The sequence below is a fragment of the Nomascus leucogenys genome, chromosome 22a, assembly GCF_006542625.1.
Source record: "Nomascus leucogenys isolate Asia chromosome 22a, Asia_NLE_v1, whole genome shotgun sequence".
In the NCBI taxonomy this organism is placed as follows: Eukaryota; Metazoa; Chordata; class Mammalia; order Primates; family Hylobatidae; genus Nomascus; species Nomascus leucogenys.
Window position 1 is genome coordinate 36,498,369 of NC_044402.1, and position 60,948 is coordinate 36,559,316.

The following is a 60,948-nucleotide window of genomic DNA, read 5'->3' on the forward strand; positions in this document are numbered from 1 at the left end:
GCCGGGAGGAGTGAGCTGGGTCTTGTTATTCTTTGGGTGTTGGTAGAATAAGCAGGGGAATTTGAACAAAAAAGAGGAGAAAAGGGAATTTCATCTTTATGGGGTGGGGATGATTTTTCTCCTAGGGTTATCTCAAGTTGGGGTTTTTAAGGCAGCACAGACTACCAAATGCTGCTTTTTATCAACTGAAATCACTTTGGGAGATATTTTTCTGCAACACTGGAAAGATTTAGTTTTTTAAAAAGTACTCATGCATATGTATATATATATATATATTTCCAATCCTTTTTTTAAGAGACAACCTTTATTGGGGTCTGCACCTCCATCCTTGATCTTGTTGGTGATGCTGTTTTTGCCGTTAGCCAGGTGAGAGTTGGCCCTATGCGGGGTTTGGTAATAAAAGATTGTTAAAAGTTTTGAAAATAATAATAATAGTTTTCAAACTTTCTATTTGCTAGAGAAAAGATTTACAGAAAACCAAATATGCCCTGATTCCAAATTGATGTCATCTATATGTTTATATTTTTCTCAGCAAAGGGGTAAACAGCCCATAAGAGTTAGCGCTTCATGACCAGAGGAGGAAAATAGAAAAGGAAACATACTTCAAAAGAAACGGACCTCAAGGAAGACAAGGGACATAAAGTTGAATGTTTTGAAAAAAAGAAAAGTCCAACTAAATGAAAATCCACAAAACCTGAAATTCCATAAATATTTTTTTATGTGTTATAAAAGGATGAAAGTTCTTCTGGGTCTGAAAATATGGCACACTAAGATAATATTTTAACCCATTCTTGTAAAATACTTGGAAATGCTTCATAAGTAAAATAAAAACAGTAAGTGAATAATAATCAAGTTTAAAAGGAAGAAGAGAAATCAGTAGGTGCTGAAATGAAGAGGAATCACAAATACAGAGCTATAAATATATAAGCTGATAGTGTAGCTTACATGAATGCCTATCTTAAAAAATGACACACCACCTCCCCAGAATGGACAATTCTCATTTAAATTGCTGAGTTTTGCAAAATTTGGACAAATGATAAAAGTAACTCATCTCTTCTTCCCTGTATTGATCAACAAACAATTGTATACAGAGAACTGTAAAACAGTGTAGGTGTTTGGGTCATTGATACAAGACAATGGGACTTCATCACTTGGTGGAGGAAATGCTACTAGGTATAGAGTTGCCATATATTTGGCTAATGTATTCAACAATATATGTTCTGAAAGTTGAGCTAATAACTCTATTATGTTGGCTAATATCAAACAAGATTTTGAGATATTTACAAAAATAGTAATGTAGTATAGAAAAATATCTGATTTCTAACGGTAACACCATAGCTCCTGCTAATACTACTGTGGTTTGCTGCCTACATTCATGATAGAGGAAACAGTACACTTCAGTTACAGCTTATCAAAATGAAGATGTAATTTTTTCCATAAAATTCCAGGCCCTTAGTGCCTACCCATGGACCTCATGGGTGTTATTGGATCACAGGTTAAGAAGTTTTGCTTTATGTGTATTATCTTATTTAATCTCTACACGGTCCCTGTGAAATAGGAATTATTGTTGTTTAACTAATGAGAAAACTGAGTGATAGACAATTTGAATCTTTTCCCCCATATCACATGACAGAAATTGTGAAGCTAGGATTCTAACAGAGGCAAACTGACTCCCAACATATTTGCTTTCATTGTTTTAAATTTTAAGCTAAAGTCCTATTCATTGCATGCATTATTACATTTATATAGATCTATATCTATGTAGCCAGTTTTATTGTTAATCAATTCATGAGTCACGTCTATAATGCTTTCATTGCACTTTTATAATATGTTTAATATTTGGTAGGGCAATTGCTCTGTCAATAGCCTACACATATTTTTAATATCCATATTAATTATCTAAATTTAAGAGGCAATTTTAAAATTCAGATTTATTTAAGCATACTCTCACACACACTAAAATTTATTTTTTTGAGGTACAGCCAATGAGTTTTATCAATGTATAGGATATCACAACAATGAAGTCGTAGAACATTACCATCCCCTTAAAAATTTTTCTTATTCTTTGTAGTCACTTCCATTCCCTTTAACCTTTTTTTTTTTTTTTAAAAGTTAGAAGTAAACATTAAGCCAGAGAATATGGGAGGAGTTTTTTACCAGACCAAATAAATAAATAAATATAGACCATAATGGAAGATTGACAAGTTGTTTTATATTTCTTTTCTATATAAAAAGCCTCTTTTAAACAAGTTTAAAAAAATAAGTTTAGATAAATTAAAGCAGTATTATGTAAAAACAATGAGAGACCACTCCAACTAAAACAGATTGGATAATATTAACATTAAATTTGAGGTTTGAGAGGGGTTGTGATGAGTGAGGGTTAGAAACAGAATTGCACAGAAAGAAGAGCAAAATGGGGATAATGAGATTCACTTTAGCTAGGGGTATCAAGTGTATGACAAATTGCGGACTTGACTTTCATCTATTAACAAGCAGAGGGAGCAATAAGGTAACATGTTACTCTGAATCCAGCTCTGGCTGCCAAGTATATATTTCTTGAAGTGAAAATTAAAAAAAAAAACTTGTAAGAAATCAAACACACTGTCTTTGTGTTAACCAATAGGGATATCCGTTATAGCCAGCTATAGTTCCTAGATTTTAGAAATGTAATTTAATAAATATTGAAAAAGTATAGCTTGGTCTCATAGGCTCAGATTTTCAAAAAGAAGACTCGAATTCAAAAGCACAGCGTCAAGATTTTGTAGAATTATTTTCAACCCCCTCTATCAGCAATATCAAAATGAACTTTCACAAAAGGGTAAAATAAAACCAATATCGTAGCAATGATAGCTTACACAGCTCTCTGTATTTCCCACTCTTGGTGGAAGGTTACATTTTATAGAAAAACTCATGTACCAAATAAATGTACTTTAATTTTAAAACTTCGGATATTAGGTAGCAGAAAAATGACATAATTTACAAATGGTTTACATTTCCTTTGCCTCACTGATATCATGTCATACAGCCTTCTTATGCTAAATATTTGACAATGCAGTCTGCCTGTATCATGGCAGCCTGCCTTTCTCATGCTGTTCCTTTCTGCATCCACAGCAACCTGGCTTCTGCCTCCGCTGAAAGTGTCAGGCATTTCTCAGAGAGATCAGGGGTTCGGTTCTAGACTGCAGATGAAATGAATCACAAGAACTTTTTGGTTTCTCAGTGCATATAAAATTTGTGTTTACACTAATATTAAGTAGGCAATAGCATTATGTCTTAAAAATATGCATACCTTAATTTAAAAATACTTTGTTGCTAAAAATGCTAATGATCATCTGAGCGTTCACCAAGTCATAATCCTTTTGCTGGTGGAGGGTCTTGTTTCAGTGTAATGGCTGACAACTGATCAGGGTAGCGCTTACTGAAGGATGGGGTGGCTGTGGTAATTTCTGAAAATAAACAACAATGATATGTTGGTGGAGGGTCTTCCTTCAGTGTTGATGGCTGCTGACTGATCAGGGTAATATTGAAGGATGGGGGAGCTGTGGCAATTTCTGAAAATAAACAATAATATTTGTCACATCCATTGATTCTTCCTGTCACAAAAGACTTCCTGTAGCAAGCTATGTTGTTTGATAGCATTTTACTCACAGTAGAACTTTCAAAATCAGAGTCAATACTCCCGAACATGGCCACTGCTTTATCAATTAAGTTAATGTAAAATTCTAAATCCTTTGTTGTCATTTCAACAATGTTCACAGGATTTTCACCAGTAGATTCTGTCTCAGGAAACCACTGTCTTTGCTCATCCATAGGAAGCATCTCCTCATGCGTTCAATCACGAGATGGCAGCAATTCAGTCACATCTTCAGGCTCCAATTTTATTTCTAGTTCTCTTTTTATTTCTACCACATCTGCAGTTACTTCCTCCACTGAAGACTTAAACCCCTAAAAGTAAACCATAAAGGTTGGAATCTACTTTATCCAAATTCTTATTAATGTTGATATTTTGATCTCCTCCCAGGAATCACAAATATTCTTAATAGCATCTAAAATGGTGAATTATTTCCAGAAGATTTTAAATTTACCCAGATTCATCCGAGGAATCACTATCTATGGCAACCATCACTTTACAAAATGTATTTCTTCAGTAATAAGAGTGGAAAGTCAAAATTACTCCTTGCTCCATGAGCAGCTCATGGAGTAGCACTGTTAATTCCTTCAAGAACTTTTCATTTGCATTCACAACTTGGCCAAATGTTTGGTGCGAGAGGCCTAGCCTTTTGTCTACCTTGGCTTTTGTATGCCTTCCTCACTAAACTCAGTCATTTCTAGCTTTTGACTGAAAGTGAAAGGTGCATGATTCTTCCTTTCATTTGAACACTTAGAGGCCATTGTAGAGTTATTAACTGGCCTAATTTCAATATCGCTGCATCTTAGGTAATACAGAGGCCCAAAGAGAGGGAAAGAAATGAGGGAAAGGTGAATCGGTGGAGCAGTCAAAACATGCACAGCATTGATTAAGTTTGCTCTCTTACATGGATGCAGTTTGTGGTACCCCAAAACAATTACAATAGTAAGATCAAAGATCACTGATCACAGATTATTAAAATATATATAATACCAATGAAAAAGTTTCCAATATTTCAAGAATTACCAAAATATGACACAGAGACACAATATGAGCACATGCTATTAGCAAAATGGAGCCGATAGATTTACTCAACTCAGGGTTGCCACAAAGCTTCAATTTAGAAGAAACACAGTATCTGTGAAGCATAATAAAATGGGGCGTTCCTGCGCTCCTAACCCAGTCAGTGGTGACTCCTTAATGCAACAGACATTTTCAGTCTTAATTTTTATTTATCCCTCTGCTGTTTTTAATGTTATGGATCATTCTCTATTGCTTAAAACCTTTTATTTCTCTCATTTCTGTAACACCAAACTCCTGTAATTTGTTTCTAAATAATCTTAATTTACTTTGTCTCTATTATCTCTTAAAAGCTAGTGCACTCAATTTTTTCCTCTCCACTGAGTGAGTTTTCTTATATTAAATTTCTCCTTGAAAGATCACCACATTTTTTACCTTAACTCTAGCTGTATGTCCTTACGTTTTCAAAACTCAGCATTAACCAGGATCTCTCTTGAGAAAATTAAAAATGTATATCTACTCTACTTCTGAACCTCTCCACTTTATGTCTCGGGGTTTCTTAAATCCAAGATATCTAAAATGGAACTCATCATTTCCCTTCTAAATCCCACATGTTAATTTATAGTTCTACCAACAATTCAGACACCTAGTGAGAAGTCTCAGGTATTTTGTTTATAAGGACCTTACCTTTACCTGTATATATAATCTACAAGTCTTATCAACCTTATTTATTATGCATCAAATCTGGGCAACCACTTATTTCTGGGTCCAACCTTCCAATTTAGACCTTCATCCTCTTTGGCCTAGGATGTTTGAATCTACTTCTGATATTTGTCTTCTATACCCTTCAGATACATTCTCCACTTTACCAAATGATTGATTTACCTTAAACATAGACCTGACATTACTCGCTTGGTTAAAATCCTTCAAAACTTCTAACTTATCTGAAAACCTAAAATTTTTAATGTGCATCTGATGATTTGCATGGCCTCATCCCATCTGCTTTTTAGTTTTGCCTCCTCCCATGTGCCTTGCACTTTAGCAATAACAACTATTTAGAAAGCACTAAACACATCATACTAAGCCATGATTACATGCCTTTATCCAAACTCTTCCATCTGCCTTAAATAGACATACTCATGCCATTTTCTCTTCCCCTGCTTATCAACACCCTGTCTTTTAAGACTCAGCACCGTATGTCACCTCCTCCAGAGAGTCTTCTAACACCTCTCCTTTGTAAGGTTAAACACAATTCATCTATTTTTCATGATATCCTATACAACCCTTTAATGACATTTTGAATATTGCACTAAAATACTACTTTATCCCCCTCTCTCTTTTTACTCCTTTCTCCTAACGACAGAGATTCCTTAAAAGCATTTGTGCTCTTCTTTGCTAATGGCTAATAGACCTCAATAAATGATGGCTGAAATGAAATAGGAAAAGAAATAGAAGCTTACATGGGGTGCCTTGTAAAGGGATTAGAAATATGCCTACACATGAAATATTTTATTATATTTGGATATTCAAATGCCTCTTGTATCTTTTCAATTATTGATCATGAATGTTATTCTGGCTATTCATACATCATGAAGAGATTCCAGCTGAAGTAGAGGTAATCCTAACTCCACTAGTCCATGACTCTAATTATACTATGCCTTTCTTAGAGCCTAATTTTCAGCCCCTAAGACTTAGGCACTAATAGAATTATAACTACTAAATAATAATCTGTGTGTGAAGATACAGAAAAATTGTAAATGTTATATTTGTGTTTGGCATTTTAATTCTTGAAATCTCTGACATTTGATTTCTTCTCTAAAATTATTGCCTCTTATTTAATGCCTCATACATCTTTACTATCATTAAAGATGGTGCGCAGGCTAGACAAAGGGGACGGAATTCAATTTATATACTCAATCAGTTTACCCAAATTAATCTATACAAAAAAGGAACATAAGCGACTTTTTAATGTATACGTCTATTTGAAAACAAAACTATGAGAGCTATAGTTTGATTGTTGTTTCTTTGTCTGTTTGTTTTTCAATTATCTGAGACTTCCAAACTTAGGTATCTAGTTTTTGACCCTGATTCTCTTCTGGAGAGTGCCACGTATTTTCTCTTTAGCACTCTGCCCCTCCTGATTAGACTTTTTAAACACTCACTAAAGAAACTTGTGATTAATGACAGTTAGAACTTATTGGACTTGAAGGACAAACGCTTGCTTCACCAGTTAAGGGAACGAGCTAATCAAAATGAAGAAGTGCAGGCCAAGGAGGAACAGGGAGAGAAACGAATGCTGTGAATCTGTATGGATTCGCTTGAAGTGATGAGCTGAACTGTTAACTTTTCATTTACTGCATCACAAACTTGACTCAACCTTTGTCTGTATTAAGAATAATGGAGCAGTTCTTATAAAAGAGTGTAAGACTTCTCAAATTAAGCCTCCCCCCTCTTATTTTTATAGCTTTTGGTTGGTATTATTCCAGCTTTTTCACAGTAAATGTTTCATAATATCTTTCATAGATTGAAAAAGTTTTCCACCTCCACAGTTACAAATCCTGCTATAACAAACCAAACTGGCTGTCTCTTCAGGGACTGTGCTTCATACTTCAGCACGAAATTGAGACTGAACTTTTTATTTGCTGAAAAGGTGACATAATTTTCTTTTATATGGTGTTGTCTCATTCTTTGCTTTTACAATGACCTCAGAGGAGTGGGTACCTCAAATATTTCAGTGCTAGATTGTTTGTGAACTAGAGATGAAACAGTCTTGAAAAGGAGGTAGAAATCCTGTTTGGTGGAAGGGCGCCAGGTAACATCTCAGAGTTTGCCATGTTGATATTTTCTATGTGTTTCATCAAAAAATTGCACTACTGATAGAAACTCAGGCATCTAGGAATGTAATGTAGCTGGCTATATGTTCTTTATTTCTAACTAATCTCTGCAGAGCAAAAGAGAAGAGGGTTAGAAAAACAAGGATGAAAGTTACCATTGCCTGAAAACGTTTGTGTATGTATAATAGTACTTACAAAATGGAAAAACGAACTATGTACTTTCTACTTCCTGTGAGAAAAAAATCTAATAACAAAATTATGCCTACACTGATTTTCAGAAAAATTTATGTAAGGATATGATATATTAGGACATTATGTAAAGGGGGCTTTACAGTACTTGAAAATTTAAAGTATGCTCAGAGTTTACTGATTTTTTTTTTAACTTTTGAATCTCCAGGAAGGATTCATTTGCATATTTCTTTAAAATATCTCTGCTTATATGTCCTAGTCTATCTAGTAAAACACCACATGGACCAAGCTGAATAACAGCTAAAACGGTGCGATAGTTAAAAAATAGATAAAGTAGGGCCAGGCACAGTGGCTCACGCCTGAAATCCCAGCACTTTGGGAGGCCAAGGCAGGTGGATCACGAGATCAGGAGATCAAGACCATCCTGGCTAACATGGTGAAACCTCGTCTCTACTACAAAAATACAAAAAATTAGCCGGGCATGGTTGCATGTGCCTGTAGTCCCAGCTACTCAGGAGGCTGAGGCAAGAGAATTGCTTGAACCCAGGAGGCAGAGGTTGCAGTGAGCCGAGATCAAACCACTGCACTCCAGCCTGGGTGACAGAGCGAGACTCCATCTCAAAAAAATATATATAACTATATATATTAAAAAAACTATATATATAATATAGTAATCTGGCCTTTATTATTTGTATGCTTTTCTTTGTCAAAAATACCCTTCACTTCCCTTAATAATCTTCTCAGGGAAAGCACTTGTTGTTCTATTTATATGTCTCCAGGGGGCGATAAAGCAAGACATCAAATCTCCTTTGCAAATGACTCAAGGGCTCCAGTGCAATAAGGGGATCAATGTTCCCAAAGCTGTTGGACATCAGATGCCTGTTTAGTTTGGCCGATTAAATGGCTAGTACTTTTCCTTCAGTCAATTTACTGGAAGCCCCTCCCTTTCTTACTCTTTCCTCTCTTCTCACACACATAAGCTCCCTAGGGGTTCACAGTACTTTCAAACATTTTTAAAATGTTCATTTTGTTCTGTTATTAACAGAGCTTTTTATTCTAACATACAAGTGTTTCATAATTTCCCTTCTTAAAAAAACAACTCTCATGTTTCAGGAAACTATTCTGTAGTATATCTCCTGGGATAAATTTTAATACTTAAGTGCAATCTTTGAAAATCACTTTGATATATTATTAGTTTTATTAATATGACTTAACTTCCTTCTCATTAGTAAGGATTCAAGTTTCCTATCTCCTTGTTGAAATCATGTGATGTGTTTTCAGTGCAGTCCGTTTTGTAGTCAATTCATCTAATGAATACTGTAGAAATTTAGAATGAAAAAAAGTAGATTAGAAGCTCAAAGGGATGCAACTCTGAATCTGATTCTAAAATCTCTTTTGAAAAGACACAAGAAATAGAATAGGAAAAACAATGTTGGAAAGGAAAAATGAAGTGGGAAGGATGATGCTATCTGATTTTAGGACTCAGCATAATGCTATAGTAATCAAGATATTGTGGTCTTGGTGAAAAGATAGACACATAGATCACTGAAATGAAAAGAAAGTCAAGAAACAGACCTACACGAATATGTCCAATTGATTTCTGACAAAGGTACAAAAGCTATTCAATAGAGAATGGTGAATTTTGTCAATAAATAATGTTAGAACAATTGGACAACCATATGCAAAAAAAAAAGAATCTCAACCTAAAGCTCTTTCCATATACCAAAAAAAAAAACCTCAAAAATGGATCAGATCTAAATATAAAATGTAATACTTCGAACTTTTAGGAGAAACCATAGAAGAAAATCATTATAATCTGTGGTTAGGTAAAGAGCTCTTAAAGATGACACAAAAATACATCACATAAAAGAAAAGGAATTGATAAATGGGTTTTATGAAAATTAAAAATGTTTCCCTCATTAAAGGCCCTAGTAAGAAAATTAAAAGACAAGCTATAGAATAGAAAAATGTACTTTGAAAGCATATATCTAACCAAGAACTTGTTAGAAAATATATATACTCACTACACTTTTTACTGGAAGGAAACAATTGACTAAAAAATGGGCAAAAGACTTGAACAGACACATCACTAAAGAGGATATATGGATAGAAAATAAACACATGAAAAGATTTTCAATGTAAGAACATCAATTTAATGTCATCGGAGAAATGCAAATTATAACTGAAGTGAGATTCCACTACTAGATTTATAAGAATGACTAAAGTAAAGAATACTGATAGTATTAAATGCTGATGAGAATGAAAAGCAATTGGAACTCTTATAATTTGCTGCTAGGAATGCAAAATGTTTTGAGTACTTTTTTTTACAAAGTAATTAATGATGTGCAGTCTTGTGTTTTTCTCTTTAGCTTGAAATGATATTTGAATTGTATTTTCTTTAATATGAGAAACAGAACTATTGCATTGACCTTCTTTATATGGCCTTTAGTACCTAATAAAGTATAATTCTTTAACTCATTATATATTTGCTGATATTATTTTTATTTCATGTGATTGGTAACAACCAATAGTTTTAATGTCTAGAACCAACATCATGAACTTGCTTTCTGACTGGATAAAAATATAAAATTTGTCTGTGTACTTAAATTTATAGTTGTTGGATTCTGAAAATAAAAGGAGTTTGGTGTTTTTGTGTTATCATTTTTTTTTTGTCTTACTAAAATAAGTGCCCTATGTGGCTAAATTAATTGGCTTGTAATCTTGAAGAATTCATCTTAAAATAAAATTGTGGGGTACAGATTACTTTTAAATCTACAGGTAACTCTGCATCAGGGTTCCCCAACCCCCAGGCCATTGACCAGTACCAGCGCATAGCCAGTACGGCTTAGGAACCAAGCCACACAGCAGAAGGTGAGCAGTGGGCAAGTGAGCAAAGCTTCATCTGTATTACAGCAGCTCCCCATCACTGGCAATACCACCTGAGCTCCGCCTCCTGTCAGATCAATGGCAGCATTAGATGCTCATTGGAGCATGAACCCTATTGTGAATTGTGCATGTGAGGGATCTAGGTTGCCTGCTCTTTATGAGAATCTAATGCCTGATGATCTGTCACTGTCTCCCATCATCCCAGATGGGAACATCTAGTTGCAGGAAAACCCAGGGGTCCCACTTATAGTGAGTTGTATAATTATTTCATTATATATTACAATGTAATAATAATAGAAAGAAAGTACACAATAAATGTAATGCATTTGAATCCTGGAACCATTCCCCATCCTCACCCCGGAATGTGGAAAAGTTGCCTTCCACGAAACCAGTCCCTGGTGCTGAAAAGTTTGGAGAACTGCTGCTCTGCATGACCATGCTTTCCAAGGAGACCAAAAAGAAAAACATAGACTAAAAGATCGCATTGCTGTAAATTAACTATGCAAAGATTAGTATATTTTTTCATTTTGCTTTAATACTACTTTTGTCCACACTTTAGATGACAGAATGGCATCAATCTTACGAGAGTTAATACCAAAGTTACTGACTGGAGATACTATCTCTTAAATGTTGCCCAGAGCAGAATTTCCTCTTTAATTCATCAGACTCCAGACTCAGTGTCATAAAATAAGTACCATAAAGCGCCTTTGAGACCCTCCAATTGTCAACAGACTTCCCTAGAACCATTCATACCCATAGGTGATAGATTTCTTGTCCTTTTTCTGTTTTGCTTGGCTCTTGACTTTACAAATAATTTCCTGTTAACAGCTTTGTCTCCCACTTTGGAAATGATGTTTCCTATGTCTTCTCTGGCCTTGACTTCTGGCTTCCCTTCTTGAGCTAAGAATGATATACACCCTTTTAGTTACTCTGTCTATAGCTTCTCTGAGTAGACATTTCAGCTGGTGTATTCTGGACCAGGAAGGCTACACTCTCAGCAAAACGTCTCAATCAGCTTTATTATTTAATTTGCTCTGAATATACCGTAGTATTTTATAATGCATGAAGAGTTTCCATTTCTATTATTCATTTATATTATTATCATTATTCATAATAACTAGCTAAGATTCTCAGAACAAAAATAATCATTTCTGTATAAAATATAAGAAAACTGAGGCTTAGAGAAGTAAAGCGCCCTGACTAAATTTTCAGTAATTTCCTGAAGGGTTTAGAGCTCCTACTGAGGCCTGCTGATTCCACTTCCAATGCTGTTTTCACAGATCCACACTAAATCTGATTTATCTCCTGGAAGAATGAAACCATAAACAAAAACAGCTGTTTCTTAAAGTTTCTTTTTTTTAACTTCCAAATTCTAAAATTTCTAACAGTGGTCTTATGTGCTTACTTTCTCTTTTTAAATATAAATATTTAATAGCTATAAACATGTCCTATACCCTGCTCTATCCCCAAGAAATATATGACTAGGCCTACAAAAATCAAGTAGTAGTCTGATAGGAAAACTTAATACCCTCAGGCTCTTATTTCTCTTCCATTCTTATTAATTTTGCATGAAATGTGCCAATAAATTAACTCCTAGTATCCACTGGTTGTTAAGATATCCTGATGCATATGTTTTCTTAGTTTTATGGAGAAGTAAGGAATTGTCTAGCATAGAGAGAGTCAAGGAAAGAGGAAAATAATAAGTAAAGTTAAGAGCAGTGCCTAGTTTTCAGGAGAAATTTTATATGAATTAATTTATACATAAATATACTTAACTCAAATTTTAAAATTATTCCTTTCTATCCTGTTTCATTTAGTAGAGCATGCTTATTAATCATCTATAAGGATACAAGGTATAGTATATCATCTGTGAATATTCCAAAGCTTCTGAACCTTAGTAAAAAAACACAGATTTTATCACAGAATTGCCAAGGTGGTATTGCTATTTGAATATCTGGCATGCCATTTATACTGTATAAAGAACATACACATAGTAAGTAAACATAAATGCAAGCTACTATGATAATTGCTAGCATCATGAAATGAGGTTGATAATATCAGAGAGAGAAATAATTGAACTCACATATGTATGCATAGTGGTTATAATGATGTGTATATCCTGCTGTTTAAATAGCCCAAAGTTTTCTAATTTCTTTATGTTATTCTGATAATAAAAATCCTATTGAAAGCATTCTTAGGTGTAATTCTTTTTTAATTTTTGTCCCCTGGTTAATTTTTATTTTTATTATTTATTGTTTAATATGAAATATTTATCTCATAGAATATATTATTGTTTGGCTGGTTAATGTATTGAGTATTAATCCTGTTTTGTTTTTTGTGTTTTAACATTTTACTCAAGTTTCTTCTTAATGGTCTCAAATATTTTTTGAATAATACTTTTTTTTGCTTCAGATCTGTGTTCAATGCCATAAAAGATTTGCTAGTGTTCTGATGTGAATTCTCCCTTTTTGTAGTATATATATATTATATATATATATATAACAGGTATATATATATAATATATATAACAGGTACATATATATAATATATATATATACCTGTTATATATATAATATATATATATATATATATAACAGGTATATATAATATATATAACAGGTACATATATAACAGGTATATATATAACATATATAACAGGTATATATATAATATATATAACAGGTATATATAATATAACATATATAACAGGTATATATATAACAGGTATATATAATATATATATATAACATGTATATATATAACAGGTATATATATATAACATGTATATATATAACAGGTATATATATATTTGCATATACATAAACATGTAGAATTGTAATCTATAGAGAGAAAATTGTTATTTATATATATACATATATATAAAGACATATAGAATTGTAGTTGAGGTATTGTTCATTGTCTTTTTCTTTTCTTTTGTATAGATATTATGTGATTGTTGGATATAATAGATATAATAATTAGAATACTGGCAAAATAACAGACAACTTCTTACTCCTCAATGGGACTAGTTTTGGTTCTTTATTAAGCTTGACGTTTTGAAATACAAACATATAAGGACCAATCTCTTTCTTTAAGAAACTGTATTCTTTAACCTGTATTCTAAAATAGTTCCAATCTATATTCAGATAGTATCGTTACTGTTTCCAGCCTTCTGCTAGTGAGATTTCTTATTTCAAACATCTTAACAGTTCAACATGTGTACTTTCTTTGGGGAACCTTGTCTATCCCACCCCTAAGTTATGATTTTATTTTTCATATAGAAAAACCACTGACCTTAGTATTTTGCAAAGGCTTTCATATTATTTTCATTTGCTACAAAATTATTATATATTTTAGAAATTAATATTTAAAATTTTGTCAAAAATGTCACATCAAGAATAGAACAATAAAGTGGCAAGAGCAGTGCCACATTTCCAAAGAACTTGGTCTCCAGGAGATGTCTCAAAACAGGGAACAAGTACCTAGAACAAGGTCAGTTACACCACAGATATTCCATAAGTGCCTCTGGATAAATGAAAGGATGAGAAAATGAATATCTATTTAAAGTGGACTTAAAGCAGGCCATATTCTACATCAGTGCAGGGTGTTTTTGATTACCTTTTGGCTCACTCAGATCTTAGAAGATATAAAAATCCTCAGTGGGTCATTTTTCATATTCAGCTAAGTAACTTAGTAATAATAATTATGTTAACATTTCCTTGCTGTAACTCCTATCTCAGAGCAACTTCATCTGAGGCAAAAAGGAATAGTAGGAACAGTGGAAGTGGTACAGTTGCAACAATATCTTTCAAGATCATTACAATCCCAATCACCAGCCCTTCCAGAGAATAAACTGTCAGCTTCCCCATCTAACAATTAGTCTTTGCAGTTATATTGTTAGGTAAAGAGGTCGAAGCAACATCAACCCGTTCTCTACAATTTATTCACAGTTAGACTGATACAGATAGGTAATTGAGAAAAAAAGTCCATATATAAAAAAACAGATATTCTCAAACAAGCAAGCTTAAATTTGTATACTAAGACAAAAACCTAAACACAACATTTTTGAGGTCTGCTTCTTATTTTTAATCTTACAAGTTAATAAATTAATGAGTAACTCATAACTGGGGGATTCTATATTGCCATCCATTCTTTTGCCCAAATCAGGAATTTGCAACCAACTTATGATGGCATGTCATTTTAATGCAAGGAGTTGATTGTGTCCTAGGCTGTATATTTGGCATCTGTGCAGTTCTTTCTTGGTGCCATCTTGAAGCTATTCAGTTTTCTTCCAAGTATGTGAAAACTATATGATGAGTTTCTTATCCAAATTATGCAAAAAATCACAGCCTTTTCTTTCTTTCTTCTTATATATGGTTTTATATTAAATAGTCTTCTTTATTTTTAGTTCAAAACATTTTTATACTTTATATGTTTTCACCTATTTTTCCAAAGATACTACCTAAATATTTTAGTCAATTTTAGCCCTTATTATTTTACTTCCCGACTCATATTAGTAAGAAATTGATATTTATTGAATACTTGTGGCTTTTCAGAGACTTTTCTTTGGTATTTCAATTTTGATCAATGTTTTTTATTATATGACATGTTAATCTTATTTAAAAACTTGGAACTCCTACATTGCAGTTCAAAGACTAATGACATTATCCCCATTTAACCAATGTGCATCAAGTAATCCTTCATGCTAGGAATTATTTGAAGTCCTCAGCTTGCAGTTGTGAGCATTACAGAAAACAACATTACATTTTAACACAGGAATACAAACAACAAAAAATAATAAAAACTTACATAAATGAGAAAACACTAGATTAGAATTAAGTGCAAGGGAGACAATTAAATTAAGATGCTGTGATTGAGAATGACGAGTAGATACTTCATACTCAATGGTCAGGGAAAACTTTTCTGAGGAGATAACAATGAATCTGAGACCTAAATTTTTAAAAAATGTTTTGTGCTAATGCTGTAAGTTCTTCTTGTCTTTACATCACTTTTTTTGGCATTGTTATTCATCTAGGATTTTATGATTAATATTGTCATTGTTATTATTATTCACTTTTCAAATTCACATAGAATTTTACTTTTTGATGTACCACCCTGTCAAATTTGATAAATGCTTACAGTCATATAAAACCATGACCACAATCAAACTGCAAAATAGTTCATCGCCCCCCAAATAACCCCTGTTGCTGCACTTTATAGTCAAAACCTCCCTCCCGCCCAGCCCATAGCAAACACTAATGTGTTTTCTGTCCCTATAATTTTACTTTTCCAGAATGTCATTGGATAGAATCATAGCATATAAAATTTTCTCTCTCTGTTTCTTGTTACTTAGCACATGCATTTGAGATTCATCCATGTTGTGTGTATATTATTAATTAGGTTTTTATATTGCCAACTAGTATTTCATTGGATGTATATGTCACTATTTATCCATTAACCAATGAAGGATGTTTAGGTTTTCCCAGTTTTTGACAATAATAAATAAGACCATTATAAACTTTTCCATACAAGTTTTTATATGAACCTAAGTCTTCATTTATCTTGGTTAAATACTGTGAGTAGGATTACTGAGTCATAGGCTTATGTTTAACTTTATAAGAAATTTCTAATTTATTTTCAAAAATGATATATTACGTTTATTCTTGCAAGCAACCTATGAGAGTCTTAGTAGTTCTGCATCTTTGAAAGCCCTTGGAATTGTCAGATATTTGTTTTAGCCATCCTAAATTATTACACATCCTAATAGGTGTGTAATGGTATCTCATGGTTTCAATTAGCATTTTCCTAATGACTACTGATTTTGAGACTTTTATTATGCATATTTATCATCCATATACGTTTGGTGAAATACCTGTCAAATCCTTTGCTCATTTTCTATTTGGTTGTTTGTTTTCTTAAAATTAGTCTTATTAAGGGTGGGTGCACGCTTGTGATCCCAGCACTTTAGGAGACCGAGGTGGGCGAATAAATTGGGCCTAGGAATTCTAGACCAGCCTGGGGAACACAGCGAAACCCTATCTCTACAGAAAATACAAAAAATAGCTGGGCATGGTGGCACACGCCTATAGTCCCAGATACTTGAGAGGCTGAGTTAGGAGGATCACCTGAGCCAGGGAAGTTGAGGCTGCAGTAAGCCAAAATGGTGCCACTGTACTCTAGCCTGGGTAACAATGTGAGACTCTGTCTCAAAAAAATATATATACTCGTATTAAGTATTTCAGATTCTTTTTATATTGTAAATACAAGTCTCTATTAGTTGTGTGTTTTGCACATATTAACCCAGTCTGGGGTTTCTTTCTTTTCTTAACGTTGTGTTTGCGGAAAAAATACTCGTTTTTATAAAATAAAATTTATCAAAGTTCCTTGTGTTCTTTTGTTGTCATATTTAAAAATATATTTAGCAAGACCATCTATTGACGAAAGAGGGTTCACATACTCTCCAAAAAACTACTTATTTCTACAAAGTGTTAAGAAAAAGTCCAAGTGCCTATCTGAGAGGGAAATTTTCATCTTTGTAGATGATTGCTAGAAAAATGTTCTACCTATATTTTCATATCTCAAGTCAAGCTAAGACAGCCAATCACTTGTCAGAAATGAGGTTTACTGTAAAGAAGAAAGAATTATAAAATTGGTATATACTTTGAAAAGTAAAGTACACCAGCCTTTTCATTCAAATCTAATAAATGTATCTAAGTAAACTATTTACAACTTTTTAACAGATGCAGAAAAAAAAAAGCCTTCCTAGAGCTTTCTTTACCTGAGTAAAAGTAGAAACTTATGGGAAATAAGGCTGCTATAAATTGCACTTCAGGGTAGATCTAATCCCAGAAGGGAAAATGTAAATAAAACCTACCTCAAACCCCTTCTCCAGGGGAGTATTATGGCCCTGAAGGAAACAGGAGAAAACATTCCTAACTATACAGACAAACATTATCACAAACTTTATCTCCTGTTTTTTTCTCCTGAAAACCCATTTATCTTTCCAAAAAGTCATCTATTTTCCCTAGGTGCCTTTCTCTCTCTCCCTTTCACCTATTAAAATTGTATTATATATAAGCTCCAAATTCTAATTACTTCTTTTGAGTTACTCATCATTGAGTTCTTCCATGTATATGGGTGCTGCAAGCACAAATAAATTCTATTGTTTTCTGCTGTGTATCATATGGGCTAAATTTATTGATTGGGTTTTGGAGGCTACCTAGAAGAACGTCAGCAAACTATTTCCATATGGTAGAGCAGGTGGAAAAACATGTATGTTCATATGCATATCCAGAAAGAACAACAATAAAAAAGCCCTCTGCTGATCAAAAATATTCTAATAAACTCAATATACATACAACAAAAATAATACAAGTAAAAAGATAATAAAGCGTAACAATTATTTACATACCATGTACATTGTATTAAGTATTATAAGTATTCTAGAGAGGATTTAAAGTATATGGGAAGATATCGATAGGTTACATGTAAATAACATGCCATTTTAAATCAGGGACTTGAGCATTCATGGATTCTGTTTTAGTGGGAGTGATCCTGGAACCAATTATCTCCAGGGATACTGAGGGACAACTGGATAGTTTTTCCACCACCCACGCAGATGCAAATAACCACAAGATCATAAATAGCATTAAAATGTAGTGGAATAATTAGAAAGTAATGAATATTGAGTATGTATTGCATGTTTTTTATTATAATATATGGAAGAATGGATTTATTTTGTAGATTTCTAAAAAAATGATATGTGCATTTAAAACCTGTCTTGCAAAATTCCTAAGAATTTAATAGTGCCGGGCGCGGTGGCTCACGCTTGTAATCCCAGCACTTTGGGAGGCTGAGGCGGGCGGATCACGAGGTCAGGAGATCGAGACCACGGTGAAACCCCGTCTCTACTAAAAAATACAAAAAAATTACCCGGGCGTGGTGGCGGGCACCTGTAGTCCCAGCTACTCGGAGAGGCTGAAGCAGGAGAATGGCGTGAACCTGGGAGGCGGAGCTTACAGTGAGCCGAGATTGCGGCACTGCACTCCAGCCTGGGCGACAGTGCGAGACTCCATCTCAAAAAAAAAAAAAAAAAAAAAAATTTAATAGCTGGGTTTTAATAGACCATAGAAGGCAGCTCCAGCACACCACTGGTCTTGTGCCTTTGGAAGGTTCCCAGAGCGGAAAATAAAGCCTGAGAGTGCAACAAAGCTGAGCTTATTCTAACTCCATATCTGGGTTAGCCATAAAGAGGAAAAAATAACTATAAAACAATGACAGATCTCCTTACTCTACCGGTAGTAAATTTCTGTATGCTGTACCGAATTCTTTACTGCCAGGCAAAATTCTATGTCAGTTCCAGCAGCAAACAAGACCAATGAAACCCCTGCTCTCATGGATTTACATGAGAGCATGTGTAACCCATTTTTGTTGCCCTATGATACAATCCTTTTCTTTTAATTTGTTGATTTAGAACCTGGAGCTCCTTTTTGGCTCCTTGGACAAAACCATGTTTATTCTTGGGATATACCCTATCAACTCTGATTTCTCTTTAAAGATCTACTCATTCTCCTTTACTGAGAATTCTCCATTTTTGTGGCCTTGTCACTACCTCCTTTCTTTTTTTTTTTTTTTATCATTAATTTGTTCTTATGTTTTTATTACTTAAAAAAAAGACTGTGAGAAAACGTTGACAAGGGTATTTTCTGTTCATCTTAAACCAGAAAATATTATCTGATAATTTGAAATCAGATTGTTAATCTAAGTAGAACGAATTTAAAAAGTTCTACCTTTTTTTTTTTTGATGGAGTTTTGCTCTTGTTGCCCAGGCTGGAGTGCAATGGCACGATCTCAACTCATTGCAACCTCTGCTTCCCAGGTTCAAGCAATTCTCCTGCCTCAGCCTCCTGAGTAGCTGGGATTACAGGCATGTGCCACCATGCCTGGATAATTTTGTATTTTTTTATTTTTATTTTTATTTTTTTTGTAGAGGCAGGGTTTCTCCATGTTGGTCAGGCTGGTCTCAAACTCCCGACCTCAGGTGTCCCGCCCGCCTCGGCCTCCTAAAGTGCTTGGATTACAGGCGTGAGCCACTGCACCCAGCCAGTTCAGTCCATTTCCGAAAGTATCGTGGAAGCCTGGAAGATTTATTTAGTGGCCCTTCAGATTAACATATTAACTTTTTTTTTTTGAGACAGAGTCTCGCTCTGTCGCCCAGGCTGGAGTGCAGTGACACAATCTCGGCTCACTGCAAGCTCCGCCTCTTGGGTTCACGCCATTCTCCTGCCTCAGCCTCTCCGAGTAGCTGGGACTACGGGCGCCCGCCACCACGCCCGGCTAATTTTTTTGTATTTTTTTTTTAGTAGAGACAGGGTTTCTCCGTGGTCTCGATCTCCTGACCTCGTGATCCACCCGCCTCGGCCTCCCACAGTGCTGGGATTACAAGCGTGAGCCACCGCGCCCGGCCAACTTTTTTTAAATAAACATAAAAGAAATACAACATCAGAGTGAAAGGAAAATTGGGACCTCATTGAGTACAATTATTTCATAGCCTCTCTATAATTGGCCAATATACACATACATTTTTGTGACATACTTAGTTTTAAGGTGTTACAAATTTCTATTAATGTCCTAAAAAATCCAATAAATGTAAAAGTTGAGCAAACTGTCTTTGAGATCCATCCAGCTAGAATTTTTTTTCTGTCTTTAACCATTTTGTGGAATATATTCTTATATTTATATTTTATCATGTGTTACAAATTTATAGTTTTCATGTCTTTTTAAACTGGGTGAATGTTTATTGTATGGGAAATAAGAACGCTACATGTTAAAACTTAAGTTTAACTTAGAAGCAATTTAGTTAACGCTATTAAGTTTTAAGCATGTATTGATTTCATGTTTTCATCTCAGAATGTTGTGATGCATGAAATCTGCAATTACAATAAAAAAGGCACGAGTTCGATTCCTTTAATCTGTAAAGTTGAAATGCTTTATTTAATCTATTTTAGGGTAGAAATTCAACTGGGATCCATCAAAGCATAAATTTTGTTTGATTAAAAAGCTTATGTATTGACAATTAAGCATTAAAAATATTCACTCTTTTGCATCTCGTTCTAAATGAAAACAGTGACTTGTAATGCACTGATCAAGGAAAGCTGGATAATTTACATCTTTGAGTGATATTATTTTACACTATCTTTCTGCGTTTTAATATCTTACTGTCTACTATCACCTTTAAATCACTGTTGATGATCATAGCACAGATCAGTTCTACTTCCTTTAAGTTTCATCTGAAATGCTGAAGTTATCAGATCAAGATGGCAATGAGTAAATTGATACCCTGTTAGAGGTTTGTATTTGGTCCTAGATATCTATCTATCTATCTACTATCTATCTATCTATCTATCTATCTATCTATCTATCTATACACAACCAACCTATATAGGTTGTATATAGTACAAACTGTTTTAAAAGCTTTTCCTAGGACTCTTTTCAAAAAGTCGTTTGAACAAATAAAATCAAGAAGAAAACAAAATATGCTATACAACTATTTATGGAGAGTATATATTTTTAGTTTGACTTCATATTGTCAACATAGATATACTCTATGACCAGTTCATTTCTCTCCTTGCTACATTTTCTTTTTTATATAATTAGTTCTTGTCTTCTTGTGCTTTCTGAATATCGCTGCTGTATAGAGACACCTGCTGGGAAATAAATGAACAGAAGAAAATTCAAACCTGTGCTTAGAAACAAGAAAAGCTTCTCTCTTATACAGTTTAAGCAAGCTTTCCTCTAATAACATATTTTGTATCAGAGCATACTTGCCTTTGAAATATATGAAAATCTATCTATATCTGGAGCTTTGCTATTAATCTTAAAATCTCTACCTAGGCATGAAGTTTCCAGAATCTACATATAGGTATGCTTGCGGTATAAAATAGGTATGTAATACAAGACAGTTGTAAATCTATTTCAACTAAGTCATTTAAGTGTTCACATGTATCTTTAAAAATTTTTACACATAATTATTTTTCAGAGTGATTAGGGCTTCTCTTATTCATATTTTTACATCTTAATTTTTATTTAAAACATTTGCTAAAGCAAGGCAAACTTTTATTATTGATTGGTTTAATGTAAATATTTGCATTAATGAAAACTGTCTTTCGAAAGTTTGTTTACATGAGTATCTGTTTACATAAACCTTTGTGTTCAATTTCAATCTAAGTTGCAAATGGCAGGATTTCATTATTTTTTGCGGTTGAATAATATCTCAGTGTGTATATGTACCATACTTTCTTTATCCATTCATCGTTGGTAGATACTTAGGGTGATTCCGTATGTTGGCTATTGTGAACAGTGCTGCAATAAACATGGGAGTGCAGATATCTCTTCAATATACTAATTTTCTTTATTATGGATGTATACCCAGCAGTGGGATTGCTGGATTATATGACAGTATTATTTTTAGCTTTATAAGGAACCTCCATACTATTCTCCATAGTGGCTATATTAACTTACATTCCCACCAACAGTGTACAAGGATTCCCCTTTCTCCATATCCTGGCCAGCATCCATTATTACCTATCTCTTTGATAAAAGCCATTTTAACTAGTGTAAGATGATAGATCATTATAGTTTTGAATTTCATTTCTCTTTTGAGTGAGTTTCCCAATTGTAAACCAGCAGATCAAAAACATTGAAAATTAAATGTAAAAATACATTTAATTGATAGTTTAAGAACAAACCATCAATTAGGTATTTCAATTGTGTTCCAAGCTCTGGGTCAAGCTTAACTTCTTCAGAATTACATTGATTTCTCATGTATTATAATAAGATGATAAGTCTTGAAGATGATATGAGCACATCTGAGTCCTTAAATAGTTTTAATAATTTCATTTATGTGCTTTGCTGAATGAATATCAAATAGCAGCGCAAGATTACAGGCAGGTCTTGAAGTGCAGTTACTACAGCAGTTCTCAAGCGATGCTCACCATAATTCAGCTGAACATAGACCAGTCATGTGTGGAGAATGGATGAGAGCAGGATTTCCAAGCACCTGCTCTCTGCTCCCAACCAGATAGGAAAAATACATTATATGGTGACAAACTGATATCAGGCCTCCAACCATGTGGCAAAGATGCTGACAATTGCTAAGAAGCCAACCAAAGATATTATGATTAGAGATAGGGTGAGCACTGCATAATTTCAGAGGAGAAGAAGAGAATTCACTTTGAGAAATTACTGTCATGTAAAAAGAAAATTCACTTTATACTTAATATTAAATGTCCTTAAAAATTCAGATTGTCCTATTCCGATCAAATATATAAACCAATTCCAGGATCTCAATAGCATCTTGAGAGAATAATTTATAGCGTAAGAACATAGACTCTGGAATCAAACAAAATCAAGTTCATTCCAGTGAACTTAGAGTCTCCAGTGCTAAGCAGCTGACACAAGGTCTTTAACCACTCTAAATAGAATTTTCCTTATTAACTCAAAAGATATATTAATGGTACTATAGGGATGATTGATAGTAAATAAGATAACGCATAAATTGCTTACTAGAATATTTGGTAAGGGTAAGCATTCAACTAATAGTGACATTTTAATGCTGAACATCAGCCACAGGGGAGATTTCATTAAATCATTGTACATATTATTTCTACTACGTTTGTAGGATTAGAATGACATTATTATTTATATTCTTTGGAGAAAGAGAATATTATTTATATTCTTTGGAGAAACAGAATCTTAAATGTTGGCTTTTTGAACATTATCAAATCAGTTGGAAAAATCAGACTGAGGGATATACCACAAAAATACAAGTTTTAACTAGACTGACATTACATACTTTACGTATTATTTTCAAATATTTCCAATAAAATTCAAAACAACATTATGCCAATATACATATTATCAAAAAGAAAATCCTGCCTTAATTATGAACTTTTTGAATTGTGCTTCTGTCTCGCCATTGATATTTAAATGACTCCTCTTGGGCCTGTTCTCCTGGTCTACCCCCTAGGTATTTAGAATAGCATTGCATGGCTAGTAATAGAAGTCCAACACAAAATATTCAACGTAATTTTAGTTCAGATTTTAAAACAACTTTGGATGCACCACAATGTAAATCATAATATTATTGTTTGTTATAGGACTTGAGATTGAAAAAGTAAGCTATTAATTTTAATAGCTGAGTAAAAAGAAGAGTGACAATTGGGCAATTACAAATTGGAGGCTCCACATAACATCGACAGTATTTATTATCTATTCTTGTAAGGAAACAAAGACAGTTTTGCAGAGATTTTGGGTTTGTTTTTGCTTTGCATGTGATTGGAATATGTGTTGACCATAGAGAGAAGGGGAATTTGGTAAAAAATAGAAGAGTTTACTCTCAGAAATACTGACATTCTTGTTTTGTTTGACATTCTTCTTAGAAATAAGTGAAAAAAAAAATAAATAATGCATATGATTCACCAAGGCACTAATTTAAACTTTTCACAATATAATATCAATGATTATGTTTGAATGTTTCATAAACTCTTTACTATAAGTAATGGTATTATAAAAGTATCTTAAGGAAGATAGATGATAGATAGATTCATACATACATATATACATACATACATAGAATATGTACACATAAAGATATAGATAAAATAAAAATAAGTAAATGCAGTGTTACCAATTGGTATTGTTTGATGATTTGGGAAAGTAAAAGATGGTAAAAGGTATGTGTGATAAAAATGAAGGAGAATAAACCAGAATTTAATAAATTTAATAGCAAGGTAACAGTTTGGGAAAATTTTAAAAAAATATTACTTTTGACCAATCATTTTTCTTTAGAAGTAGAGGACAAATTATAAAATAATAATTTAGGGTTCTGCTTATATTACTTTCAGCACTTTTCCTGAGTTTGCCTTATAAACTGAACTCAGATATAAGCAAGACCGAACTCATTATTGTACCCTGAAGACAGCATGAATGTAAAGCAGCTAAAATATAAGACTCAGGGTAACTTTTGGGCTAGTAATAAAATTCATGGTACTTAAATTGCTCACTTCTAATGCATGTTTTACAAGTCTCCGAGGAAACCTCTGAAACTCATAGACTTCCCCCTTTCCTCATTACTGTATTTGATTCACTTTCAAACTCTGTAGGATGCATTTAACACTGTGTACAGCACCAGAAATTCCTATCTGAAATAACCTGAAGGTGCTACAGAAGAGTTGCTATTTATCAGTCAATTTTGGAGTGCTGAATGGGAAAACTGAAGACAAATGTGTCCAAAAATCATCTAACACCAGAAAAAACTTGGTCTTCTAACTTACACTGTGATGCTGGCATTTACCTCATGGCCCCTTGATCTAATATAGTATAAATACTTCTTTACCACCAGCACTTTAAGCTCTTTAAGAAGATTTTGCTATGGTAGATAGGTTACATGTTCATTCTGATCTGTTTACATTTCCATTCCTTGCTCTCTGTTGGGCAATATATTTTAGCTATTATTGAGTGATGGTCTATGGCCATGAAAGAGCACGAAGCTTACAGGCTGTCATGGGGATGAGAACATGATCTTCACTCAATTGCCATCACTCTTAAAATAGCTTATCAAACTAACCAGAGGAACTAGAGAAACACTCCATGGGGATACAGAGGTGTCAGGAAAAGTAACAAATCTTTAGGATTCTGCTCTAGAATCTTGCTTTCCTTAAAAAAGAACATCAACTTACAATTCTATGATTATATCCCACTAATTTCTATGATAAAAGACTTCCACAATCTTTGAGTAATATCAGAATTTAAATAAAGTGGAATTTAAATACATTCCGAATAAAAAAAAAAAGTACACCTGTCTTACTTCATTCTGTGCTGCCAAAGGTATAGAATACCTGAGACTAGGTAATTCATAAAGAACAGAAATGGATTCACTCACAGTTGTAGAGTATGGGAGGTCCAAGAGCATGGCACTCGCATCTTGTGAGGGCCTTATTGCTGTATCATCCCATGGTGGAAGGAGGAAGAAAAGAGTAGGGGAGCCAATCTCACTGTTACAACTGTCACTCCTACAATAAAGATGTCACTGCTATCATGAGGGCAGAACCTTCACAATCTAATCATCTCTTAAAGATACCATCTTAAGTTTCTAACACATGAACCTTGGAAGACACATTCAAACCACAGGAAAAGTGTACATAAACATTACACAGACAAGAAAACAACAATTTGGCTTTTTCTTTTCTTTTTTTTTTTTTGGTGGTGGTAGGGGATGGTGGCTGAGAATTGATTTACTTCATCTTCATGCTAAAAGAAAGATACACTTGCTGGGTATAGAATGATGCATTAATAAGTATTTTCTCTCAGAACACTAAAAAAGTTACTTTCTCTGTCTTTTAGCTTTCACTGATGAGAATTCAGCTGCTATTTTTTAAAGTTAATTTGTATTTCCTTCCCCACCCCACCCCAGCTGTTATCTACCTGTAGTTTCACAACAGTATGTCTAGGTGTAGATTTCTCTTTATATAGCTCATGCTTGGGGTCCTCTAAACTTGTATATTTGTGCATTAGTGACTTTCATTAGCTCTATGACATTTTTAGATATATAGGTAATCAAGTATTGTTTTCTGCCATATTTTTACTGCTGTCTCCACATTATTCATTAAATCTTTTCTCTCTATCCTCCATGTTTTTTACCTTTTCTCATATTTTTTTCTTATTTTCATTTCTCTGTACTTTTTTTGAATAATTTCTTCTGATTTGCTGTCCAATTCACTAATTGTCTCTTTGTCTGTGTCCAGTCTGCTATTAAACATGTCCATTGGGTTTTTAATTTTTATTACTGTGTTTTCAGGTCACATATTACAGCTTATTATTCTAGAAATACTTTCAAATTTGATTTTGTCCCCTTTAAATATACAGCCATTGTTAGTCTATAATCTGTGTCTGATTATTTCAGAATTTGAAGATGTATGCATCTATTTCTGTTGTCTGCTGCTTTTGCTTATTTCTAACTCATTATGCCTTCTTGTTATGTGTATTTATTATTTTAATATATTATTTTTCTCAGGAATTTATTCATGCAAATTCCTTAAGGTCAAGGATGGACTGTATTTTTCTAGGGATGATTTATGTTGCTTCTGCTGAGGACCTGGGAAGACCATGTTTCTGGGATCATTTAAACTGAATTTCTAGTTTAAGAATTTTGAGTACATTAGGGAAATGCTAACTTGACTACATTTGTAAAGTACAAGGTTTGTGATTACAATTTCTAAGATGCACTGTTCTACTTCAATGTCAGGGAGCCAGGTTTGTTTAGTGTCATCCTCGTTATGAGAGTATAGTCTTTTAGGGCCTCAGTTTCAGGGGTAAAGTGTAGCCTGTTAGACTTTGACCTTTAAGCTTTGATTCTTGTCATCTTTGACCTGAATTGCAATCAAAAGCTGAAGCCAGTTTCATTAGATCCAGCAAATCTTCAGTGGTCTTTTCAGCTGTATTAGTTCCTGCTTTTTTTTAGAGTACTGCCTGGTAATTTTTGACACTGTCTCAGTGGTTTGAAAAAATAAAATCTTGAAATATTTTATATATTTTTAGTTGTGTTGATGGAAAGATGTGACCAAATCATCTAGCTTGTTAAATACAGGCATAGAGACCAACGCTTTTTTCTGCTCAACTACTATTGAGGGTCAATATATTTTAATTAAGCTTTCTTTGCAACAAACTCAAATTGCAAGTTTTGTGAGTGATACAGTAGTAGAACAATAAAAACTACAGTATAAGAATAGTGATAACTTTTATATAGAAAGTTTTATATATAAAAGTTGTTTGTGTGTGTATTTTAATTTTCACATGTGATGAATATTGACTTAAACTGTGTAGAAATGATTCAGGTTAGGCTTCACAAAAGATTTTAGCTTGAGGAAATAGGAGCAGTGTTAGGGAAAATCTACTTTACCAGAGTTGTTAGGTATGTTACCATCCAACAATAATAGCTATCACTTACTGAGTAGACTTTGGAAGTCAGACAATTTAAATGGATGGTTTTATATCATCTTCACAACTGGCTTATAACTATGTCCCTTTCACCTACGATAAAATAGGTCCAGAAATATTACAAAATTATTCAGGCCCATAACTAATGACAGAACTGAGATTCAATTCCAGGAAGTCTTATTCTAAACCCCACTGGACTCTTATCCAAGAAAAATATATGGTAGTCTAGATGCGCTCAAGCACATGCTATCCACAACAATAAATCAGATAATATTTTAAAGTCCTTCTAGCCTTATGAAAACATATACAGATGTAGAAATATAGTTGGAAATGTATTAATAACTTATGTTTCAAAAAACATAAACACACACATACTCCCTTGTTTTTATTATCTTCATAGTTTCAGGTTCATAAATTCTTGTTTTCCTTACACGAGATACATACCTGGAGTTTTCATGTATTATAGACCAATTTTTTTAACCCTATTGTAATTGAACAAGAATCTCACTTTTTTAGATCTTGTACACAGGTTTAAAACAAAAAAAAAAGAGAGGAAAAAATAATCAAAGACAAGACCAGTGTTAGTGATATAATTTATTTAATCCACGTGAATGCTAAATGAATTCTCTCTGATTAACATGTGGTAAAGTAAGTGAGCTAAGGTATTAATATTGACTTGTTTTGTTAAAAAGGCATTCCAAATATATCTATAATCCTCTTAAATAAAACAAAATTCTAACTACTTATTTTTTCCTGTAAGATTGTCTTTTGGTGTTCCGTTTAACCCAATGAGGTCATTGACTAAGCAATATTATTTCAGTATTCCCAATGACAGCAGTTAACCTGTAAACCTAATAAAAATCTCATGCAGCTGAATTTTCACCTCCAGCCTGAATTTCAGAACATCCAGAATATTTTTAAATGAAATTAGTTTGATTATTTTAGTGCAAAGCCTATTAAAAATAATAAATATAGTCAATGAAATAATTGATGTGTAACATTACTGTTACGTGAAACTTGATTGATATAATTAGGATTTCCCCAGACAAAGAATCTATATCTTGAGTAAGATTATTTCAAAAACATTAAAGAAATATGAAGAAAATGAAGCACAGGTTGGTGTGGGAAGGGAGGAGCTGGCCTGTTTATAATGCAGCAACCTAAAACCACTAGAAGATAGGTTAGATAAACGTAATTTCCTACTTTCAATCTAGGAAGAATTTAGCAGAAATAATTCCTCAAATAAGACAACACCATCCAAATATGCGAAACTAGCAAAAAATGTCGAAAACCAAATGTTCTCCTTTCTGACTAGGCTTTGTAGATTGAAAGTTAAATCACATATTCTAAACATTCACTATAAACTATTCAACCATTTGTGACTCAAACAAGAAATCGCCAGTCTCTGGCCTTGAGCTCAGTTGGGGTCATGATCTCTATATTATTTAGAAATTGCTTAATTTCTGCCTTATAAACAGGGAAAACATGAGCCATTTTTTCTCTTTTGCTTAAAACCACATATCAGTTTGATATGCGACCTAGAAAGGAGAAAATTGGTGTATACTTTTCTTCTACAACAACTACAGATGAAACAACAGTAGGCCTGAGAATCTTATCCCTACTGTAACCACAAGCTTAAATGAATCAAACAAGCTGTTTAAAGACACTGTGACTGGTTGATTTAAGATTCAAATGACTGAAAGAGTTCACCAAATTTACATTACTTGTGTTCAGAATGCTTGACATAGTTCTTCAAACCTATCCAAGCCATTATTAAATGACATGAAAGGTGTTTACTGCTTCAAAAGGCAGCCTACCAGAATATTGCTTTTTCCCCCTCTGAGCTACACAATCCTTTAAATGGCACTTTCTATAAATGCTACATCTTTTCTAATAAGAAACAATCCTGTGATCTTGGAGAAACCTCACATATTGTGACAAATCTTTGGGGCTTTAGGCTGTTTATCCAATGCTAAACTTAGACTGTTTTCTTCTCCATATCTATGTTTCCCCTCAGCTCATTTTTGTTCAAAACATAAGTAAAAATCTATATTCTGCATATTTACGTTTAAAAAAGGCTAAAAAAGAGACATAGTCAACCCCATTAGAAAGCTGCAATCAGGAATACTTTGAGTAAATTTATCCCATGAGGTCTTAGTGAACACCCACAAATAGAGATAAAGCTACCTATGCCACCATACCCCACAGCTCTTCTCCAGAATAATTTCATTTTGTTTTCTTCCCTAAAAACTCATTAAGTTTAAATAACAATATAAGAAGGTGATTTGGGATGGATTGTAGTGTATTAATGCAATAAGTATTTATGAGGACTCAGTAGAAGGCATTGTGTTATATACTATGAAGGAAAGCAACGAAGCATAATACTCCTACCACATCAGTTCTTAGGAAATATCTAGTTTCTTAATCTCTACTTATTTCTTCAGTCCATTAGTCATCTTGTGGCCCCCTTCCAAATCTGGACATGAATACTTTTGCCTTTTGCTTTAAATGCACACTCACACTAGCCCCCTCCATTTCTCTCTTTCCCAGTCTTCATAGCTGCTGTTCTCCATCTTTACCTTAATTTCCAAGCCTACAATCACATAAGCAACTTTCTTCCAGAAACTACCTATATGCACAACTTTACAAAGAACATAGTCAGAGTAGTCTTTCTTCTTACATCTCTTTCATTCAAAATTTCTTACCTAGTGACATATTTCCATTGCCTGGGTTTCATTTGTTGCTCCATTGACCAATTTGTTAGAGCCATTTTTTTCAGTCTACTCTCATCAATTATCCCTCATTAAATCTATTTCTCATCTTTTCTTCAGAACTTTCTTCTTTTTTTGAACAAAAAGCATATAAATGTCACATACGTAAACATTTCTCCTTTTGTCCCATGCTTACATTCATTGACAGTGCCACGTTTTCTAATGAAGAATAGCATTTATTTCTTTCAACTCTTTAACACAAAGTCAATACCTTGCTCCAGCTGGATATCCAGAGCCCTCTTAAGTTTCCTCAGACATTTCTTCCTAAGTAAATGTATATTTATCCTCTGAGGTTAGCCCAAATATCTTCCCCTTGGAGAAATTATTTAGAGCTTCCTGCTCATCCCTCTCCAGAAGAACTAATCACTTCCTCTTCTGTAATTCTATAATGTGTTGTTCATTATGCTGAGTTCTTATTTTAGTATTACTTGTATGTACACCTTTACTTCACTAAATTATGAAATATTTGTGAGAATGGATACTGTCTCTATCATCCGTCCTACCTCAGTCATCTCTTGCATAACGCATGACACACAATCGGTGTTCAATATGGTTTGTTGCAAAGGGGAACTGGTTCTGGCCCTCAAAACACTCGTTATATAATACACTTATGGTAAATTATATAGAATGATAATATAGGAATTGAGAAAAAGATCATCTTAGGGTGATCTAAGGAAATCAAAATGTGCTTGAAGAGAATTCCAAACTTATAGCCTGGGGAATATCTTGTATTGTACAGAAAGAACAGATTGAACAAAAGGTCAAACCTGAAAAGGCATAATGCTTACTAAAGGAACATTGATCATCTAATCTAGCTGGACTACAGTAATAGAGAAAAAGATAAGGTATAAAAAATAGAATGAAGGCTGAAACACTTTGCATCAATCAGAAATGAGTTTGGATGCAGGTGCCAAAAAAAAAGAGAAAAAGAATATATTTCTCTCACATGTAAATGAAATCCAAAGATAAGTGGTTCACAGCTGAGCCAGTCCTTCTTACTTTGTTCTCCATGACCCCTAATACATGTCTTCCACCATGTGGTCCAAGTAGCAATTTGAACTCCAAGCATTTTTTATTTCAATGAGCAAAAATAAGAAAGAAATGGAGGCGGTACATCTTTTTCATATCAAGACAGGTACTGGAAATGTCAAATAACTGATTAGAATTTAGTACCAAGGCCATACCTAGCTTGCAAATGAAACAGAAACCTTTATATTTCTCATGGGTAGCCATGTTTCTTCCTCTCTTCTCCCCAAAATAGGATTTTCTCTTCTTATTTAAGGTTTTAAGAGATAAGTTGAGGGATTTGCATTTTAATGGAGAAAACAATTCAGGTAAACTCATAAAAAAGATACTTTCATAAATCGACAGTTTTAGGAACTTTATCAACACCTGTTGATTTGTGTACTTAATGTTTCAGACAGAAATTAAGTATTCACTTTCTATTTGCCTAGTAATTGTTCATCACAGCTATTTGCCTTTATAAAATAAAAATGCTCATTATAATATTCGATTAAAAGGAACAAAGGAAATCTGCCAAATTTAGTTCTTATCTCTGTGATTATGTAAGAATTTTTTTGCCCAGTTCCATGTGAATGGTCATTTCAGTAAATGACACTGTAATGCAGACCTTTAAACACAAGGAAAGGATGACTCCCTACTTGTTTGCTGACTGATGTGGTTCTGTTGAATATAAATAACCAAAATAATTTCTTTCAAAATAGCTGTAAGCCATCATCCCTCATTAATCTCTGCAAGGCTTTCCTGGCTTACATCATAAACCCAGTAGCAGAAGGTACTAACACAAAGCTCCCAAGCTAGCCTGGGAGTGAAATTCATTTCTCCTGTGCTCAAATATTGAATTAGGAAATATTTCAGACATGATACTTCAAAAGTATATAAATACTTTGTCCTAAGTATGAGAATAAGAAATAATGCTTTAAATATTTGTCCTTTCATACTTCATACAATTGAAAATATCAAATAATTACAGAAAAATCAGGAATTAATTACTATAGGACATATAATGATATTTTGATACGTATATTCTTTGTATATACAATTCTAATTGTGGATAAATGTAAGTATATCATTACCAAAGATGAAATAAGAAGACATATTAACAACTCAGTTTTTTTAAATAAGGTCCAATTAATTAGCTTCAGACACATCTCCTGACATTGTAAAAAAATCTATGAAAAATCACTGATAAATAAATAAATAAAAACATTCACTATCAAAACTAAGATGACAAAAAGTATTCAAAATTTGAAAGGATACTTTGCTAAGTCTAAGGAGCTGCTGAGAAAAACAAAGTGTCCAGCTCATGCTTACAAAACTAAATAACATTAGTAACATAAGAGAAGGCAGGAATATTTTTTTTTTGCATGTTATAAATATCCCTTCAATACATTTTTGGTTGTTTCAAATAGAAAACTAATTAGCTATTCCTTCCTCTACTATGAGGGGAAAATTTTATGAAGTGATTAGATCATTGTTCTTAGGCCTCTTGGCTTCATATATTTTTATCTATTCAAAGACTAAAACTTCAAGAAAGGAGCAAGAAGAAGGTAGGGTAGACATAGGCATACTAATTCTCTTATGCTTTATCTCTAGAGTAAAACACTTTAGGTGGAGGCAAGGAATAAGAAGATTCTTAGAAGTACATATTGGGGCTTATGCTTCACACACGGCTAGCCCAAGGATTATTGGCTTATCATAAAAGTGTACAGCAGAATAAATAAAGCAAAAAAAAAAAATCTCCTGACATAAAATACTCCGAGATTAAGACTGACAATGCTTACTATATACTTCAAACAAAACATTTGAAAATTAAATAAAAGAGGCATATTTTGGAAAAAAATTTAAGTTGTAAATCAAGAGAAAATTTGGAGAAGACAGTTCATTAGAAATGAAAGATTGGACTCACTTTCCTCTAATTCTTCTCCAAATACCAATAAAATAAGAGCCAAGTATTTTATTTTTAATAATTAGTGTCAAGGCCAAAGAACAGGAAAGATGATAAACAGCAACAGAAGTTCCCAAAGTAGAATGCAGAAAAACACAAGAGGTAACTTACTGTCCTGAGAAATTTGATCTTAAGATGTCAACGAAGAAAACTGGTTTTGATGGCATCAGATATTTATGAAAGCAAGCCTGATAAACAAGATTATTTGAAAATCCATTTTAAAAGAAGTTGAACCACCAGAGTTCCTCAATCAATGTGTCTTCCCCACCCCCCACCACGAAGAAGGCAGAAGATTTATTCTCTAAACAGACTAAACTAGAGGCCTTCTGCACTATTAGGTATCCAGCAAAATTAAAGGTAATGGGACCACACGGGAAACAAGAAATTTGACTCTTTACACGGAACTCTGATATATCCAGTAGTCTCCCTCCTCTTTTCACTTCTCAAATGCACACAACAAGGTTTATATTCTCCCATGCAGGATACTAAAATGTTTTCTGAAAAATGTGACCAAAGGAAGATATACAAATTAAAATTAAAATTATGGAGATTTCCCAATGAATCAACCTGATATCTCCCTACACTGAAGGCTAGCATTGGTCAACTCCATCTATGTACATAGAGATTTAAATTAGATATCCAGAAAAAGATGATGAAACAAAAGACAGAGACCATGTAAATATACAAGTAAAAAACACAACTAGAGAAAACAGATTATGCAGTAAAATTATCCACCCCCAGGTAATAAAAATTATTATTAATATTTTCAGAAATATGAAAAAGGATATCACATCCATTTTACAAAAGGAATCTATTTCAAAAGAGCATGAAAAAAACAGAAAACACATATGAAAAATTAGAAAAACATAGCAGAAAGAAAAAACTTAGCAGGATTTTATCACAAAGTTGAAGAAATTTTGTTGACTTTGTAGACAGAAAGATTCACTGAATAAATGCCCAAAACAAGCAGTGAAAGTAGACTCGTGATAATTACATCTCCATTATATTTCAGAATGTTAGAGCAAAAAGCTGATTCAAAAAGCTTCAAAGAGAAAAAGAAATGTTAAAAGATTAAGAGAATGATGCTATTAGACTTCGCAACAACAACCCTGCCTTCTAGCTTAGTAGAACACTTAATTTCCAACATGGAATTCTTGGTCTAAACAAATTACCAAGAAAGTGGCTGAATAAAGACAACATGATCAGTCCAAGATCTTATAAATTTACTTCCAATGCACCATTACTTAGAAAGCCACTGGAGAATGTTCTCACAAAAAGAACAAACCAAAATCAGAAAGATATAGGATACAGGAAAAACAAGACTGTTTATCAAAAAAGACCCCGAAGGATTACAACCATGAAGCAGACCTAAAAAAATAAAATAAAATAAATAGACCAATCAGACCAGACACAGGCTCTAGCCTGTAATCCTAGCACTTTGGAAGGCCAAGGCAAGAGGATTGCTTGAGGTCAGGAGTTTAAAATCAGCCTGAGCAACATAGCAAAACTCCATCCCTACAAAACATTTTTTAAAATAATTAGTTGGGCTTGGTGGTATGCACCCATGTTTCTAGCTACGTGGGAGGCTGGGGCAGGAGGATCACTTGAGCCCAGGAATTTGAGGCTGCAGTGAGCTATGATCCCACCACTACACTCCAGACTGGGTGACAGAACAAAACCCTGCCTCAAAAACATAAATCAAAAAATAATAATAATTTTAAAAGAGACCAACAACATTGGTATATATCAGAACTTTCTAGGAAAGTTTTAAGTAGTTAAAATTGATAGAATCCCTGATCATTTTTAATATGGTAAGTAAATATTTACACTTATGGATAAATTGGTGATAAATACATACTTAAAAGTAAACAAGCATATAAATTTAAAAAATGATGTATGTTGCAGGAAGACAAAAATAGTCTTGCAAGAAAGAAAAAAGAAAATTAATTATAGTACTTAATATGGCACATCTGTAAATCGAGTTCATAAAGTCACAATAAACAAAACTGGAATACTAGAATTAGAATATTACAATAATGAGAAGGTAGGAAGATGGGAATTGTATGTGTTTTGCTTAGAGTGAGGAATGAAGAGAATTATATCAACATCTTTAAGAGTAAATCGATCATCTCTCAGCCTAATGTGTCCAAATATCAGCAAGTTATTTACAGCTTATATTGAAAGACACAATTAAGAAAACTGAAATAAATTGCCTGTTAAAATGAGACATATACAAGGTGGGGGTATTCTAACAAAATTAAAACATCTAAACATTGGGAAAAATAGAATTTTTTTAAATACTCTGACAAAGACAATATAATAATACTCAAATAAATATTTAGTACAAAAATATGTGATATAAGCATTCATGCCCAGTCAAGTAATTCTTTTTTTTTACGACTAAAGGCAGTTTTTAGAGACATACTCATGTAGGCAAGTGCTTATAAAATAAATCATGTAACTTTTTCTTGCAAAAACTAAAGGAGTATCCCCGTCAACTAACTGAGAGTTTAATCAAAAGAAGTAACAATTCTTCTGGCTAAGGTGAAGTAACAGGGAGTAATATTTCCTCCTGCATCACACAACCCCCCCCCAAAAAAAAAAAAAAGGACAGAAGAGCTAAAACAATGATTTTCAAGACACTGGGTATCAGGTAACAGGGGCCAGTAATCCGTGAGAGACAGAACATAAATGTGATGTGCCCTTTGATTGACCAAGCTTACTATCTTGAGAAAGCATTCACATATAACAAAGAGGGGTGGAAACCTATACCTGCAGATTTCCTTAGTTGAGGAGATATAACTGACAAGTCCAGGCCAACCAAGGCAGATAGAATTCACAGGAAAGAATGCTAGAGACGAGACATCTGCACAGAGAATCTTTGAGCTCTGAACTGGGTGGGTACTTCTTACATATTCAGCCGAACACTAATCACTGGATACATGGTAGGAAACTATGTGAAGATGGCCAAGACAAGAACCAGCCAAAACGATTGGAAGTAACACCGCCCAGCACTTACACAGGGCCAGAAATAATGTCTGCTTCCACCAGCCACACTGGAAAATCCTATAAATTGTAGGTCATTGGGTGGACTCTACAATGAGCCTTGCCTCCATAGTGAAAAATAACTGGGCATAGACTAAACACTGTTCTGCTCCTGCCTAATAAATCTTTAAAAGAAGACAACAAAGGGAAAATTATTTACAAGCAACTGAACTGCAATACAGAACAAAGCTCAAGAGTACTGAGAAGAAAAGAAGATCTGTCATTTTAAAAGTAAAAATTACAATAGCAGGCATCCAGCCAACAATTACCAGGCATGCCAAATGACAGGAAGACATCATGAAGAGATAAACCAACCAATCAAAACAGACCCAAACAGAAACAAATGTTACAATTAGAAGGTAAGAATATCAAAACAGTTTTTATAACTATATTATATATAATCTAAAAGTTAAATTGAAATATGGAAGACAGAATAGAATACTCAAATCAAGCATTCAAGATGGAAATAGTAAAAGTTAGAGCAGGTATAAGTAAACTAAAGAATAAAAAAATAGAGAAAATCAATGAAATTATAAATTAGTCTTTTGAAAAAATAAAAAATATTGACAAACTTTTAGCTAGATTGACTCAGAAATAAAGAGAAAATATAATAACTAGAATCACAAATGAAAGGGGACATTACTATGAATTTTATAGAAATGAAAAAGATTATAAGGAAGCACTATGAACAACCACATGCCAACAAACTAGGTAATGCAGATCATATGACAGATTTCTAGAAATATACTATCAAGACTGAATCATGAAGACATAGAAAATCTGAACAGAACAAAATAGTAAGAGTGTTGGATCAGTAATACAAAACATCCAAAGAGAAAAAAGAAAAAAAAAACATAACCAGGACTAGGTGGTACTAATGGTGAATTCTATCAAACATTTAAAAAATTAACACAAATCTTTCTCAAACTCTTCCAAAAACCTTGAAGAACAGAACATTTTAACTCATTCTGTAAGGCCAACATTACCCTGTGATGTGAAAGCCAGACAAAGACACTACAAAAAAAAGAAAACTATGGACTAATATGGCTTATGAATATTGATGCAAAAAATCTCAATAAAATGCTACTTGTTAGGATCTGATTGTGCCCCTCCAAAATTCATATTTTGAAATCTAATTAATAATATTTTGGTACAAAACCATGGAGCCTTTGGTAGGTGACAAGATCATGAGGTGAGAACCCTTGTGATTGGCATTAGTGCCCCTAGTCTGAGGAAGTTTGTTTGCCCCTTTGCCCTTTCACCATATGAGGACCCAGCAAGAAGCCACATTCTTTGGGAAACAGGCCCTCACCAGACACCAAATCTGCTGGTGTCTTGATCTTGGGCTTCCCTACTTCCAGAACTGTGAGTAATAAATTTCTGCTGTTTATAAATTACCCTAAGGTTATTTTTTTTTTTTTTTTACAGCGGCTGAATGAACTAAGACACTGGTACTGAGAAGTGAGGCTCTGTTGGAACAAATGCCTAAAAATGTGAAAGCAGCTTTGGATTGAGTAATGGGGAGAGGCTGGAAGAATTTGGAAGTTTATTCTAGAAAAAATGCTTACATTTCTGTGACTGGAGCATGAAGGACAAACTGATGAAGACTCAGAAGAAGACAGCCATAGAAAAAGTCTCAATCTTCTTAGAGATTGCCAAAAAGGTCTTGAACAGTATGTTGGTAGAAATATGGATGGTAAAGACCATTTTGATGAAATTCCTGATGTAAATGAGGAATATGTTATTGAAAACTAGAGGAAAGGTAATCTTTGTTGTAAAGTTGCAAGGAATTTGGCTGAATTATGCTCATGTCCTAGTGCTTTGTGGAAGATAGAAACTCTGAGTGATAAAATAGATTATTTGGCAGAAAAAATATCTAAGCAAATTATTCTGGGTACAGCATGGCTTCTGTTGACTGCATATGGCAATATGGGAGAAGAAACAAAATAAATATAAAATTTATAATTGACAAACAGAACTTAAAGATTTGGAAAATCATCAGGCTGCCCCTATTGTAAAGAATGAAAGGCATGTTTGAAAAAGAATACCAAGGATGCAGCCAAGGAAACAGTTGATGGAGATCAGTATGGATAGAAGGAAACCAGATGCTATTCATCAAGTCAGTGGAAAAATAAACTCAAAGGCATTTAAGAGATCTTCCAAGTTGCTCCACCCATCACAGATCCAGAAAGCCAGGGCCTTGGAGACAGAACTATTTCAAGGCTTCACTCCCCACCTTCTGGTGCATCACTCCTTGGCTGCTTCAGTCATTGCTTAATAGGTCCAGATTGCAGCTTGGGCCACACTCTGGAAAGCATAAGCTGTAAACCTTGGTAGTGTCCATGCAGTGCCATCCTCACAGGTGTGCTGAGTACATGAGCTATGGGGACATGGCTACCTCTACCTAGATATCAAAGAATGCCTCAGAGTACCTCACAGCCTAGCACAGAATGGCCACAGGGGTGGAGCCACCACAGAAAGCTCCCATCAGGGCAGTGCCTAGTGGAATCACAAGAGCAAGGCTGCCATGTATCTAATGGAGACATGGAGGTGGGGCTGCCGTGAGAGCCCAGAACTGTAAAGCCATCAGTGTGCAACTCCATTCTGGGAGATCCACAGGCACATGACTCCAACCCTTGAGAGTTGTTATATGGGCTGTGGCCAGCAACCCCATGGAGGTAGTGTTGATCTGAGCCTTGGGAACCCAATACTCTCCCCAATGTGTCCAGAAAATAAACATGGAGTCAAAAAAATTGTTCTCAATTCTTAAGTTTTACTGTTGTTTACCCTGTTGGATTTTTGTATTTGGTTGGAACTTATTACTCTTTCTTCCTTTCTATTTCTCCCTTATGGAATGGGAGTATCTGTCCTATGGCTATCCCACCATAACATTTTGAAAATACATAACTTGTCTGATTTCATAGGCTCACAGCTGGAGGGTGATTTGCCTCAGAATGAAATATACTTGATTCACGCTCTTACCTGATTTGTATAATATTTAGATGAAACTCTGAACTTTAGACTTTTGAGTTGATGCTGGAACAACTCAAAAGTGCAACAGTTCTTGGACCTCCCAGCCTCTGGAACTGTGAGCAATAAATTGCTGTTATTTATAAATTGCCCAGTCTAAAGTATTTTGTTAGAGCAGCCTCAACTAGAATAATACACTACCAAATTGAATTCAACAATATATTAAAAGGATTATCCACCAAGTGGAAGTTTTTCCTGAAATGCAAGGGTGGTTCCACATGTGAAAATCAATTATGATGATCTACCACAGTAATGGAATGAAGGAAAACACATATTATCTCAATTGATATCTAAAAACCATTTGACATAATTCAACACCTTTTCATTATTAAAAAAATCAGTAAGAAGGAAAAGAAACTACCAAGACATAACGAAAGCACATACATATACGTCTATATATTAATACATATATATGTATATAAAACCACAGACAACATTATGCTCAATGCTGAAAGACTTAAAGCTTTTCTTCTAAGATCAAGAACAAGACAAGGATGCTTGCTGTTGACATTTCTATTTAAAATGGTATCAAAATTATCAGAGAAAAAATTAGACAAGAAAAAGAAATAAAATGCCAACAAATTGAAAAAAGGGGAAGAAGTAAAATTTTGTTTGCAGGTGACATGATCTTGTATGTAAAAAACCCTAAAGACTACACACACACACATATACACATACACACACAACTAGTAGAATAAACAAATTTAGCAAAGTTTCAGGATATAAAATTAATATGTAAAATCAGTTACATTTCTACACAATCACAATGAACAATCTAAAAGGGAAACTTAGAGAATATTCTATTTACAATAGCATCTGAAAGAATAAAATATTTAGAAGTAAACTTGAAGAAGAAAGTGAAAGATGTGTATACTGAAAGCTACAAAACAATGTTGAAAGAAATTAAAGATGAAAATAAATGGAAACAAATGTTCATTTATTGGAAGACTTACTACATTAAGATGTCAATATACCCAAAGCAATCTACTGATTCAATGAAGTCCCTATAAAAGTCCCAGTGACATATTTAACAGAAACAGAAAAATTCATCCTAAAATTAATATGGTATATAAGGTACCTAAAATTGCAAAAAAAAAAAAAATCAAAATAACAAAATTGTAGGTCTTACATTGCCTGATTTTTTAAACCTTACTAACAGTATACAGTAATGAAAATAATAATAATAAAGAGAAAAATAAAAAAATAAAAATATACAGTAATCAAAAGATTATGGTACTGACATACAGGCAGACAAACAGACCATTGGAATAGAATTAAAAGCCCAGAAATAAACCCTCACAGGTATGGCCAAATGATTTTCAACAAGGATGCTAAGACCATGCAATGGGAAAAGGACAATCTTTTCAACAAATGGTGTTGGGGCCAGCACAGTGGCTTACGCCTATAATCTCAGCACTTTGGGAGGCCCAGGCAGGGAGATCACCTGAGGCCAGGAGTTCGAGACCAGCCTGGCCAACGTGGCAAATCTCCGTCTCTCCTAAAAATACAAAAAAATTAGCCAAGCATGGTGGCGGGTGCCTGTAATCCCAGCTACTCGGGAGGCTGAGGCAGGAGAATTGTTTGAATCCAGGAGGCAGAGGCTGCAGTGAGCTGAGATCACACCATTGCATTACAGCCTGGGCAACAAGAGTGAAACTCTGTCTCAAAATAAATAAATAAATTTAAAAAATGGTGTTGGGAAAATTGGAGATCCATGTATTAAAAAAATGAAGTTGGACCCTTATATACAAAAATTGACTCAAAATAGGTCAAAGATATAAATGTAAGAGCTAAAACTACAAACCTTTTAGAAAAAAATAACAAAAGAGCTTCATGACATTGGATTTGGCAATGATTTATTGAATATGGCACCAAAAGCACAAACAACAAAAGAAAAAAGAGGTAAGCTGGACATCATGAAAATTCAAAAATTTTGTGTATCAAGGAATACCAACAGAGTGATAAGACAATTAATGAAATGAAAAGAAACATTTTTAAATCTTGTGTCTGATAAGGAATTGATATCCATATCAACCTGATTTTAAAAATAGGCTAAGAATTTGAATACATCTTTCTCCAAAGAAGATGTGCAAATGGCCAATAAACATATAAAAAGATGCTCAATATCGTTAGTCATTAGAGAAATGCAAATCAAAACCACAATGAAATACTACTTCACACCCATTAGGATGGCTGTTATAAAAATAAATAAACGGCAAAAAAACACAAATGTTTGTGAGGATGCAGAGAAACTGAAACTTTTGAGCATTGCTGGTTAGAAAGTAAAATGATGCTCCTCCTTCAGAAAACAGTATGATGATTCATCAAAAACTTAAATACAGAATTACTATACAATCCAGCAATTCTACTCCTGAGTTTATAGCCAAAAGAAGTGAAAGCAAGAATGCAAACAGGTATTTGTGTACCTACATTCATAGCAGCATTACTCTCAATAGCTACAATGTGGAAGCAACACAAGTACCCACTGAACAATGAATGAACAAACAAAATATGATACATACATACACCGGAATATAATTCGGTTGTGAAAAGGAAATAAATTTTGACACATACTCAACAGGAATGAACCTGGAAGACATTACGCCAAGTGAAATAAAATCCACTTAAACAACTGAAGGACAAATATTGTATGATTCCATTTATATGAGATTTCTAGAGTAGTCACTACTGAAAGTAGAACAGTGGTTACCAGGGAATAAATAAATGTTGGGTGGAATGGGAAGTTAGTGTTTGATAGTAACAGAATTTAAGTAGAGGAAAATGAAAAAGTTCTAGAGATAGACTGTATCTATGGTTATACAACAAGTGTGAATGCATTTAATACCACAAATCTGTACACTTAAGATGATTAAAATGGTTATTTTTACATTGTATATATTTTACCATAATAAAAAGAAGAGAAAAATCTTAAATGCAGACAAAGAAACGTACAGAGGTAAAAAGAGATGGCAATGTCTTTCTTGCTAAAACAATGCCAGCAAAAAGAGCAACATCTCAAAATAGTGAAAGAATTATACACTCAATAAAAAATGTATTTCAAAAAATGAAGGTGAAAAAATAATATTTCAGGCATATGAAAGGTAAAAGAATTCACCTGAAACAAGCCCGCATGCTAAAGAAATCTTTCAGGTTAAAGGAAAATGATAGGAAATAAAAACATGAATCTACCCAAAGGAATAAAAAGCACTGAAAATGGTAACTGCATGGGTAATTATAAAATAATTGTATTATTATCTATACCCTTTAAAATGTAACTTTAAAAAATAAGTGTGATATGAATCTCATATAACATGTAAAAGCAAAATATATGACAGTAGTGCCATAAAGGCCTGGAGGTAAGAAACGGAAGTTTATTCTTGTAAAGGTCTGATATTTTATGTGAAGTGATATAATATCAATTGAAGCTAGACAGTGATATAGTAATAGTATGTACTATAAACTCTAAAGCAACCACTAAAATAACAAGTCATGTGTAATAAGCCAACCAGAAAGATTAAATTAAATCATAAAAAATTCTCAATTCAAAAGAGAAAAGAGAAAGAAAAAATGGGACAATTACAAAAATAGTAAGATCGTGATCTTAAGGTTAACCATATAAAAATTCACATTAAATATAAATGGGCTAAAGATCCAATAAGCAGCAGAGACTGTCAGACTAGATAGCAAAGCAAAACACCACTCTATATTGCCTTCTGTATATATCACCTATCAAGTTCTCTATTGCTTATCACTTTAAATATACATAGAAAAATAAGTTAAAACTTAATGATTAAATATATATATATATACGTATATATATGTATATATATACGTATATATATATATATATATCTTGTGTATTACTTTACTAGGGTTTTCGTCACAAAGTACCACAAACCTGATGGCCTTAACAAAAGAAAGTTATTTTGGAGGATACAAGTTTGAAATCAAGATGTCAGCAGGGTTGAATTCTTCTGATGCCTCACTCCTTGGCCTGTAACAGCCATCTTCTCCCTGTGTCTTTACACGGTCTTCCTTCTCTACCTATCTGTATCAAATTTCCTATTCCTCCCGCAAAGTGAGAGTCCAGGTGAAGTTAACACAAGTTATCTAATTTAGGATTTTTTCCATGAAATATTACCTGCCATAGATGATGCTAATTTTTTTTAAAACTATGTCCCAGCTCCAACTGATGCAATTTAAACTGTGTTTTTGTGCTGAATCCAAGTCAAGAAGATGCTCAAGACTTATTATAATATAATATACTTATAGTTGGTATATAATTAATTTTATTTTTAAAAAGAATAATTGTTTTATTTATAACTAGGTGACAAGTACTTTTAAAAATAGAAGGCAACTTAGATATATTAGTACTGATATATTTCAATATAAAATTTCACAATAGATATGTATTATAAAATATGACTGGCCGGGCGCGGTGGCTCACGCTTGTAATCCCAGCACTTTGGGAGGCCGCGGCGGGCGGATCACGAGGTCAGGAGATCGAGACACGGTGAAACCCGTCTCTACTAAAATACAAAAATTAGCGGGGGTGGGGGCGCTGTAGTCCCAGCTACTCGGAGAGGCTGAGGAGGAATGGGTGACCAGGAGGTGGAGCTTGCAGTGAGCGAGATCGCCACTGCACTCCAGCCTGGTGAAAGAGCAAGACTCGTCTCAAAAAAAAAAAAAAAAAAAAAATATGACTAATATTAGACAAAGTAAGGAATTTTAATGATCAATTCACTATGTGGTTAAGAAATATTCTTTCCTTCCAGTGAAATATGAGTATTACCTTAGCCTGTCCCAGATGCCATAACAAAATACCTTAGGCTGGGTAATTTATAAACAACAAAATTTTGTTGCTTACAGCTCAAGGCACCAGCATATTTGGTGTCTAGAGGGACAGTTTCTCATAGATGGCACCTTCTAGCTATGTCTACACATGGTAAAAGAGGTAAAAAAACTTCCTCAGGCTTCTTTTATAAGGGCACTAATCCCATTCATGAGTGCTGAGCCCTAATGACCTCTCAAAAGCCTCACCTTTTAATACTATTGCATTGGATATTAGTTTTCAACATACGAACTTTGGGGGAACAGAAATATTCAGGTCATAGCAAGTATTGAATAACTGAGCATGTTGGTGTTTTATTGTCTTGTCATTCTTCTGTTTTTCCTTTTTGTTTTGTGTTACAGAGTAATGTATGCTTGATCTAAGAAAAGGGGAGAGATTATTTTTATTTTAAAATGCTTGCAACTAAGAAATTGCAATGTACAATCCCAAATACGATGATCTGCAATGAGTTCTTGCTCAAATCATTTTATTTTTCTATGGCTCAATTATTCCTTCTCTAACAACTCAAAAAAGTTATATTCTAAATAATCTTTAGAATGTAAAATAACAAAAATTTTCATATATTTGACAATATAATATGCTATGATATTCTGAAATTTTTTAAGTAGTAACACCCCAATCAATGTTAGTATGTTTACATTACATTGCACTTGCTACTCTGATCACAAAAGCACACTGACAGATCTAGTTGGTTCTTCAGAATTATACCATCTACTTGAAGTTAAACCAAAGATACAAAAGAATTAAATTCTGTGCTTCAGAGTCTTAAGTGCAAAAGGGATTCAAGGAGTAGACAGACTAAGAGAATTAGAATGGGAAGGGATACTTCTCAGAGGGATAGCCTTGAAAGTGCTCTTGGAGGATGAGAGGACATAGCCAGGTGAGAGGAATAGAGCTGCAAAGTTTCAAACTCACTGAGTGAATTTGAAAGAGAAATATTCTAAGATTTTAGAAATATTTACTCCAGAGAGTAGGTGACCACGAACCTGGATAGGCAGAATGCAGAATATTAGGGTATTACGACTCAATTTTGGAAAAATAAAATAAAACCAAAAACACCTATTGAATATGTAAAATAGTGTTTGAAAAAGCACAAGTACAGATACTATAAGAGGTAAAATATAAGAAGTGAAGTGTATTTAAATGCATAAGTTCGTGTTTGCTAACATGAAATAAAAGTGATAAATATTTATAGAGGCTGCCTCTTATTTTATAAAATCTCTCCACAGGAGAAGAAAAACATGAATTTAATTATGGAAAATGATCATTGAAAATAGTAGGAGAAAATGGCTGCTTTGTCTGGAAGGCTTGGGAAAAGTTATAATAAACTATTTCTAAGCCAAAAGAAAATTAATATAGAATATTTCTTCATGAGAACTCAAATATCCAGTAGAAAACTGTAACTGCACGAGACCAATCTGGCTTGACATTTAAGTAACAAAGTGAGTCCTTCTTCGGTTGCCATGGACTCCCAGGTAAAAGGTCACATAACCTGATCATTGTTTTATTTATGACTAAGAGAACAAAGCCAGATGAACAAAGCATGCAACCAGTGGAAGAACCCAGGTGCTGAGACTGAGGTACAGGGACTGATTTTAAAAAGTGAACACTGGGCTTCGGAGCCAAGATGGCTGAATAGGAACAGCTCCGGTCTACAGCTCCCAGCGTGAGCGACACAGAAGATGGGTGATTTCTGCATTTCCATTTGAAGTACCGGGTTCATCTCACTAGGGAGTGCCAAACAGTGGGTGCAGGACAGGTGGTGCAGCGCACTGTACGTGAGCCAAAGCAGGGCGAGGCATTGCCTCACTCGGGAAGTGCAAGGGGTCAGGGTGTTCCCTTTCCTAGTCAAAGAAACGGGTAACAGACGGCACCTGGAAAATCAGGTCAGTCCCACCCTAATACTGCGCTTTTCCAATGGGCCTGGAAAACGGCATACCAGGAGATTGTGTCCCGCACCTGGCTCGGAGGGTCCTATGCCCACGGAGTCTCACTGATTGCTAGCACAGCAGTCTGAGATCAAACTGCAAGGCGGCAGCAAGGCTGGGGGAGGGGTGCCCGCCATTGCCCAGGCTTGCTTAGGTAAACAAAGCAGCCAGGAAGCTCGAACTGGGTGGAGCCCATCACAGCTCAAGGAGGCCTGCCTGCCTCTGTAGGCTACACCTCTGGGGGCACGGCACAGACAAACAAAAAGTCAGCAGGAACCTCTACAAACTTAAATGTCCCGATCTGACAGCTTTGAAGAGAGTAGTGGTTCTCCCAGCACGCAGCTGGAGATCTGAGAACGGGCAGACTGCCTCCTCAAGTGGGTCCCTCACCCCGGAGCAGCCTAACTGGGAGGCACCCCCAATAAGGACAGACTGACACCTCACTCAGCCAGGTACTCCTCTGAGACAAAACTTCCAGAGGAACTATCAGACAGCTGAATTTGCAGTCTCATGAAAATCCGCTGTTCTGCATCCACCGCTGCTGACACTCAGCCAAACAGGGTCTGGAGTGGACCTTTAGCAAACTCCAACAGACCTGCAGCTGAGGGTCCTGTCTGGTAGAAGGAAAACTAACAAACAGAAAGTACATCCACACCAAAAACCCATCTGTACATCACCATCATCAAAGACCAAAAGTAGATAAAACCACAAAGATGGGGAAAAAACAGAGCAGAAAAACTGGAAACTCTAAAAAGCAGAGCACCTCTCCTCCTCCAAAAGAATGCAGCTCCTCACGAACAATGGAACAAAGCTGGACGGAGAATGACTTTGACGAGTTGAGAGAAGAAGGCTTCAGACGATCAAACTACTCTGAGCTATGGGAGGAAATTCAAAACAATGGCAAAGAAGTTAAAAACTTTGAAAAAAAATTAGATGAATGGATAACTAGAATAACCAACGCAGAGAAGGGCTTAAAGGAGCTGATGGAGCTAAAAGCCAAGTTTCGAGAACTACGCGAAGATTGCAGAAGCCTCAGTAGCAGATGCGATCAACTGGAAGAAAGGGTATCAGTGATGGAAGATGAAATGAATGAAATGAAGCGAGAAGGGAAGTTTAGAGAAAAAAGAATAAAAAGAAATGAACAAAGCCTCCAAGAAATATGGGACTATGTGAAAAGACCAAACCTACGTCTGATTGGTGTACCTGAAAGTGACTGGGAGAATGGAACCAAGTTGGAAAACACTCTGCAACATATTATCCAGGAGAACTTCCCCAATCTAGCAAGGCAGGCCAACATTCAGATTCAGGAAATACAGAGAATGCCACAAAGATACTCCTCGAGAAGAGCAACTCCAAGACACATAATTGTCAGATTCACCAAAGTTGAAATGAAGGAAAAAATGGTAAGGGCAGCCAGAGACAAAGGTCGGGTTACCCATAAAGGGAAGCCCATCAGACGAACAGCTGATCTCTCGGCAGAAACTCTACAAGCCAGAAGAGAGTGGGGGCCGATATTCAACATCCTTAAAGAAAAGAATTTTCAACCCAGAATTTCATATCAAGCCAAACTAAGCTTCATAAGTGAAGGAGAAATAAAATACTTTCCAGACAAGCACATGCTGAGTGATTTTGTCACCACCAGGCCTGCCCTAAAAGAGCTCCTGAAGGAAGCACTAAAGATGGAAAGGAACAACCGGTACCAGCCCCTGCAAAAACATGCCAAATTGTAAACACCGTCCAGGCTAGGAAGAAACTGCATCAACTAACAAGCAAAATAACCAACTAACATCATAATGACAGGATCAAATTCACACATAACAATATTAACTTTAAATGTAAATGGGCTAAATGCTCCAATTAAAAGACACAGACTGGCAAATTGGATAAGGAGTCAAGACCCATCAGTGTGCTGTATTCAGGAAATGCATCTCATGTGCAGAGACACACATAGACTCAAAATAAAGGGATGGAGGAAGATCTATCAAGCAAATGGAAAACAAAAAAAGGCAGGGGTTGCAATCCTAGTCTCTGATAAAACAGACTTTAAACCAACAAAGATCAAAAGAGACAAAGGCCATTACATAATGGTAAAGGGATCAATTCAACAAGAAGAGCTAACTATCCTAAATATATATGCACCCAACACAGGAGCACCCAGATTCATAAAGCAAGTCCTGAGTGACCTACAAAGGGACTTAAACTCCCACACACTAATAATGGGAGATTTTAACACCCCACTGTCAATATTAGACAGATCAACGAGACAGAAAGTTAACAAGGATATCCAGGAATTGAACTCAGCTCTGCACCAAGCGGACCTAATAGACATCTACAGAACTCTCCACCCCAAAACAACAGAATATACATTTTTTTCAGCACCACACCACACCTATTCCAAAATTGACCATAGTTGGAAGTAAAGCTCTCCTCAGCAAATGTAAAAGAACAGAAATTATAACAAACTGTCTCTCAGACCACAGTGCAATCAAACTAGAACTCAGGATTAAGAAACTCACTCAAAACCGCTCAACTACATGGAAACTGAACAACCTGCTCCTGAATGACTACTGGGTACATAATGAAATGAAGGCAGAAATAAAGAGGTTCTTTGAAACCAATGAGAACAAAGACACAACATACCAGAATGTCTGGGACACATTCAAAGCAGTGTGTAGAGGGAAATCTATAGCACTAAATGCCCACAAGACAAAGCAGGAAAGATCCAAAATTGACACCCTAACATCACAATTAAAAGAACTAGAAAAGCAAGAGCAAACACATTCAAAAGCTAGCAGAAAGCTAGAAATAACTAAAATCAGAGCAGAACTGAAGGAAATAGAGACACAAAAAACCCTTCAAAAAAATTAGTGAATCCAGGAGCTGGTTTTTTGAAAAGATCAACAAAATTGATAGACCACTAGCAAGACTAATAAAGAAGAAAAGAGAGAAGAATCAAATAGATGCAATAAAAAATGATAAAGGGGATATCACCATCGATCCCACAGAAATACAATCTACCATCAGAGAATACTACAAACACCTCTACACAAATAAACTAGAAAATCTAGAAGAAATGGATAAATTCCTCGACAAATACACCCTCCCAAGACTAAACCAGGAAGAAGTTGAATCTCTGAATAGACCAATAACAGATTCTGAAATTGTGGCAATAATCAACAGCTTCCCAACCAAAAAGAGTCCAGGACCTGATGGATTCACAGCCGAATTCTACCAGAGGTACAAGGAGGAACTGGTACCATTCCTTCTGAAACTATTCCAATCGATAGAAAAAGAGGGAATCCTCCCTAACACATTTTATGAGGCCAGCATCGTCCTGATACCAAAGCCTGGCAGAGACACAACCAAAAAAGAGAATTTCAGACCAATATCCTTGATGAACATTGATGCAAACATCCTCAACAAAATACTGGCAAACCGAATCCAGCAGCACATCAAAAAGCTTACACACCATGATCCAGTGGGCTTCATCCCTGGGATGCAAGGCTGGTTCAACATATGCAAATCAATAAATGTAATCCAGCATATAAACAGAACCAAAGACAAAAACCACATGATTATCTCAATAGATGCAGAAAAGCCGTTTGACTAAATTCAACAACCCTTCATGCTAAAAACGCTCAATAAATTAGGTATTGATGGGATGTATCTCAAAATAATAAGAGCTATCTATGACAAACCCACAGCCAACATCATACTGAATGGGCAAAAACTGGAAGCACTCCCTTTGAAAACTGGCACAAGACAGGGATGCCCTCTCTCACCACTGCTATTCAACATAGTGTTGGAAGTTCCGGCCAGGGCAATCAGGCAGGAGAAGGAAATAAAGGGTATGCAATTAGGAAAAGAGGAAGTCAAATTGTCCCTGTTTGCAGATGACATGACTGTATATCTAGAAAACCTCATTGTCTCAGCCCAAAATCTCCTTAAGCTGATTAGCAACTTCAGCAAAGTCTCAGAATACAAAATCAATGTACAAAAATCACAAGCATTCTTGTACACCAATCACAGACAAACAGAGAGCCAAATCATGAGTGAACTCCCATTCACAATTGCTTCAAAGAGAATAAAATACCTAGGAATCCAACTTACAAGGGATGTGAAGGACCTCTTCAAGGAGAACTACAAACCACTGCTCAATGAAATAAAAGAGGATACAAACAAATGGAAGAACATTCCATGCTCATGGGTAGGAAGAATCAATATCGTGAAAATGGCCATACTGCCCAAGGTAATTTATAGATTCAATGCCATCCCCATCAAGCTACCAATGACTTTCTTCACAGAATTGGAAAAAAATACTTTAAAGTTCATATGGAACCAAAAAAGAGCCTGCATCGCCAAATCAATCCTAAGCCAAAAGAACAAAGCTGGAGGCATCACGCTACCTGACTTCAAACTATATTACAAGGCTACAGTAACCAAAACAGCACGGTACCAGTACCACAACAGAGACATAGATCAATGGAACAGAACAGAGCCCTCAGAAATAATGCTGCGTATCTACAACTGTCTGATCTTTGACAAACCTGACAAAAACAAGCAATGGGGAAAGGATTCCCTATTTAATAAATGGTGCTGGGAAAACTGGCTAGCCATATGTAGAAAGCTGAAACTGGATCCCTTCCTTACACCTTATACAAAAATTAATTCACGACGGATTAAAGACTTACATGTTAGACCTAAAACCATAAAAACCCTAGAAGAAAACCTAGGCAATGCCATTCAGGACACAGGCATGGGCAAGGACTTCATGTCTAAAACACCAAAAGCAATGGCAACAAAAGCCAAAATTGACAAATGGGATCTAATTAAACTGAAGAGCTTCTGCACAGCAAAAGAAACTACCATCAGAGTGAACAGGCAACCTACAGAATGGGAGAAAATTTTTGCAACCTACTCATCTGACAAAGAGCTAATATCTAGAATCTACAATGAACTCAAACAAATTTACAAGAAAAAAACAAACAACCCCATCAAAAAGTGGGCAAAGGACATGAACAGACACTTCTCAAAAGAAGACATTTATGCAGCCAAAAAACACATGAAAAAATGCTCATCATCACTGGCCATCAGAGAAATGCATATCAAAACCACAATGAAATACCATCTCACACCAGTTAGAATGGCCATCATTAAAAAGTCAGGAAATAACAGGTGCTGGAGAGGATGTGGAGAAATAGGAACACTTTTACACTGTTGGTGGGACTGTAAACTAGTTCAACCATTGTGGAAGTCAGTGTGGCAATTCCTCAGGGATCAAGAACTAGAAATACCATTTGACCCAGCCATCCCATTATTGGGTATATACCCAAAGGACTATAAATCATGCTGCTATAAAGACACATGCACATGTATGTTTATTGCGGCACTATTCACAATAGCAAAGAGTTGGAACCAACCCAAATGTCCAACAACGATAGACTGGATTAAGAAAATGTGGCACATATACACCATGGAATACTATGCAGGCATAAAAAATGATGAGTTCATGTCCTTTGTAGGGGCATGGATGAAACTGGAAACCATCATTCTCAGTAAACTATCGCAAGGACAAAAAACCAAACACTGCATGTTCTCACTCATAAGTGGGAATTGAACAATGAGAACTCATGGACACAGGAAGGGGAACATCACACTCCAGGGACGGTTGTGGGGTGGGGGGAGGGGGGAGGGACAGCATTAGAAGATATACCTAAAGCTAAATGACGAGTTAATGGGTGCAGCAAACCAACATGGCACATGGATACATATGTAACAAACCTGCACATTGTGCACATGTACCCTAAAACCTAAAGTATAATAATAAAATAAAATAAAATAAAAAGTGAATAGTGTACCAGCCGGGCGTGGTGGCTCACGCTTGTAATCCCAGCACTTCGGGAGGCCAAGGCTGGCGGATGACAGGTCAAGAATTCGAGACCAGCCTGACCAACATAGTGAAACCCCGTCTCTACTAAAAATAAAAAATTAGCTGGGCATTACTAGCTGGCGGCTGTAATCCCAGCTGCTCCGGAGGCTCTGGCAGGAGAATTGCTTGAACCCGGGAGGCAGAGGTTGCAGTGAGCCGAGATCGCACCACTGCACTCCAGCCTGGGTGACAGGGCGAGACTCCGTCTCCAAAAAAAAAAAAAAAAAAAGCAAGAAAGAAAGAAAGAGGGAAAAAAGAAGAGTGAACACTGTGTGGCAGGATCCAGAATCCAGTCAGATAAAACTCTGGTGTCACCACTGGATTCTGGATCCTAAAGCTTTCAGGTGACACCAGGGCTTTATGTGACTGGGTTCTAGATCTTGCCCGATTATCCAATCAGATCATGCCTCATTACCCTATGCATATAAAATCTGGTCCAGACCCCAGCTCAGAGAGACAGAAATGAGAATTTCCTTCTGTTTCCTTGCCAGTCAGCTCTCCATAAAGCTTTTCTTTTCTCAAAAGCCTTTGTCACGGTGTCGGTCTCCATGTGCATGAGGAAGCAAGCTCATTGATTGCTCTATAACAAAATTACCAGGAGAAAGCTCCTCATTCCTGCTCTTGGATCCAGGAAATCAAGAAGCAAGAAGTCTAGTTAGACACTCTCTCATGATTTCCTTCGAGCTACAAATTAAACAGAAACAAATAATATATTATTGTAAAGGGAAATAATCCATTTGTTTAAGGAGTCTTAAAGTTTCTATTTATTTCTCTATAAGGAATGTAAGGTGAAAAAACTTACTTTTCAAAGTCATGGTTATTTTGAGATAAAAAAATGAAAAAAATTGTATTCTTAAAAATAAAAATTTAAAACCGTAACTTTCACATGTGTTTTTGAAAACTGGAATCAATATGGAACAGTCTTTGGACATGAAGTTGTTTTGTATTGTTTTGTTTGGTTTCAGGTAAAAGCCATAAATGTATTTCATTCATTTGGGGAGGGCAGCTTAAAATTATGAATAATGTCCTTCTAATTATATCTTTTAAATATATATATATATATTTTGAGACAGAGCCTCGCCCTGTCACTCAGGCTGGAGTGCAATGGTGCAATCTTGGCTCACTGCAACCTCCATCCCTCAGGTTCAAGCGATTCTCCTGCCTCAGCCTCGTCAGTAGTTGGGATTACAGGTGCGTGCCACCATGCCTGGCTAATTTTTCTTCTCTTTAGTAGATACAGGGTTTCAACATGTTGACCAGGCTGGTCTCAAACTCCTGACCTTGTGATCCGCCCGCCTCGGCCTCCCAAAGTGCTGGGATTACAGGCGTGAGCCACTATACATTTAAAATCTGGCCCGGCCATCTTTAATATTTTGATGTCAAATTAAAGCATATTTTGACTGATGAAGTCTTTGTCAAAATAAAGTATGTAACTCAGGATTAGGAGGTAGGGAAGGAAAGATAGTGAGAGGGAGAGAAAGACAGAACAAGGAAATTGTCAAGTTTGTTATGAGCCAATGCTAAGAAATTGTTAAGCTCTTATGAAACAAAAGATATATTACAGAGCCACAATTTGATTTCTAAAGGCATATCAATGATATCACATCTGAAATGTACATGACAGTGGAGCAGCAAGGACAAAACCATGGATTATATTATACCTGGCACTCTACATCAGCCACAGGAGTAGTCACATGAGGTACCAAGCATTTCTATTCTACCCAGTCACACCGTGATGACAGAGTAGCAAACTGAACCATGTTAAAAATAAATTATTTCCAGGATACCAGTCCTAGACTTTTTGTGAGAAAGACTTAGGAAGTAGAGAAATTATTGTAGTGTACCTGATTGGTTAAGAACAAACATTTAGCTATGCATAAAATATTCCTGTAAAATACATGCAATGTGAACTCCATCAATCTTTGAAGAATTATGTTGCAAGTCATTTTACACAATGAGGGGATTGGAGAAGAATGTGAAGTGAGAAAGAGAAAGAGAGAGAGAGAGACTGTTTTTGACCCTGAGGGCAAGTAGATAGATCATATAAGTTTAATATCTCTATATTCAGGCAGAACTCTATGTGTGATTATCTGTTGAACTTTATAGAAAGGTATCTCTAATAGACCCAGCAATACTATACCAGGGCTGGAAAAGATATCAGCAAACATTTAACTTCCCCTTCTTTTTGTAGGCAAGTCTGCTCTTAAATTAACCAAAGAAGAAAGCTCTGCAATCCTTTTTAAAAGTTATTGGGAAAAAATATTCTTTGGCCATTCTTTGCCATTTCAAATTAAGTAAAATATATTTAAACATGTACTCACTATGAAAAGTTAACAAGGTCATTGAGAAGAGGGCAGGGATCTGAAGAAAAGTATATTTTATATATGCAACACCTGGAAGTCAAGTATGTGCTGAATGCTTTCAGTATGATTAAATAGTTAGTACAGTGAGAGTTAAGTAAAAATAGTTTGAGTTCACCTATTTCCTATGTAAAAGTAACCTTATCAACTTAATTGTAGAGTAGTTTATTCTGCATTGTAAGAATTTGAGACATATTTTTAAATAAATGGATAAATGAGTGATAAACAGCATCAAAGATGGAAATGCATCTCTCATCTTTATACAACTTACCCTATTTCTTTATGAAATCAATACTATATGTGTTAGGGTAGGTGTATGTGTGGTTAGACCCTAAGTTGTCTTTTTTTAATAAAATGCAAAGATTTATGAAACTAATTCTAAATATTCAAAGGCTGCTATAGGCCAGGAGTGGTGGCTCACGCCTGTAATCCCAGCACTTTGGGAGTCTGAGGTGGACAGATCACTTGAGGTCAGGAGTTCAAGACCCGTCTGGCCAACATGGTGAAACCCCATCTCTACTAAAAATGCAAAAATTAGCTGGGCATGGTGGCATGTTCTTGTAATCCCAGTTACTCGGGATGCTGAGGCACAAGAATCGCTTGAACCCAGCAGGTGAAGGTTGCAGTGAGCTGAGATTGTGCCACTGCAAAAAAGCTGGTGTAAATTTGAGGACTCTAAAAGCAGATATGTCATAATTATTAGTCCTATGACAAGATGACATATTATATCATTTTGCAACACAGACTATGGAATTGCTAAGACCTGGGTTCCAGTACGAGACCAACAATTATCAGCCATGAGTCAATAGACAAATAACATTCTCTGACAAACAACTTGCTCTACTATAATATCGTTACCATAACTAATTGATAGTCTTTTATTGTAAGTATAAAATATAGTGTTCTTAAATATTATAGCTATTAATTTGTAGTATTAATCCATAACCTCTATTTTATGTTTGAGACACTTCCATCTATGATGTACATGCATCATCTCCTCAATCCTTTCCTCCACACATTTGTGAGATGCCCTAATTGAGTACCTGACAGGTAGTGGACCTTTAAGTAATGATAGCAGTTATTGTGTGGAGGAATAGACGTGAGCTTGCAAAGACATTTTGATTACACAATGAACAACTTAGAAATATTTGGGGAAAAAAAAGTAGAAAGCAGATATGAAACAACTGAGCTGAAGTCAATACACTAACACTGCTCTCATTGTTTAGCTGTGTAATGACAATTAACATGCTTAAAATATGATTATAAATATGCATATTGGATCTAATTATCAGCCACGTAATCATCTGTAGCATATGGAACAGGTCATGTAGAAAACCAAAAAGATGATTACAGGGCTAAGGAATAGTTCATATAAAAAGGTTCAGTAGAGCTGTTTTGGTTTTGTTTTCTCTTGTGTTTGGTAACAGAGAAACTACGATGCAGAATGACTTGATTGACACAAAAGCTATATATCTAATTTGTCACTCTTCATACAGACTAAGGAAGTTTTATTCAGGATGACAGAATGAAAATTCTTCCTGAAGTTGATAATGCATTTGTTTTTAAAGGCTATAATCTTTTTGAGGGTAGGAAGAGGATCTTGTTAGTTTTGCATTCTTGTACCTTCAAAATCCTTACGAAGAAATCATGTTCAGTAAAATGTATAGCTTGACTGGCCTCATCCCTTTGTTCTTAATAGAAGAAGAAAGCTATGAGAAACAGAAATGAAGCTTTCTCCCTCTATGAGTCCGCGAGTCTTCCAAGTTAAGAGTGCATACTGAGCTTTTAACTTGCAACTTAACTGGGCTTACAACGTCAGAGGTACCTATACTAAACGGAACAATCAAACCTTTTTAAAAATCTTCAGCCCTTTCCACATGTTGAGAAGCAACCTCTTGTTTCTCTATAGCAATGTGAGGTTCCTCTTGGATTATCAAATATAAATATGCATCAGGGTCAGGCCAATTTGCTAACACTGAATATGCATTAGCAATTTCAATATAGTGTATGAAAATACATGTACATAAATGTTAAATAAGACCAGGCATTTATATTATACCCCCATAGGCTACTCAAAATGAAGAGTGTTGTATCATGAGAAGGGGGAAAAGCAATGTTGCCAAGATTGCTTTTGTTTTTTTTAACCAACCTGTGATTAGTGACATTTCTGCAAAGACATCTCAGGGGTGTAGAGTACACTTGGCCTAGCAGATAGGATGCCTTTTTACCATTTTTCTCTCTCCAATAGACAGAAGGTTTACATTAGTGTAGGTGCAGTCTTCTTAGATAAAATACTTTCTGTACTTAGTCAAATGACATTCATAATTCTGAATTTAGTCTGCTCTCTAAAGTTCTTCAGAGAAGATCAAAATTAGGTAGACCACTGTCAAGCACTTTGTGATTCAGCACAACACTAACCAATCTTACTTTTGTAATGTTTAATGTGGAATGTTTCAGTAAACAGAAATTGTATTTAAACTAATATACTCTGCTATACAAGCATCACTTTCTTCTAAAATATTTACCATCAGATACACCACCATTACCAACACTATTTTAATAACCTAAGCCAGAGTTATCTCAAAAAGGTCAGGAAAAAAGAACCACGTCCCTAAATTGATGGCATATATATATATATGCCATATATATATACACACATACATACATATGCCATATATATGTATACATACATATATTTGATTCTAAGTAGCTTCTACCTAAAGATCTTTGACATGCTTAATATGCTTCCCCCAGAGGAATTAGTAAAAATGAAATTAACTGCAGATACTAATTTATGAAATATCAAATTCATATTTATGTTATATTTGATTCATTTATATAAGTTTCACATTTTTTTCATGGCAGCAATACCAAATGAAATATGTGATACCATAGTTTGAATCTAGACTCTGCTACTGACTTACATAAATGTCTTGGGCAAGTTGCTTAATTGCTCTGAACTTCAGTTTGTTTGTGTATAAAATGTCGATAATGTCATTCTACAACATGAGGTTGTTTTGAAAAGCAAACAAACAAAGGTTTTTAAAATTAGCTCAAGTAACACATGGCATATAGTATGCAATACATTTTTCCATACTTTGTTTTATATGCCAATAGTTTAAAGTAGGTACTTGACAAGTAGTGCTTGTACTTCTATGTCCTGGGCTAACATAAAATTATTTTCCATTTCTGAGCATTTATTTAACTGAGCGTCTTATCTAAATCTCAGGTTCTGAAGAGATACAGTCTGGCTCTTGAGATAGAATTGTTGCATCTGTCTTCTTATCAGTTAAAAAAGCCAAATTAGTTTAACAACTCTCTATCAGAATCCTGAAACAACATTCATGAAGGATAAGCTTTAAAATGCCTACGAGAACATAGAGAGGACTTGCAAAATACCTTATTAGGGTAGCAGCTGTCTATAGAACAATGCAGTAGATGATAGAGAGAAATGGAGATGGGCAATCTAGTTGTTTTCAAAACTGGAAAATAAGTATATTCCGCTTGAAATATTTTCTGGAAAATACTGCAGGGAAATTAATAAAAGGAATACTTAGATGAAAAAATATATGAGTCCTAATAATCTAGGTACCTAAGGAGCAAACAATAACAGTCTGTATTCACTTATAAATCCTCACTGCCTACTGAAAACTCTCAGAATAACTACGTGAGCAAAATGGAGAAAAAAATATCTGGATATCTGGATATCAGTGCAATTACTATTTGAAAAAATGCCCAGATGAGTTGTTATTAAACCGATCCACACCAATAGGAAAACTATCAAGCCATATATGTTAAGACTGTCTGGCCTTGCTTCACTCCTAATAAACATTTTGGCCATCAATTTGAATATAGGTTAAGAAGTAATAATGGCAATAATAATGGCATTTATTAACTCTCAGCTATGTGCTACAGCACTTTGCAAAGTATTTTTTCTGTATTATCTCTGTGTTACTGTATTATCTCTGTTACTCTATGAAATACATACTATTATCCTTATTTCTTACAGATAAGGAATTTATGCTCAGAGAGATTTAGTAACAAATTCCAAATCTTAACAATTAGTTATGCTATTGTTAGGCTTAGAATCCAGGTTCGTCTTACAATAATGTCACTTGAGTAATAGTCTATACTGTCCCTCTCTCTCTCTCTCTCTCTCTCTCTCTCTATATATATATATATATATATATATATATTAAGCGCATATATATATATGCGCTTAATTAAACTTGCAGATGTCAAATCCGGCAGGTGAATGAATACCTTGATAGCTTGGTATGGAAGATGGTGTTGGACCTCACCAAGAATCAATAATTGCCCTATCTTACATCTATGCTCCAAACTTCAACCACACAACTCAAGAAAAGGACAGAGGTGATTTAGTGGCAAGGGCTCAGTCTGTGTATATGAATGTGTATGTAAAAATATGTGTGTGCGTGCTTGTGTGCTGGACAGAATTACTTGCTTTGGAAGAACATGAGTCTCCTCTTTCTGAAAGGATTCAAATCTAGGCTGGATGAAAGTCAGGAACTGTGGCTAGAATTTAAGCACCAGATGGATGTATAGAGTGAACATTTAAGTGTATTTCCAACCCTAATATTCTGCTGTCATGCTGCATTCAACTGTTCAAATAAAAACAATTCAATGTGGTTAGGAGAAGAGATATAGGGAAGTATGTATTTCTAGTATCTTCAACTTATAGTGAATAGTTGGAAAATCCATCAGAAGTGCAAAATCATATCTTGACTGACAAGCCTCACCCAGTGCACACCCCAGGCAATGTTTTCATGTCACTGAGAAACAAACTGGCCCACCCAGAAGAGAGCCTTACTAATCTTGATGCCTAGAAGCTTGAAGCCTCACTGGAGAAGTGAGCAGTCAAAGGGAGCTTGTCACCACTGATTAGCTGAAAACAAAGAAAAAAAGAGAAATAAAGGAAGGTTTTTTTTTTTGCCAAAATGGGTAAGATCCACCGGCTGAGCTCTACAGCTGGAGGGTAAAGGTAAGTTACCATAATCGGCAATAGTCACTTCTAGCTGGAGTTGGAAACAGTCTGTAGTATAAAAGCAGGCAAAGGGGAGCACCCTTCTCTTCCCTGAAGGGATTTCTGGCTAAAGGAATACTGTCAGCCGCCTTCTGGGGTCCCTCCCCCGAACATATGTGGACTCTAATTGTAGGCAGCCAACCTGGGCTTCTCTCCAGTCAGGGGCATATGGTGAGGTCACAATGGCTGAAGGGGATGAGACAGAAGACGATTGATTTCAGAGCCAGAGCGAGTAATCCCATCAAATGCAGGTGCACAGAAATTAGGAGATCAGAACAGTTCCTTGCATTTCTTGCTACATTTCCAGTATTTTCCCATTCCCTTGCTCAGTGCCTTGTCAGCACACCTAGAATTCAGGGTGTGATAGGAGAGGAGCAGAAAAGTAAGACTGAAATATTGTCAAATACGACTAAGAATTTTGCAGAATGCAATAATTGTTTTAAACAGAACAGCAGTTTATGGTTATCAAGGCACCAAGGAATAGCACTGCCAAGAATTTACTGAGCAGTAGGGCTTCTCTGACAGGAACTGCGCAGCAATGTTCTCCCAGCAGCCTGACGTCATTCTGCATTGGTTGGAGTGAGATTGGGCAGAGTGTGGCTGAAGCTGACAGGAAAGAGATTATGCAGGTATGTGAAAGTAAGGGTACATAATTTGCACACAGTTCCTCATGAAGTCAGGAATTATGGTTCAGATGAAGGTTGCAGCTTTCTTGTGGCACAGAATTCAGCATATAAAATACGTTTTATACCAGGAAGTAATATGTTGCAACTTTGATCCAATTCATCACCCACCTAAATCCATTAGGAAACAAATGACACAGTCTAAATAAAGAGACTAGACTAATTGAGGTTAGGATTTCCAGAACAGAAAGAGTTGAGACTCTAATTAAAGAAGCTTCCTAACCCCACACGTGGAGCAAAGGAGCTGAAACAGAAAGGACATGAATTCCTTCTGTTGTGCATGACAATAGCACCATCTGACAAGTCAAACATCTGTCCAAATGACCAAACATATGCACATCCCAGTTTAAAACGACAAGACATGCACATTTAATTTAGAAGTATCTGAAGTATTATGTGAGCCTAAGGGAAACCCAGAGAGACTGGGATAGAGGGAAACTAGTGCCAAAGCTTTGGAATTCACCTTAAATAGCAAACAAAAATATCTTGGATTTTTGCATTCCTGAAGTAAAAAATAAATATCAATATTAGAAAAACAAAAAACATGAAACTCGTCCCCTGATACTTATCAGGAGAGTTTGCCTCAATATTATTGCTCTCCATCATCTAGTGTTCAAAAAAGAAGTACTGGTTGTTTTTATATTTGTTTACTTTGCAACCCAACGCATTTGTTCAAATCCAAGCAGAATCTACATTTTCTCTTTTGTTTCAATGGCTAACCAGCCAGGTAAACTAATTGCTCTCTGCTATTAAATCAAAATTAGAGTTAGGAACAAAAGCCAAAGT

At 35.0% G+C, this 60,948-nt stretch overlaps 1 long non-coding RNA gene across 1 annotated transcript; it reads right to left on the bottom strand.

Moving 5' to 3' along the window:
• Positions 1-11,077: 11,077 nt before the first annotated feature.
• Positions 11,078-59,931, bottom strand: LOC105737993. The gene is made up of 4 exons (XR_001113709.2): positions 59,447-59,931; positions 59,196-59,341; positions 57,835-57,961; positions 11,078-11,457 (listed from the first exon to the last, which is right to left on the bottom strand). It is a non-coding gene; the product is annotated as an uncharacterized LOC105737993 (long non-coding RNA).
• Positions 59,932-60,948: the final 1,017 nt, after the last annotated feature.